General features: G+C 38.9%; 1 protein-coding gene across 1 annotated transcript; it reads left to right on the forward strand.

Annotated features, from left to right (window-relative positions):
• Window positions 1-1,597: 1,597 nt before the first annotated feature.
• Window positions 1,598-27,568, forward strand: LOC114360314 (irregular chiasm C-roughest protein teiresias). Its single transcript, XM_028315349.1, has 17 exons — window positions 1,598-1,634; window positions 2,440-2,564; window positions 3,105-3,245; window positions 3,819-3,917; window positions 5,850-6,050; window positions 9,353-9,457; window positions 9,910-10,081; window positions 12,961-13,071; window positions 13,351-13,452; window positions 14,538-14,699; window positions 15,384-15,525; window positions 23,125-23,285; window positions 23,894-24,004; window positions 24,326-24,415; window positions 24,704-24,814; window positions 25,380-25,576; window positions 26,097-27,568. Exons 1-17 carry the CDS (start codon window positions 1,598-1,600, stop codon window positions 26,277-26,279), a joined length of 2,250 nt encoding a protein of 749 aa, XP_028171150.1. The 3' UTR covers window positions 26,280-27,568.
• The last annotated feature ends 44,521 nt before the right edge of the window (window positions 27,569-72,089 follow it).

Here is a 72,089-nt window from a genome sequence, read left to right on the forward strand (position 1 = left end):
AAAGTTACTCTAGCGTTTTCCAGGATATAACGGGAACCGAGCCCAAATAATGGGAAATAGCTAACACAAAGAAGAAGAAGAGACTCTAGCATTTTCCAGATTTGCGTTTCACTATCACTACATACGTGTACCTGTATAAAACATAGTCGCTTTCCGCTTTCTGCCCCTAACCATGCTTAGATCTTTAGATCTACGCAACGGATTTTGATGCAGTTTTTTTTAATAAATAGAGTGATTTAAGAGGTAGGGTTATATAAAAACATGCAATATGCATATTATAGAAGAGAAAAACCGGGAAATTCCATTGCAACCGTACAAAGCCGGGGCTGATCTGAGAATCTGAGACAACCATCGTTTATTTGGATATTCAATGCGTTACAGAATCTAATCTAACAGTTTCACTTCAATAGAAATCTATCAGATTGTAAGCATAATGGATAAATTGTATGTTACGATTCAACAGTTGATTATCTCACTGGACAAGTAGATTTTATCTAACGGTATTTACAATTTTACGGTGACAAACTCTGCTAATTTATGGGCCGTTTCTAGTATGCAGTCAATAATAATATTTCAGCTATCTTGTTTATTATTTCACAAAGTCAATTATCAGAACTTGCTAAGTGAACCTCACTCGAAACATCTTACAAATTAAGACATTCAAGATGTTCTTTGATCTCCCCAATTTGGATTCCCATTTCCTAAATATTACGCATCAAAGTTGCCAGCAATGCACCCTTAGCTGTGCTCAAAGTGGGGTAATTTGATAAAAAGTTTCCAAAGAGCTCCTCTTGGATAATCTGTAGATGCTGTAGCACTTTAAACTTACGTCTGGTTTGCGGAGACATGGTTATTTTATTTCGCCGCGCTTTGAAATTGAATATTGAGATTAAGCAACACATACCGCTGCTGGAAGGGGATGTGTGACCACGCGTTCATAATTATCTTCTCTATAATTTAAAAATGACTCGCAAAATGTGTTGGTAAGCGCATAACTCAACAAAGCTTGGACCAATTTTACCAATTTTTTTTAATGTTCGTTGAAGTCCAAGGATGGTTTTTACGCCGAGAAAATTTCGAAAAATTTCCGGGAAAACTCCGGGCGAAACCGGCCGAAGCATGTAATATATGTACCATACTAGACTGCATCTTACTTAACACTAAGTACGATTGCGGTCAAATACCTGGCTTGTCCTGCATTAAAAAAAGTTTATAGATGCGGTAATGTATGACATGGCATGACTAGTTGAGAAATAAATTGACGGGCCCCACCGGCAGTTTACGGCATCGACAAGATATTAATCGCAAATTACAGGAACAATCTCCCAAACGACAGTAAATATTCCGGGAAAATGAAGCGAATTCATCGAGACTTCTGTACTCAATTAGCCTTTGATCTTTACTCGATGTTTATTAAGAAATAATCCGATAACTCCGCGATAACTCGCTTGTTTGACTTGAGTTTTAGGAGTCCATTTACTAACTCCATCGAGTTAGTGTCCCATTGAATAGGTACGGAGTTGTTTAAGTTATTTAAAACTGGGTCTAAAAGCAATTAACTTGGGGAGCTGAAAGAGTGAAATCCTGTTTTTGCGAGATGTTTTTGGATATGAAATATTTTTGGGACGAAAAAGGTTCAGCTATGTTAGATTAAAAATTAAAATAAAGCAGATTATACGAGAAAAAGCTCTATGTGTTTTGGGTCAGTGAAATAAGTGACGTGAATGTTATGTTAGTCTAAGGGCTAAGATTTAGATTTTACATTAGTAAATATTACAAAAAGTTAAACTGGAGTGGAGGCCAAGGTGGACGGATGACATCATAAAGGTAGCAGGAAGGCGCTGGACGCAGGCCGCTACCAACCGGGCAACATGAAAAGCATTGGGGGAGGCCTATGTTCTGCAGTGGACGTCCTGTGACTGAAATGATGATGATGAGACGGTTCTTGAAAATGAGTGTTTAAATTGATGACATTTTACGAGTAAACAGGTTTGTTACTCGTAACAACATCAGTGTCGGTGTCATATAAGTCACGGTGTCGTATTCACAAACATTACTATGAGGTCTCACAATGCGCGTGGACGCACAGGGTGACACACGTACCAATCACATAGCTCTATTTAATGCCGTGCGTCCGATTTGCTTCTTCACTTAAGCAAGCATCGTTTGTGAATCATCATCATCATTTCAGCCATAGACGTCCACTGCTGAACATAGGCCTCCCCCAATGACTTCCACATCGCACGGTTGGTAGCGGCCTGCATCCAGCGCCTTCCTGCTACCTTTATCAGATCGTCGTTCCACCTTATGGGTGGACGTCCAACACTTCGTTATCCGGTACGCGGTTTTGTTTGTGAATACGGGCGTCTTTCTCGCTAACTTTACATATACTACTGCTTATTTAAATGAAATTACAAAATTCCTCTCTCTTGTCTACAGGCTTCCCCCCCTCCCTCGGGTCGGAGTGGTCGAGTTCCGAGCGCGCGCCGGCGCCGGCGCCCGCGCCGCTCGCCGTCGACGCCGCCGAGCTGGTACGAGACGCACCCCTCTACCCCCCGCTACAGGTAAGTGAACTGTGGACATCCCGCCTACAAACGGATAGAAGGATGAAGAACATCCCTTTTTCCAAGGATGAACGGATAAGGGAATAGAGTAATGTAAAACCTGTAAACCTGTAAAACGAAAGAATAAAAGATAAAGGGATAAATAAAATGAATGGTCTAGCTAGAGGCTAGATCACCTGTCTTAGACCCAGAGGTCCCAAAATCAATTCTCAGTGGGGGCCAAACTCATTTTGTCTGGTAGTAGGGCTTGTTATTAGCCTCCTGGCCTGGATAACTACCACCATCTTACATAAGTCTTCTGTCATAACATTAATATTAACAGGTAAGATAGACAGTTCCTTCCATACCTAATTGCTGTCACGTAAAAGTGATAAAGCAATGACAGGGTGAATAAAAACATAGACGACAGAGCCTCATCCTTTAAATGCTTATTTTTACTGCATCAAAAGAAAATATTCTATTTATGATCGAACAAATAATTGAGAAAGTTGATGGAAATCTTTGAAATATCAATTACTATCATTGACTCTTTTCCAACAGAACACCCCAGAAGACCCTGACCCCAGCATATTGGATAGTGAACCTTCCTACAACGACTTAGAGACTAGTATCGAACAGAGCCGGCTGCTTGTCACGCCGGACCTGGTCAGCGCACACTCCGAGACTGAACATGGAACGAAGGTAAATCTTACAATTAAAAGATGGGAAATTTTATTTATATTCCAAAAATATAACTTAAAAGTGTGTAGTATTAATAATTCTATGCTTTTTTGCGGAAAGACTGCGTGTAGGTTTTTTTTTGCCACGCGGCCGTGACCCCGCGACCTTCGCGGCGCAAATCGCTTGAGGGGTTATTTAAAAATTGGTAAATACGAACAATAGAAAGAAAACAAATGATGAAGTATGTAGGTACGGGTATCTATGACATCGAAAAGAATTGAAGAAAAGTTTGCATGTTACTCGTAATTTGTTGATTAGCTGATCCACCCAACTAATCTGCTCATTTAATTTAACTAGCATCTCACAATAGGTGGAAGAAATAAGTAAACTGTAACAACGTTGTCAATGCTTGGCGAAAGTCCGTATCAATTTAACCAAACTTACCAAACTTTACTACCTACTGGTTGGGGTTCATAGGCGGCCAAGCTGTAGAGTAGTTGCAGTGGTTCCCACCAATAAGGCATAAGATAATTCCCGCATGCAATTTGAAGTTAGATCTAATTTATTTGAATTTAAAGTGTATTTTTTCTACAGGTACAAAGAGAAGAGGAGGTAGACCTGTCAGTGAGTAGCGCTGACGTCGAGGACAGAAGCAAGCGCAGCAGCGGCCACGACTGGGACAAGACTGCTAAGGTAAAACTAAAAAAAACTCATTAATTTCTGTAAGTAGGCTTTAAAAAAGCACTTTTACACGTCCCAGTATTAACCCTACCACTGCTTCAGGACAATAAATGGGCCAGTGCTGAGAAGAAGCAGCGCAAGAAAAGTTAAAGTAACTTGTATACTCATTTCTCATAACATCAGTAACATAGTCATTTCAACTTGTGTTGGACTTTAGTATAAACTAGCGGCCGCCCGCGACTTCGTATGCGTGGGGTTGAATTTTGCAAAATCTCGTATTAGTGAGCACCAACGTTCTAAAAAGAACCCCCATGCAAAATTTGAAACTCCTAGCACTTGTCGTTTCTGAGATTTCGTGATCAGTGAGTCAGTCAATCAGTGACCTGACCTTATGCTTTTATAGATATAGATAAATGAGGTAAAATACATTAGGCGACATTTTCTAGTAGATTGACCTACTGGCAAATGGAACTGGAAGAAAGACAAATTTTACCGGCATTTTTGTTCAAAAGACGATAATAAGATATAAAAAAGCGAAGTTAAGATCGGAGTCTAGTTTACTGGAGAATAAAAGTACTTAAATATGTCTTCAATGGAGAACAAGAGTGACAAAATACTAGTCGCGGTTGATATTACATGTTGGATTACTTCGACTAAGTCGCATTATGTGTTATACTTAGGGTGTAGCGAAATGAAGATGATAGACGAAGTACGATATATGTTGGGGTACAGAAACTTCATTAATCGTAGTGTCCAGGTTATCCTAGACCTAGATCTAAATGTCGAACTAACGATCGGGTAGAGACGGTGGTTAAATAGGGACCGGCTATTTGGTACTCATTAATAACTCGTTTTACATTATTAAGACATAATTATTCCGTCATAACAAAATTGCTTTTCGAAGGGCAATTATTATTTTCAAATTACCTTGTATTAATAGGTGTTCAAGTAATAATTCACCTCACTTATTTCCTTGATACAGGCATAATTGCGTCTTAACACATACACAAATCAATCAGCAATAACGCGTAATATTACAGCCGTTTGATTTATACGCTACGAAATTGCTAAACATTAATCATGTGATCGATGGCATCCGCGTGGCCTTCCTTTAGAAAAATTGGAGCTGACGGCACGGATAAAGTTTGCAAGTTTTTTCTGAAGATACATGAAAATATAAAAATTCATTTTGTTGTTAGTGGCGAAAAAGCGAACAGATTGAAAATACAATTTGGACAAGAGGTATCTTAGCAAATTCAGTAATTAAGCTAAAAATAGGCCAGAATTAGAAAGCTAAGGCTTCAAATGTACCGAAATGTTTTTTTACAAAAATAATGTACAAATTATTTTAGAGAAACTACATAAATGTAATATACATTTGCTTCCTTTATCTATGGAAAAAGCAACATGCGAGCAATACATATTATAGATTATATTTTCAACTGAAAAGGAGTAAGCAATGCATGCTTTCAACTTTCAGGAAGGTTTTCTTTCAATACAGGATACTCTATATAGCTTGCGTGTAGATTTTGAGATCAAAGAGTTGAGAATTTAAACAGATTAACTTTTTTCAATTACACTTTTCGGCGCTGCAATTCAATAAAAATACCTAGTGAAGATGACAAAACGCACACGCTATAAGTGTGTGATTTTCCCATCTGTAGAGACTTTAACTCTTGCAGTCTTCATCATAAATGTATTTGCGATTTGCAAGAACTTTCCGCAGAGTTACTACCGACAAGATTTTGAACCTTGAATCTTTGAATTTTTCATTATTAATACTGTTAAAAATTACTACTAAAATCGCTATCAGTTATATTATAGCTCCTTTCTCAACCAAGCAACCGGGGAACTTCATTCTATTTACAGTGGACCACTATTTACCGATCATCTTGTGAAATGAATTGATTTGTAGCATCTCCTGAATCAAAATTACATCAACAGGCGCCAGTAGACCGCCGCGTGAAGACGGGTGACACGATCCTGAACATCCGAGGAGCCGTGCGTGACGCCATCGGCGACGCAGGCGCAGCGCCTGGCCCTCGCGCTTCGTCCCGTCTTGATACTTTTGTGATCCGCCCTGCACACGCGCGCCGACCAAGGCCCATGCACGACCAGCCTGATTCCAACCCTACACCTGTGCAGGTAAGGTTTGAATTCCTCTGCCGGCCGCGCTAGGCCCTCACGCTTCTTCGCGCCTTGATACTTTCGTCATCCACCCTGTGTACCCGCGTAGACCAAGGCCCATGTACGACCAGCCTGATTCCAACCCTACGCCTGTGCAGGTAAGGTCTGGATTCCTCTGCCGGCCGCGCTAGGCCCTCACGCTTCTTCAAGCCTTGATACTTTCGTCATCTACCCTGTGTAAGCTCGTAGACCAAGGCCCATGCACGACCAGCCTGACTCCAACCCTACGCCGGTGCAGGTAAGGTTTGAATTCCTCTGACGGGCCGCGCCAGGCCCTCGCGCTTCTTCACGCCTAGATACTTTCGTCATCCGCCCTGCGCATGCCCGTAGACCAAGGTCCATGCACGACCAGCCTGATTCCAACTCTACACCGGTACAGGTAAGGTCTGAATTTGTCTGTCGTGCCGCACCCGACCCTGGCGTTTCTTCGCGGCTTGATACTTTCGTCATCCGCCCTGCACACGCTCGCAGACCAAGGCCTATTCACGACCAGCCTGATTCCAACCCTACGCCGGTGCAGGTAAGGTTTGAATTTCTCTGACGGGCCGCGTTAGGCCCTCGCGCTTCCTCGCGCCTTGATACTTTCGTCATCCACCCTGTGTACGCTCGTAGACCAAGGCCTATGCACGACCAGCCTGATTCCAACCCTACACCTGTGCAGGTAAGGTTTGAATTTCTCTGACGGGCCGCGCCAGGTCCTCACGCTTCTTCAAGCCTTGATACTTTCGTCATCTACCCTGTGTAAGCTCGTAGACCAAGGCCCATGCACGACCAGCCTGACTCCAACCCTACGCCGGTGCAGGTAAGGTTTCAATTCCTCTGCCGGCCGCGCTAGGCCCTCACGCTTCTTCAAGCCTTGATACCTTCGTCATCTACCCTGTGTAAGCTCGAAGACCAAGGTCCATGCACGACCAGCCTGATTCCAACTCTACACCGGTACAGGTAAGGTCTGAATTTGTCTGTCGTGCCGCACCCGACCCTGGCGCTTCTTCGCGGCTTGATACTTTCGTCATCCGCCCTGCGCACGCGCGCAGACCAAGGCCTATGCACGACCAACCCGAATCCAACCCTACGCATGTGCAGGTAAGGTTTGAATTCCTCTGGCATGTGGCCATCGGCGCATGTATACTACATAACTATATAGTTTCTCACAAGCGCCTAGAGATGTTCGTCAACCGCCCTGCGCGGTATAGATCGTGCATAGGCACGATCAGCCCGACTCTAAATGCACACATCATAATAATATGGATTCTCTACACTAGTGTCCCGCAAACTTTTTGTGTTCAAGGTACATCTAGGTAAACAAAAGTTTTTGGAGGTACACCTCACATGAAATATAAATTTTTAAGCAATTACCTTTATTAGTCTTACCATTACTTACTAAAAATAAGATTAAGAAAACTTATTTTTCCGAGGCACATCATCTAATGACTACGGTACACCCTTTGCGGAACACTAGATACGATGACGGGATCATTATTTTCAGAATTTTCTATCAAGTAAAAAATTAAGTGAAAATATATTTAGTAAAAAATATTCATTCTAACCAAGAGAACAAACAGTGTAGCAAAGATATTGAATAGATTTCATATTCTGCAAAAACTAGGTACTTTTTGTTAGAGTTCCAACATCTGCAGCCGTCTGCAAAAATCGAGTCTTCTGGCAACATTTCTGATATTAAAAACACTTCATCCTTTGAAACTCAAATTGCCTTGGACTTTCAGTGTTTTTATTCGCCTGTTTACTCCCACAGCTACGTGGAAACAGTCTTAACATTAATGCCAATTTTACATTTATTATTACTAGAATCACTGGAAAACTTCACTCAAAGACTTCTATCCTTGGAAATAGTTGCTTTATGCTTATAAAATGCACCATCTTACTTTGACAAACGTCAAAAATCTGTCAAACTCCATACAAAAAACACCGGTTATTGTTAAAGTTACTGTCAAAGTTAGGGGGTGCAACTAAGCCTTAATATTTAAATCATTAATATGAAGAGTGTATGTTCAATTTTACGGCTGGGTTGCTTTAACTCTAATAAACGTCAAAAATCTGTCAAACTCCATACAAAATACGCCGGTTAACGTTATAGTTACGGTCAAAGTTAGGTGGTGGAACTCAGCCTTTGAGTAGGTACTACATGTTTTTGTTAGGACTTAGGTATCCTCTTCAAGCCTAATCCTGAAATCCTAAGATTACCGATTCCACTTTCCCCGTCAATTGACCGTACGCTCCTAATTACGGGCAATGGGCCGTCGGTTCTGCCTTTGTTGTGTCCCTGCAGGGAATCGACTCTCGTTACTATAAGCGGCTTAAACGTCTCGGAATCCGTCCGCCGAGTTATGCCACAAACAATTCAGTCTCATTCCGAAACGTTTTTCCAATATTTTTTCTTTTTAGTTGCCTTTGAGTCTTATGGCTATGATGAATTTAAGCTGCTTACGGACTGTTCAATAGCGTATGTACCTAGTACATACTTATCGAGATATTTAAGTACAAAAACGTATTTTACAAAATAATACTACATTTGAAGATTTTGCAATGGCAATTCAAATAAATAAACGTGGAGAAATTTCGCTTCGTGGAAATCAAATAACGAAAATGAAATGTATTAACATTTTCCAGTAACAATTTGGCAAAATACAGATGAAAATCTTTTACTTATAAAATAAGTTTCTCATAATTGAATTAGGCGTGATATTTCTGATCTTATGTTTATTATTTTTCAAATTATGTAAGTGTACCTATACTTACCACCTTCCAGAATCAAAATGCTCAATTGTAGTCCTTTTTATATGGCAGTAAAAATTTTTAATAAAATACCGAAACACATAAAATTGGAAAATAAATTAAGACCGTTTAGTAATAAACTTCAAGATTATTTGATCTCAAACTGTGAGTAGAAGCAGTTGATGAATTTTTTAGTTATCGCGACAATAATAATCTTTGAGATAGATCTGGATGACGTCTGTAATTTACAAATCACATATACCTCTGGGAGGTAGCAATGTAACATTTTTTTTTAACATCTGTCTTTAATATTTGTACATTGTGAAGTGAATAAAATGAATATGAATATGAATACCTACATAATAGCCTAAGGCTGGGTTGCACCCTCGTATGTACTTTAACTATAGCAAACGTCAAACATTTGTTAAACTCTATACAAAAAACACCGACACGTAACAGTTACAGTTAAAATTAGGTGGTGCAAGTTAACCAAAGAATCTATTGTAATGTTGTTGAATTGTCAATAGGCACCAAGATACGACCGTGAACTACTGGTGGAGGCTCACTCGAAGGCGCGCATCGACTGCGACCTGGCCAACGTGACAAATCTGCGATGGTATAAAGATAACGAGGTAGGTCTCCATTTATTACATTATTAATTGAAAATCAGTCAAACTATCGAAAGGCTACTATGGCACAAACACCTGTGCTCACCTAAAAATTGGAAAGTTGATAATGATAACGAAAATTTCATGTCACAGCTTTATTTAAAGAGCACTTTATATTGGGCCTGAAAATCAAAGTTGCTTTGAAATAAATAAATCGTAACTTCGTAAGTCAATATAGAGTTCGGGAAAATACTGACATGTCGTCTACTGTAATTTCGTCTACTTTAATAACTTCGAATTACTATAATGCCTTGTGATTGCTACGCGTTTTAACAGCTCATGACGTCATTTGACTTGAAACTATACTCAATCACAGTCTTGTGCGGAGAAGAAGAAAAAACTCAATTTCCAATCAAATATCTGCTTCATCACAATCACATGACCAATAGTTGCTTTAAACTTAGTTTTTTTCTTAGCAAATGTCAGTGGCCCCCGCGGCGGGTGGCGGGGGCGAAGCTCTGTGGCAGGAGGGCGCCGCCCTGGTGGTAGGGCGGGCGACGAGGGCAGACGCGGGCGCGTGGCGCTGCGCCGGGGCAGACAAGGCGGGGAAAACTGTCTCGGGGAAGCCTATGCACCTGCTCATTTATGGTGAGTTGTAGCAAGTTCTCGAGTGGCCATCACGGGCCGGAAGCTGTTGTATGGGCACTTGGGAAGGCTCCCCACTAGGTGGACCGACGATCTGGTGAAGGTCGCGGGAAGTACCTAGATGCGGGCAGCGCAGGAACGTTCGTTATGGAAATGCTTAGGGAAGGCCTTTATCCAGCAGTGGATATCATCTGCTTATTTATGGTGAGTGTATGTAGCAAATTAATGTCAGTGGCTTCTGTTGAACTAGGGTGGGTTAGTACTGTGGCAGGAGGGCGCCGCCCTGGTGGTGGGGCGGGCGACACGCGCAGACGCGGGCGCGTGGCGCTGCGCCGGGGCAGACTATCGCTAGGAAGCCTATGCATCTGCTTATTTATGGTGAGTTTATGTAGCAAGTTCTACGAGCTATGTTGCCCCAACATAAATGAAATTGAGCGTTGGTTGGAACAAGATCTGCCAGGCGATGAAAACATACCAAACGACGAATGCAGCGATGTGGAGCCGGTCGGAAATTAATCAGGCGCTGGAGAAAGTAGCGTGTCTGATTCCGAATGTGAAGGCTCAACAGGAATGCAAGTAAACTCTCCATCACAATGTGATATTCCCTCAGTAAGTGACCAAGAGTTGTCATCTGAGGATGATGTACCGTTAGCGGAGATTCGATCGAGACCTAGGAAGAATTATTTTGGAAAAAATCGTTTTCGTTGGTCATCTGCCCCGGCGACTTTACGATCGCGGACTTTGCAGCATAATATAGTTGAGGAAAGAGAAGGTGTAAAACAAGAATACCGGAATGTGCTGAATGGTTCGTCTTCTCCCTTGGATATTTGGCAGAAATTTTTTACCGACGAAATGCTTCAAAAACTTGTATATCACACGAATGTGAAAATAAGAGAACTCAGACCAAACTACAAAAACGACAGTTGTGTTCAAGATTTAGATCTCATAGAAATAAAGGCATTTATAGGTTTTCTATTTTATACTGCAATTTTCAAGGAAAACCACGAAGATTATAATTCCTGGTATAGTACTGACGGTACTGGAAGAGAAATATATCGCTGTATCATGAGCAAAAACAGGTTTGAAGTACTGTTGAAAACTTTACGTTTTGACGATGCAGCAAAGCGTGAAGAACGTCGTGAAACTGACGCATCTGCACCTATTGCTGAGCTCTTTGAATCATTTATGAAACGCTGTCAGGCTATTTATGCAATAGGCAATTATGCTTGTATTGATGAGATGTTGGTACCATTTCGTGGAAGATGCAAATTCAAAATGTACATGCCAAAGAAACCAGCCAAATATGGCATAAAAATCCAATGCCTTACAGATGCAAGGACGGGGTACCTTCTCAATGCTTACATATATTTGGGCAAAGGTTCTGACGGACTAAATTTATCACCTGAATATCAGCGACTGAAGAAACCCACCCAAGCTGTAATGCGTCTTATTCCGTCAATCGAAAATTCTAAAAGAAATGTTACCACAGACAATTGGTATCGTTTCAGCCAAAAAACGATACCAATTGTCTGTGGTAACCACAGACAATTGGTATACTTCTATTGAACTACTGGAGGTTTTAAAGCAGAAACAGCTGACAGGTGTTGGAACTATGAGGAAAAATCAAAAAGAAATTCCCCCAGAATTCTTGCCATCTCGTCATCGTAAAGTTGATTCAGTGATTTTTGGCTTCACCAAACATTTTACGATGACATCATATGTGCCAAAACAAAATAAAGCCGTCATCACTGTTTCGAGCATGGTGCACCATTCTCCAGAAGTTGATGAAGCTACTAAGAAACCGGACATAATATTATTTTATAACCAAACCAAATTCGGAGTGGATTTACTAGACCAAAGGTGCGCAAATTACTCCACAGGTCGTCGCACTCGTAGGTGGCCATTGGCAATATTCTTCAGATTACTTGATATTTCTGCCTCAAATTGCTATGTAGTGAACCTGTCTGTGCAGCCACAAGGACAAACAATTGAAAGCAGGTTCAAGTTTATGAAGAAACTGGCTGAACAGCTAACGAAACCGCATATGGCACGTCGTGAAAGCAATGTGAAATTGCAACGTAGTATACGTATCAGTATACAACGCATCCTCCAGGTCAACGTGACCCCTCCAGCAGCTGTCCCATGCAGTAGCACTGGTGAAGAGCGATTGGCGGTTCGTAAAAACTGTTCCACTTGCAAATATACAAAAAAACGCAAAACACAATACATGTGTTTCGAATGCAAAGCGCCAATTTGCCTCGAATGCTCGAACAAGATGTGTCTGGATTGCCGTGAAAAACTCTAAGTTTAGAGCCTGCAATTTTGTTTAATCGATTATAATAATGAGAGTTATTTTTTTTATTAAAGTTCCTTGTTGATTGAATTATATAAAAAATATAAGAATAAGTTCCTATTACTTTAAATATTTTGTAGGATCTCATTTTCTATAAGTAATAGTAAGTAAGCCAAAAATAAGACATTAAGCTAATTATTAGGAGTTATTGTAAAAGCATTGTTGATTTTCGCATTCTTCTTTTTTTTAATAAAGAGTTTAATCATGTTTAAAACAGAATTTTAATTAAAATGTATACCCTCCCTTAACATTTATCGTAATCGTATTATTTTTTATTCTGGGGTCCCACAGACGTATGATAGGCGGTTGTGTGACAATAATATGTGGTAGGTGGTTAAGGGTTAAGCAAATCTTGCACTTTGATATAGACCAGACAACAGAAACTTTCTAAGAAATACAAACAGAAGGAATCCAGTTCTTGAACCTTTAGGTCAGGAAAAAAGTGTCCCCTCTTAATCAAAACTAGTGTAGATAGAGCCCTAATAATGAGATAACTGAATTTCGTTGAAAGATTTCGATTTTTGTACAGAACCAGTGCGGTCAGTGTATCTGGCGGTGGACGGCAGAAGACTGGACGCGGGCAACACCTGGGTGCCAGTCCGGGACAAAACAGTTTTAGAAGTCCGCTGTGTCGCTGAAGGTAAGTTATTAGAGTCTTAGATGAAGTAGATACTTAGTAAAATGTATTCAAAACTTTAGGTTAAGAGAATAGTGGCTAAAATACTAACTTTAAGCCTGAAATAGTTTTCAAAGCAAGAACCATTTTTGTGTAATTATGCCGACTCTACGAGTTAAATGGTGCGGCAACATCGCTACTGCAATGCCGTTCTAGCGTTAAAAAGTGTCAATTTTATTGTAAAAAGTCAAAGCATTAAAATCAGTAAATAAGTTATTAAAAAATAGGATTATTCTCTATTAGGTGGAGTGCCACCACCAGACCTCTCGTGGCGACTGCTAGCACAAGAACCATCGCTGGATCACAGACCGTATTTGAGGATACACCATACAAACTACTCGATAGGTAAGAATTTCTATTCCCAAATAGCATACAGGCCTACTTCGAAATGCAATATCATTACAGGTAAAGCCCAGGTAAATTTTCAGGGGAAAGTCCCGTCACATCGGCCAGTGGGCTATGTGGGACTTTCGCTGCCGAAACGGTGGGGCCTACCCACTAAAACCCGATGGTGTTTTTCGGATCCTAATTAAACGGAACCGTAGCTTAACAGCTCCTAACTTGGACATTGTGTAGCACGCGTTATCGACTCGTATCTCACTTTCTAACGAATCACTTTATTTTGTTAGAAGCTTGATGACTTCCATCATCACAAAAAACCCATAAAACTCATTTATTTATGCAATTAGGCTTTTGACAAGCACTTTTACACGTCCCAGTATTAACCCCACCACTCCTTCAAGACAATAATTAATAGGCCTATAGTATGGTCATTTTACGTAGATGAATCTTAATCACATTCTATAATTAGAATTTTTCAGGGCATTTGTATCGTTCCTTAATTTAAGCGCCTGTTATAACAACTTCGTACGCGTGGATCCCGTTATACCCCCTTTATCTATCTTACGCGGTTTAGATTTTTCATACAAAAGGATTTTCCCGCTAATTCCCGTTCCCGTGGGAATTTCGGGAATTCCTTTCTTAGTGCACCTCTACGGTACCTAAGCTACGTCCCTTCCAAATTTCAAGTGCCTACGTTTAGCCGTTTAGGCTGTGCGTTGATATGTCAGTCAGTCAGTCAGTTTCTCCTTTTATATAATATATATATAAAACTAGCGGTCGCCCGCGACTTCGTACGCGTGAATCCCGTTTTTCCCGCTAATTCCCGTTCCCGTGGGAATTTCGGGAATTCCTTTCTTAGTGCACCTCTACGGTACCTAAGCTACGTCCCTTCCAAATTTCAAGTGCCTACGTTTAGCCGTTTAGGCTGTGCGTTGATCTGTCAGTCAGTCAGTCAGTTTCTCCTTTTATATAATTAGATAAAAAAATACTAGCGGCCGCCTGCGACTTCGTACGCGTGGATCCCGTTGTATCCCCTTTAAATTTTTGATTTAGATTTGATTTGATTTTATTCCATCTCTCCCAACCAGAGGGCGTATCGTCCTCGCATGCAGTAGTGACGGCTGCGCGCGAGTTGCACAACGCGACGCTGCAGTGCGAGGCTCGCCAGCGCTCCCCGCGTCCCGCGCCCGCCCCCGCGCCATCCAACGTGTCTGACGCGCACACGGCCAAGCTGGAGATACACGTCACTTGTAAGTTTGTACTGCAGCTGTGTGTAGGTGATTAGTGTTATTTTTTGTTTTAGCCAAAATGATGTCCACTGCTGGATAAAGGAGGATCAAGGATTTCCTTAATGACCGGTTCACCAGATCATTGGCCCACCTAGTGAGGGGCCTGCTCACAATGACGTCTTCGTGTCCGCGGTCGCCACTCGAGAACTTTTCTGCCGCGGCCATCAGCTCTACGAGCTATGTGCCCTGCCCACTGCCACTTGAGTTTGGTCACTTTGGTTTCCTGCGGATCTTCTCATTTCTGATTCGATCACGCAGGGAAACTCTTCTTGGGTAACTTTAATCCTTCTTATAAGGAAACTGTAACTAGGAAAGACAGTGTTCGGTCGTGGTCCACCTGCTTGAGACAGAGACTTTTTTAAATTGTCATTTTGTGAATACTGCTAGTTTCAACACACCATTTTGAGTCCTTTGTCCTTTCCTGTTTCAATGCCAATGTTTATTGCGTCCCTGGTGACGCTCTTTTCAAAATGGTTCCTACAGAATACCAGCATCATGTTCTTTACGGAATATGATACAAGCTGAGTAGGAGCCATTTTGGTTCAAAATTGTGTAAAATTACTATGTTTGAATCAAATAAACAATTTTTCTTTCTTTCTTTCTATGTTTGACTCAAGCTATATCTTTTTCTCTTGTGTCACGTAGATCCGCCCTCGTTCGTGATATCCCGCTGGCCCGGGTTTGGCGTGTCGCTATCAGCGGGCGGCGCGGCGGCGCTGCGCTGTGACGTCGACGCCAACCCGCCCGCGCGTGCCTGGTGGCTGCGGGACGATGCAGATCCCACCAGGTAACAACTACAGCACATGTGTGTGGCGATATTAATACGTCACCTCATAAGTCATGTGGATCCTCCACGCTCGTGATAAATGCTGCGATGTGAACGCTAACCCGTCCTCACGCGCCTGTTGACTGCAAGACGATGCGGACCCCACCAGGTGATACCCAATTATAACCGTATAGTTATAGCACAAGTTTATAATGTAGGTATTTTGGTACAGGTGGTCAAAAAAGGAAACTGATTTTGACACTAAAGGTAAAATAAACTGAAAGTCACTTCGATAGAGCCCTCAGATCATAGAAAGAGAATAGATATGAAGTCGCGCGTAACTACAACGAGAACCAGTGTCCCCACATTTCCCCCACCACAGCTCCCACACACACATTCAACTGTGTAAAAACAAAGCGACTGAGAGTCTACGACAACATGTGCAACCGGCTTAAAAGTGCTGTGATTGGCCAGAAGGCATGCCTTATGGCCAATCAATNGAAAGAAGAAGAACCCTAAGTGTAGGTATGAAATGAAACGCCAGCAGAGGATGGAGGCCCCTGGAGAACAGGGGCCCCAAGCACGTGCTTGTAGTGCTTATACGTTAATCCGCCACTGAGTATAAATAACTTTACGATAAAGATCTATTGAAACATACCTACCCTAAATTATCCGAACAGATTTAGGTCTGTGAGATGTCAAAATATTGAAATTCGACCTTCTTCTATCGTGTAGATTGTAGAACAGGTCAGACCCCAGGTCAGACTCTGAATCGAAATTTAGAGTCTGACATGGCTCTATCGGACCGATGATGGCACAACGTGCTCTCAAGCATATTTAATTTATTTTTCGAACAAGCAGGTTAATTCAAAGGCGTATTCCCGCTCTCCCTCACCTTTTTCCCTTACTGGCAGACATCAGGTGGGGTACAAAAGGTGGTGGTCGGCGGAAACATACGGATTCAAACCTGCATTGTTTTTATCACACTGGTAACAAATACACAAAACTAGTGTGTTATTTCCATTTGGGAATCGAACCCAGAAACTCGGAATCGAAAGAGCCTTATGCCCGTTTTCACCATCAATCCCTAATTTTTAAGTGACCCCTATGGTAACACATAATAGGAACTTTGTTTTCATTTCACTTAAAAATTAGGGATTGATGGTGAAAACGGGAATTACTCTCTTTACACTGGACTCGAAAGGTTAATATTAGGTCATTCGTAGGTTCTAATGAAAATAAGGAAATAAATGTATACTTTAGCAGTTGAAGCTTTGGGTAGCTTATATTTATGTTCTAGATTGCCTAGCGTTAATAGCGTAGTTAACTAACTACACAAATTGAGGCACATTCACGTACCTACAATTACAGTCGACCGCACTCAGACTATCTTTGTTGCGAAATAGCTCCTATTCTAACCACGTAACAGGCTGCTTGATTTGCGGTCTTGTGTACATGGGCATAGGCACATGTTTCAGATGTGATAACAATAGAGTTGTGTATGTCAACGTGAAATTGTGAACTCCTTAAGTTGTTATAAACGCGTGAGATTGTAAACTAACAGTGGGTTAGGTTAATTTTGTAATCGTTAGATTGTTATTACCGTCAGGTATTAACAATTCTACGGTGACATCATCTTTCGATTTTACAATTTCATCATCATCATCATCATCATTTCAGCCATAGGACGTCCACTGCTGAACATAGGCCTCCCCTAATGCTTTCCACGTTGATCGATTGGTAGCGGCCTGCATCCAGCGCTTCCCTGCTACCTTTACGATGTCGTCGGTCCACCTTGTAGGTGGACGATTGGAGATTTTTACAATTTAAAGCCCCTCTATTCAATCTGTGGACAACGGGGCTGAATATATTTTTATCTAATGTGCTCTAATTCCATGTTTTATACTTATCTTAATTTATAAGTGTACCTAATTGTTTGTTGTTTCAAAAATAAACTAATGCCTCTTCAGTTCCTTATTTTATTAGACAAAATCCTTAAAAATCTGAAATTATCGGAACTAATAAGTAGGTCCTAGAAAATTAGGTATTCTATAGAAGTTACGAGAGTTGCTTAACTACCTAATAGAACGTGATGATGTGTACAACAAACTTCGTTAAACAAGTAATTAGGTTATGGAGAGTAACTTTTATTTGACACTTAAAAACATGTCACCATTGATCTACTAAACATAATATTACAGATGAAAACAAAAGCCTAGGAAAATTAATTAAAGCATTTTCTACAATGTCATAGATCGGCAACAGGAAAAAACATGTTTAAATATGCTTGTCAGTATTAGCTCTAGGCAAGCAAAAGTGCAAAGGATTTTTTTTCGGAATTAATTTTTGCTCTATGAGCGTTTCTTTGAAATCCACTCTAGAGATAATTAATATTTGTTTTTACCTACCCGAATGCGCCAGAAGGAGGGTTATGTTTTTCGAGTGTACGTATGTTTCTGATTCTAAAAAACTGATTACCATGGACAGGACACCATCTACATCTATCTATATAATATACATATAAAAGAAAGTCGTGTTAGTTACACCACTTATAACTCAAGAACGGCTGAACCGATTTAGCTGAAAATTGTCAGGGAGGTAGTTTAGAGCCAGAAGAAGGACATAGGATACTTTTTATCCCGTTCGAAATTAAAAAAAAAGTCTGCTTATTTATTGCCATTAAGGCGGAACAAAGGTCTACTAATAAAAATCAAAATTCAGCACGGAAAAGTCAACAAATTGCTTCTGAAAATTATTGAACGTTTAAATTGGCTTGGAAATCAGCTAGTCATCATAGGAAATCATTAGGGTCTTTGGGTACTTCTCATTTACACTCAAATTTGATGGTCACACAATAATAGTTCATAAACGGTATAAGTTAGAACAATAACTTTGAAATCAGATGATAAAATATCTATTTAGCTACATCTATATATATAAAAATGAAACCCGTTTCGCGTTGTCACGGCATCACGTGTGAACGGCTGAACCGATTTCGATAATTATTTTTTTAAATGTTTGTGGAAGTCCAAGGATGGTTCTTACGGAAAAAAATATTAAGAAAATCTCTACGCTAAGGCGGTACGAAGTTCGCCGGGTCAGCTAGTACAAAATAAATTTTATCGTAATAGAAGCAAAAATAATACGAAAANCACGCGTTCCTAAAATTATTTTGTTTGTGCGAAAATTAGTGAACAACAAAAAAGGGGTATTATAACATTTGTTAAGTAGACGGTTGCTTACACTCAACATTAAAAACTAAATTTTCGTTTTTGAAACTAACGGTTGATTCCGGGAGGTATATAAGTAAGGTATTTATTTGTATTTCAATAGTTCGTTTAACGTTGACAAATTGAAAGCCAACTCAATTATTAGGAATAATAAGAGAGGTTTTAGGAATTATTGGATAATAGTGTCAACCACTCAACTAAATACTACTTCCTTCTCGTGTATTTGTTTGCAAACTATTACTATAATAACGTACTAAATATAACTGTATAAGTATATGTGGATATCTGTTATTGTCTTTCTTCCATAGTATTAAGAGTAACATTTTTCTATCATAACGAAATAAACGCAACACATGACAAGACAACCCTGGCGCGACGGCCGAGCGTGCGAGCGAGAGAGGTATGCAAAGCGAGGTACATACATGAGTTTACCTTCTGTTATATTTTGTGACGGCACTATGTTACGACCGGCACATGCGGCCGTACTGTGTATTTTTGAAATTAAATACATTGCGCAGTAGATGAGCATGACATAAAGTGGTTGCTAACTAAATCGTCAATGTACAAGTGTGTTAGAATTTTTATCACCACTGATTTCGATATCGCAGTAACTGTTACGGCACTGAATTCGTTCGTAAAAATGTTTAGTTTTTTTTTATTTATAAGCAAAATACCAATGGATTTGCAATAGGTACTTACATGTAGTAAATGACTCCATTGTTCCTGTAGTTCTTCGTTTCACTTGTTTTATTGCACGTAACGACGCATTATCCAAAATATCGGAGAACATTTCCTTAGTACGACTGAATCGCGACTAGAGATTGCAAAATCCGGATTTTTCTTAAATCCGGATTTCAGGATTTGTGTTACGTACAAATCCGGATTATCCGGATTTTTCGAATATTGGGTAAATTTTTTAAACCATCAATTTAATTTAAATAAAACGTATTTTTTTTCAAAAAGATGTAAGTATTTGAAGAAAAGCGTTTTATTTTATTATCGCGCATGGAATTTATTCCTCTTTTTTTCGGTTTGCGCTACAAGCTTTCGAAATTATTTGAACCTTGCATAATTTTTTTGTTTTAGTACAACTGCATTTCAGAATAAAAACTTGCTTGTACCTATAAAATATATTTTTTATTCTTCTTCTTGTCGTGTCGAGTTGTCGACAACAAACCTACACAGAGTCAGCCCAAAACTCCGCCACAAGAGTGGCGTTGTCAGTAGCCTTCATTAAATCTTCCTGCTTGCAGTTGTTTGGGCACGCAGGGCACGACATCATGTGCTTCGTCGACTGGGGAACAAAACCACACTTGCACTCCAAGTTTGATCCATCCAAGAATCCCCACCTGACACCTGAACAGATTCTCCTTACTACGGCAGACCTGTCCGAAGTCTATAAAGATTTCCAGGTAGGCCAGGGGAGCTCATTTTTTTTATTATAATTTTATTTTACACTTTTAAGTTGTTTTTCAATCTCAGGGCCCTGGTCATTATTTAGGACCAAAGTGCTCGGGAAGACGAATCCAACGAACTCAAACTCTATAAGTTTCTGCCGTTTCGGTTAGGAGTTCCTAAGGCCACCTCCTGACTTCATCATCAGGACCCTGAACATCATCTAGCACTTAAGTGCTTGAAAAGACAAATCCAACAAACTCAAATTCGATGAGTTTCCACCGTTTCGTTTAGGAGTTCCTATGGCCACCTCCCGAATCCATCATCAGGACCCTGGGTATCATCTAGCACTAAAGTGCTCGAAAAGACAAATCCAACGAACCCAAATTCGATGCGATTCCGCCGTTTCGTTTAAGAGTTCCTATGGTCACCTCTTGTCTCCATCATCAACCCAGCTAAATGGTCGGCGGTATAGCCAACAACCTGTTAAGAACTCTTTTAAGGATTTCTCCACAATCACCCCCATTCTCATACAATGACATTTCGAGATGAATTAATGTAAGCAAATCGGATCCGCTGGGTGAACTTGATGGGCGAGGTTGAAGATCTCTACTTACACTTGCCTGCGGATGAATATGGAGAAAACAAAGCTTATGTCCAATGTCCATGTTGCGCCCTACCCAGTTTCGGTTGGGAGCTCAATTCTCGAGTTGTTGACAAGTATGTCTACCTCGGACAAACGATTCAGCTGGGTAGGTCCAATTTCGAGAAAGAGGTCAATCATCATATCCAACTCGGCTGGGTAGCGTTTGGGAAACGACGCAACATCTTTTCGTCCAAAATACCTCAGTGCCTGAAGACTAAGGTCTACAACCAATGTGTGTTACCAGTGATGACTTATGGTTCGGAAACGTGGCCTCTCACTATAGGCCTTATACAGAAGCTCAAATTGCACAGCGTGCTATGGAGAGGGCTATGCTCGGTGTTTCTTTACGAGATCGAATCAGAAATGAGGAGATCCGTAAACGAACTAAAGTCGCTGACATACTAGCCCGACGGATACAAGCTGAAGTGGCAATGGGCAGGGCACATAGTACGCAGAACTGACGGCCGATGGGGCAGCAAGGTTCTGTGTGGAGGCCGCGTATCGGAAAACGCAGCGTGGGACGTCCACCCACAAGGTGGACCGATAACATCATAAAGGTAGCAGGAAGGCGCTGGACGCAGGTCGCTACCAACCAGGCAACATGGAAAGCATTGGGGGGCCTATGTTCAGCATTGGACGTCCTATGGCTGAGATGATGATGACTTACACTTGCAAGGGATATTTGCCGATTTAGCTGCTCTTTAAAACTCAGCGATATGGTGTTTCAGAATCAGCGTCTCGTACAAAACTCACTGGCCGACTAGCGAATTCACTTACGCATGCGGCATGACGCGTCATTGTGCAGGCACAGTGCAGGTGTGAGTGTTGTGCGACGAAGTGCGGGTGCGTTCAATCAAAACTTCACTTGTTTTGCATCCATGTTGCATTAAATAGATATTTAGGTTTATGATTTTATGATAAAATTTTTGGGGTAAAAATATTCGAAAAAACCGGATTTCAAAGTCAAAATCCGGATTTTTTTATAGCCTCAAAATCCGGATTTTTCAGATATTTTCGAATTTCGAATAATCCGGATTGCAATCTCTAATCGCGACTAACCTAGCTACGCGGCCGATGTTCGTTTCTGGGCATATCGCGGAGACACGCGCCACGCCCCCGTTTCACATCTATTCCCTTCTATGATCTGAGATAGAGCCGTATAAAACAAAAAACTTGCTTTGAAACTCGGAACTAAACATCACATCCTCTAGTTATTTCATTCTGCTGTGAAGTTGCAAATATTCTAGTCAGATTTATGCTCAACTTGGCTTGGGAACTACCGAGCCCCAAATGTAGAGTTCAATAATGAGATGGAAGCTTACATCAAAAGCAAAGCAAGTTGAACTCAGCTAACCTCTCAACACTATCCACCATTATGGCATAACTTATAAAGAGCTTGTTCCCACGGAGCTTGTTTTTTGCAGGAACCCTTTTATAGTAGAATACTTTTTTTAGTTTTTGCAGCGTCCCGTAAAAAATCATTCCATCCTGTCACGACCACCTTTTTAGAAACCTCTTACATATTTTTTTGTACCATAGATTTACCTAAGATTAACCTATTAAGAAAAAATAAACCAGTGTCAATTGAGCTTTTGTTTGTTTCACTCACACATCCGAATTTCTAATTCGAATTTGTGTGACATAATGTGTGTTCACACGACAGTCCAGCTTTGCGGAATCTTGAATTACTGGATCCCGCAAAACTGAATTGGCGTGGAAACGAGCCATAACATCACCTCTTTTATTTTGTTTTGTATTTGTTTAAATAAATTGATTTTTTTATTGTAACTGCAGCGCCCTCTGTTGCGCGCCTTTTTGCCAGGAAGTGTCACGAATCGACACGAATTTTATCGATGAACCGTCACTGTCAAAAGGGCCCATAACTGGCGTAGAATAGTAACCCCCATGTTGGTACCCGCTGAAAACCAGCTTCGTGACTTGACGACTTGTGTCATGTCACGATTTTCGCTGAGCGGGCGCCTTTTCAGCATGGCTCAGTAATTTAACCTCTGTACCTGTATGCATATAAATGTTAATGCTGAATAAAGGTATTCTCGTTTTCAGCCAAATGACGTCCACTGCTGGACAAAGGCCTCCCCCAAGGTTTTCCACAATGAACGGTCCTGCGCTGCCCGCATCCAGGCTCTTCCCGCGACCTTCACCAGATCGTCGGTCCACCTAGTAGGAGGCCTGCCCACGCTACGTCTTCCAGCCCGTGGTCGCCATTCGAGAACTTTCCTGCCCCAACGGCCATCGTCTCTACGAGCTATGTGCCCCGCCCACTGCCACTTGATTTTAGCAATTCTGCGAGAAAGGTATTCTATTCTATCCTATTCTCTTTTTGCCCAGCTCCCCCCCACCAGTGGATGGTGGAGACGAGCCGTCAGCCCGCGGTTCCGCCACGCTCCGCTGGGGCGCGCTGCGGGCGTCGCACGCGGGCTGGTACCGCTGCCGAGCCACCTGGTTGGACGCCGAGTACTCGTCTATCGGGTACTACTTGAATGTTATTGGTGAGTAGTCTTAAGAACGTGTGGTATAAGTATTTACTTAGGCTGGGTTGCACCATCTTACTTTAACTTTGACAAACGTCAAAAATCTGTCAAACTCTATAGAAAAAACACCGGTTATCGTAAAAGTTACGGTCAAAGTTAGGTGGTGCAACTCAGCCTTAGAGTATCTACGTACAGTGGCAAAGATAGGTATATCTTGCCACTGTACGTAGCGTACGTGCTAGTACGTAGATACTGTCCGTTATAATCTTTTTTCCAAGGTTTTTATAGCATTGTTTGTCACTGGCTACTTTTCACTGGTGTGAAGTCGATCTTTAACGTCAAATTACTGCTGTGTTCTTCTAAACATTTTTTGCGAGTCCAATGATAGTTTAACTTTCCCTGGGGAAAACCTGGCCTTAACTGGTTAGGTTTTTATTGGTGGACAAGCTATAAATACTGGCTATACAGGAATTGCAGCGGTGGGAAGTGGAATAAGAGGCGAGAATAGTCACTTTTTTTAGTTTTTGCATGAAAGAGTGACAAACTTAATATTATGTCTTAGTATAAAAGCCTCATTTTGGTACCTACAATTCAATTAAAAACGAACGTGATGTCAATAAATACAGCTCCAGAAGACAATGCGGAGGCGGCGACAGAGCCGGACGAGGAGGAAGAGCCCGACCACCAGAAAGTGGAGGTGCCGGTGGGAGGGAACGTGCAGCTGCATTGCCCCAAAGGTAAGTGCGGAAGACTTATGGAAATGATAAAGAGGATTTTTTGATGATGAGTTTGATAGAGTTAAGTTTTTCTAAGATCACTAATAGATTCTATCAGCTGAAGAAGAAGAAGCCACTTCACATTTTGTAATCCTATAATTATCTGATCTAATAATAAGCGTCATCGTTTTGATCGGTCTTAAAAATATGTAGTTGATAATATTGTGCTATTGTTGGAACCAATTTATATTTCGCTCTAAATGCTACGAAGTAATGTCATAGTAAAATAATGAGTGTTAATGTACAGATTTTTAGGTATTAAAGTTGTCTCTTTTGCTGTAGGTAGCGTCGGTTGCTGGTGGCGGAGAGTAGTAGGTAATGCAAGCGAAGCCTGGGCCCCGGCGGGCTCGCACCACGCACATGGAGTTTTAGGTATAGTACAACACTATTTTTGTACTAAATCAATCTTCAATATTATTAACTTACTTAATTATGTAGACAGTTCTTATTTAACAAATTAATGTACTGGACTTAGCATTGACCCTTGGGGTACTCCAAAACCATTTTTTTTTACAGATTATTAGCATTATTGAGCTTTAAATTTTCTTAAATTTTAAATTTTATTTCAACTATGGAAGAATTACAGTATATGAATAAGATGACAGTACAAAACTACTTTGTCAAAAGCTTCATTGTGGTCATTCAGTACTGTTTGGACAGGTATTAAGGATGCCTTATATCAAGAGGGAGGGGAGTACCGCTGCATAGGAGCGCGTGCGCCGGACCTCAAGCGACTGAAGGAGTTGAAGAGAGTTACTTTGAAAGTTACTGGTGAGTTCTTTGCTTTTCTTCAACTCTAGCTTATAAAGTTTTTTGTTCAAATGTAAAATACTCGTAAACTATAAAAAAACTATATTATGAGAAATATTATCACATTGTATCTGATATTAGGGATGGACTTTGGCACAAGTCAAATATAAATAAGTGTTGGGCTCTACAAAAGGATAGGAAAATGCGCTAAGTGACAAATAGGACAATAAATAAACATTTATGACTATGACTAATAAAATCCGAAACGCACTCTTCTGTTGCAATTGATAAAGAAGCAATAATTCTATGTAGAATAATTATTTACAATCTTATACAGATATCCATCTTGTTCAGATTTTAAACTACATATTATATAGACCTGAGTCAGATTATTAAGGTTTTACTCGTATTGTGTACTATATTTCACGGTCGATTACTTACCTGTTAGTACTATTAGATGAGGTAGAAAATGGTTGAGCCTTATATGAGTACTTACCTGTAACAAGAGAAATAGTATGATATCAGTTACTATAAAAAGTACACAGACTGAATAGAATCCATCAAGGTAAGTTCCTCATTTGTTCAGGAAGCGCCACCGCCACCGCACTGAGTGCGGTCCCGGCCGCGGGCGGCTGGCGCCTCGAGTGTGGGGCATGCGGGCGAGGGGTCCGCGTGCTGTGGGTCCGAGTGGGGGCCACGCCGCGCGTCACCCGCGCCTCCCTTAGTCCGGACCTGGCGCAGCACTGCTGGCGCGCTATACTGCACGTGGCAGAGCCGGACGAGGTTAGTGATCTACTCAGTTTCTAGACTTTGTATTCATCTTGCTACCTGCCACCACTGCAACTCTTACCACAGTACATTTTATAGTATTTTATTCGTGTATAGCCAGATTAAGAACTGCTAGATCGATAATAAAACCCAACCCCCCTAATTACAAAAAAAAAAGTAAACCTGGGACGAATAAATTAAACCAGATTTCAACTAGAGTCAAAAGTTTTGAAATAAGGGGCATAAAGTTGTCCACAAAAAAATGAAGGAAAGAAGTAATGATAATAATTATTTCAGTACAGAAAGGACTAACCACCAATCATCACTGCTTAAATAAATATTTTTAAGCTGAGCTCTACATAGATCTTTAAGTTTGAGCTTTAACAGCTCGTCCCTTAATACTCATCTCTGTTATTCATGCTGGTATCTCGGAGTGAGACTAAATAACATCAATCAAAAATGGAAAAGGTGATAATTATGTTAGTTGCACTAATGTGTTAATTTCTTAGAAATAAACAAACAAATTGTGGACTAGGTCTGGTGCGTAGCCGCAACTACAGGGGCGGGTGCAGTGGCCGTGTTCCCTCGCAGGGCGCCCCTGGCCTCGATAGGGCCCTCCCCGGAGCCAGCCAGGAGGGCCCTGCACGCCGCAGCGACGGGCCTGTTCGTCAACTTGACATTGGTGCTGCAGATGGCGTTGGTTCTGATTTGTCGTTGAGAGAGATGGCGGCCGTTGGTGCAAGCGTTTGGGTTCAAGCAATAATACCGCAATAATGCAAGCAATTACTAAAGTTAACTGTCATTAAATGATGTGTACGATACGATTGAGTTATGTTTTCTATGTGTAAAAGTTAAGGTAAATAATTATTTTGTGGTAATGGTTATAGTAAACAAAAAAATTCAAACTTTACAATTAAGTTAGTTTATATTATTAAATGAGTTGTTAGGAAAAGCTTTGACGAATGCGATGAGAATATTTGGCACTTGCAATAATGGAAAGGTAAAAATACTATTTGCGACGAAATACACGAATTTTAATTCTCTAGTAGATAATATTATTGTATCTTTATCTTTAAATAAATAGAAATTCGTTTTCCATTTTCGATGACTTCAAAATTAAGTGAGAATTACGTTGAAAAGTTTGCTGTCTAAAGTCGCCTGAACTACGAGATCTAATTCTGGGCAAATTGGCAATTCGCGGAGTGTTCTAACTCGTTGTTTGAGATGAGTTTTAATTCTAAACTTTTGTAAAACTCAGTCGTGTCTTAAAATACTTCAACTCGAGTTAGGGGCTAAACGCTTGTACCAACAAGGCAGGGTGCAATCTCTTAACAGAGACAACCAGTGAGCTAATCATTCTTATAGGTTAGAGCTACTCACAAAATACGCTCTATTTTTTTCAATTGACAAACTGTGGTGCAACACTAATAAAGTTTTAAAACTTGCTACAGACAATTTGTTGCTTGATAACAATACTTTCTGTTGTGTAAAGTATACTAAAATTGAGCGTCTTTTGAACACCTACGTGTAAAACACGTGTTGTAAATATTTCACACATTCCCGAAGTGTCAAGATTCGCTATGTGTGCGTGAGTTACTTAAGTGTGAGTCATTGTGAGTTCACTGTGTGTCTCTGTTCTATTGTTTCCCTGTTAACGAGGTAATCCGTAGTTAGTTCATGTCAAAGTTTAATCTTTAGTTTTAGTTTCTGCAAATTCTTAAAGCTTAAATAAGACGAAGTTGGAACTGCTGACTTTAAACTGATAGTTTGTGGAAATTTTCGGTTAGCTAAACTTACTAGCTTCTTTTTCTGAGTGAATGACAGAAAAGATGGTACAGAATTTAGGAAAGTCAATTCGAAGTAGGTGTACGTTGTATGTTATAAATGAAGAAGAGATTACAACTATCTACGATTGCTACATGATGCTTAACAACGTTAATATGTCTTACTAGCTTTCCGCCCGCGGCTTCGCCCGCGTGGAATTTTGTCTGTCACAGAAAAACTTTATCGCGCGCGTCCCTGTTTCAAAAACCGGGATAAAAACTATCCTATGTTCTTTCCCGGGACTCAAACTATCTCTATGCCAAATTTCATCAAAATCGGTTGCGAGGTTTAAGCGGGAAAGCGTAACAGACAGACAGACAGACAGACAGACAGACAGACAGACAGACAGAGTTACTTTCGCATTTATAATATTAGTTGGGAAGTTGGGATAAGTCAGTTAAAATGAAAAGAGAAGTTAGTTTATTCATAGCATAATTTGCGCGTTTACCATCTGCAATTTAGACTCTGACATGAACTATCCACAGAAGATAGAGTCACAATATTTTGTATGAGTATCATGTACATAGAGGCGGTAGGACTAACGTTTCGGTTCGTCCTTGTATATTGTATTGCGATCCTTACAGCCCCCGTCCTTGCGCGGGTCGATCTAAACTAGGCTTTAGATGTCGGACCCTTAAGTGTTGGTTGACAATCGATTGTCACTTTGAAAGTTTGTTATTCTGCCTATGTGTCTCAAATTGTTCAGTGCTGTTTAAGCTTTTTATTGCATTAACAATTTTGGGATAAAAAGAACACAAAAATATTATGAATAGACATTTAATTGCAATAGGATTGGCATTTTTTTATTATCCACAACGAGGAAGCTCTTGGCCTGATGGTGATGATCAGGCCGAAGGTGGAAGCGAGCTTCACCCGGAATCCTCAAACACAGAGGAACTGGCTATCTTACCTCTAACTGCCGGAACACAATAATGCTGTTAACATTGTTGTTTTGGCGACAGACTTAGGTAAGACTGTTTTACCAGTAACGAGTCCATGTTTATACCATCATGTTATTCAAGTACACAATTTTATAAGAGCTATATATCCTTTACTATTGCCAATAGAATTGTAAAATATTCAACGAAAACTTTCGAATTTTGACAATCGATCGTCTGACAACACAGCAGCCTATCCTTACTCTAGTCTTGTAGATTGTACCATATTGATAATTTGTATTTCTAGTATACTAACCTATCTTTAATCTCTAGTAACGAACGGATCCGCTGCGGCACTGACTTATTTCATTTTATAATGTATACTAAAAAAACTTCATTGAGTGATTGTATGAGTAAGTAGAGATATCTCAAATATTTTGTACCAATTAACCAATCTAATTTTCTTGCCTTATAAATTCAACCCTTTTATTAAATTGTAACAAGCAACTAATATACGTCTTCGAAATTTGAGTATTCACAGAATAATAAGGTCCCTTCTATATCATTGTCAACGGGACCGTCTCAATGAGGGTCTAACGTTTACTAGCTGGCCTACCCATCTCAAATATTTTACTGGAAATCCCCCAGCCTTACGTTAGACGCATAATTTTCTCTTAGAAATATGTCTGGGCTAGGTCTTCGGATTATATTAGCGAGAGTCGGACCTCTATCGCAATTTATTCAAATGGAATTACGTTTATAAATGAACGCTAATTAATTATTTATGCGGCTTTATTCGGTTGTGCTAATGTTTATAAACTATATGGAAATTAATTTTCGTAGAAGTGCGAAGTATCTTTTGTTTGTTTTGCAACTATATATTCATAATTTAATTTTGGGATGATTAAGTTTAAGTAAAAACAACACTCCTATTAATCTGCGTAATATTTATGAGATCTGTTTTCACTCTAAGCCTGAGCGGCGGTAATTAATGTTTCACTAACATATACAATTACATTCTCGTATGTAACAGCGAGCAATTTATCTTCGAACACTGCGCCCCGTTCGTTCGAGCACGCAGTATGTTCTCACTAAATGACGTATAAAATCATAAAAAATGAGTTTGGACCGCAGTGGACACGTTCACGTACCCTTTGCTTTGTTTCCCTCCTCCTCTTTCATTGTTGACCTTATTTTAGAATATTCGAAAAAACAGGAAAATGTGCCAAATTGTTGATATTTTTAAAAAAGATTCTAATTATTCGTAAATTGATGAAATTAATATTTCGTTTGTAGTGTCTATTGGAATTAAAGATTTTGCGTATGTAATGTGAACACCAATTGAAATTAGTATTATTTAACGTAAATTGTGAATTCGTAACGACGATTCCAATGCTAGTTTTAAAGCAGTGTACTGAAGTGTTCAAGATTAAACTGTTGCGTTTCAATCTCGAATACTTGAGGTTAAGCTAGCATATATTTTATATAGATGTCAAATTCTTAATAAATAACGTATAATTAATACATTATGTATCATAGCTTAAACTAAATCATGTAAATTTCGATGTCAATTTTAGACGCCCGTTTAGATCGGGCGACGTTTTGTATGAAAAACATTTGCTACCACAATTTTTGCAACAATTTAGTAGTGTAAGTGTAAATTTTATCAAAATGTTCGATGTTGAAATGTTAATATCAGTGGTTAGTTTCTATTAGATTGTGTTTAACTGTTTTCTTTCTTCTTCGTCCTTTGTCTTGTAAAGCTATAATACTCTTCAGTGATGTGCGATTTGAAAAACGATTAAAGATATTTACAAAAATGTTTTAAACAATTCTAAATGTTCTTGTTCAATAGCATTGATATTTACATCGAATTTAGCATCGAAATATTAAAATTAACGCATTTTGTCAATAGAGAATCGTTGTCAATCAATCATCACCCTTCTGCATTTCGTAGTTTGTGTCGTACATTCATTTCTAGCAGAGTATTATGGATCGTTGTTGTTGTTAAGAATTGTGATACCACTGCGAGGGCGGGAGTGTCGCGGACAGAATTAATAAAGTTATCGTCGTTGAAGAGAATTTAAAACAGAAGTTAGTTTAGTTAGGTAGTAGTGAGATGTATTTTTGTATAACTGAATGTTACTGTCAATTGTGATGAGTTTGACAAAGATTATAACGTTGGTTTAGTTTATGTACCTGGAAATGTGGAAAAAGCAATGATCCGTCCATCACGGAATTCGTAGTTAGTTAAGGAGCTATGTAGTGCCCTCTTCTAGTCTCCACGCAGATCCACCCGACGGTTATCACCAAATCTCATTAGATAAATCAATCTCCTATTCTGTTTGTCATTTCCATTACTTTCTTCTCCTCTCTCTTTCTCTCGTATGCATTTCGGGATTCCCTTTTCCTCTCGCACTTGCTGCAGTAGATATGTATAGCTCCGCGACCCCCGCTCCTCATATAAATTTACTTCGATGATGTAATAGTATTATGTTGTATCGCTCAGTCAATATACGCCACTGAAATTACTTACAGAGTTTTTTCATCGTGTTATATGTTTTGATGAAATTTCCTATCTGCGAAAATGTTAGAGACGTTACCGAAACTGTTTACGGAAGGTTCTTATATTTGGCACATGAACGAGTATTTTGACTTTGCGATACGAAGGTTATTTCTCTGTATCAAAATGATTTGTAACTTTTTGTACTTAGCGTCCATTTCGATACATTCGAGTATCGCGTCTCGGTGCCAAATAATTTAATAGATCATAATAATATATATTTACATTTATTAATATACATTTTATTGTTTACTTTGATATTGAATGTACAGAATCCATATATTCATCGCCATGTGTTTATGGAAACTCGTATACCGGATAAATAAACGATATAAAAGTATATTATGTTCGTTTTCATTTCATTATTCTGCCTTGACTTTATGCTGTGAATTTCAATAAAATGAACTGGCTGGTGTTAGATGAAATTCGTTTTAGTTGTTAGGGATTTAGGGTAGATTTTCGGTCGTCGAGGGGAGTTTTAATAAAATTAATTTCACTAAGAGTGCGTAAGACTCAGCGATGCGTGGGATCGAGGCGAGCACTAGTGATGTGTTGAAATGGAATTGGTAAGTACTTTTGCAATCGAGATTGGTGAGTATTTATAAAAACAAAGCGAATTTTACCCAACGTGATTGATAGGGCAAGCTTTAGTAGACACATTGAGTTGGTAAATAAAGTATCTATTTAAGGCAAACAATAAGTAAAAAAAAAAATTCACTGTAGTATCTAAATAAACTATTGTTTACTATGCCCTTACTTAATTAAAATATTAGTATGTAGTAAAAGTGTGGTGAACTTTTATTAGAATTATTATAGTTTAAGAAGTCCCATGGAGCATCTAATAAAATTGAGAATAATAATACTTAACCGCGTAAAGATCAACGCTCTATTCAATGAAAGATCTGGCTTCACTACCTAATTCATTTATATTTTTTGAGTAGGTAAGAAGAATAAAATAACGAATAAAATACAATTGCAAAATACAAACCGTACCGTTACGGGAATTTAACAATGCTGTATCCTAGCACATCACTATAAACAGAATGAAGTTCTGTATAAATTTTAAGGAGAGTTGACTAACGCGACTATCTTCAGAAGTCTTTTGTCTTCTTCGCAATTTTTGAGATCTGTTCCGGCCCTCATTTGGGTCAGGGCCACATTTTGCGGAAATATGGCGGCTGCCTGAGACGGATATTGAATGGGCGACCCGTGAATGGATCACGCAATCGATCGGGTATTTAGCGTGTTTTGATGTGGGTTGCTCTTCATGACGCCGGCAGATGTTTTATTTGATGTTGATGGAATTGATTTTATTGGAGAGCAGTCAGACATTAATAGCAGTGATAACGCGAGAAAATCTAAAGTTAGGGAGTATGTTTCATTGCAGATAGCTGATGCCCTTATCAATTTTTGTTCAGCTGTTTTACATTAATCCATCCTTATAGACTCTCACGTTCATGTAGGTATATTATGAGAGAATAAAATTAAATGGTTAGTATCACTATAACTGAAATTACTATTAAGAATATCTAATGGATAAAAATAAAACTAAAGTACCTATCTGTAACTATTATGATTATTAAATTCTCAAAAATGTACCTTAGCGCCTCCTTCAAATTCAATTGAAATATAGTTAACATTTAAAAAAAAATGTTGTCTCTAACCTATAGAATCCAACCTAACCCTACACATAAAATAAAATCTTGTACTATTCATAACACAAATCGTGCTCATAAACGAATAAAACGGTCTTTTAAATACAAAAAGAAAATTGTTCACCTTGTCGAAAAATCGTAAACAACTTTATCCGAAATTACTTCAGTCACTTTTTTGGACCTAGTTCTAGTGAAAACCCTCTGGAATCCAATTTGTGCGGTCGTCAAGCGTGAAAACGTGTTATTATGCCTTTCATTTTTGCCTTCACGAAAACATCCTATACTTAAAAGGGCTTCCAACTTTCAATACGCGTTAACAGACCTATACTTATAAGGCTTAAAGAAAATTACTTTCTGAAGTTGGAACGGTATTTTTTGTTGCCTAACAATTTGTGATGTTTATTATTTATTTACCCTCATATTCATGGCTATGCGACTTTATTACTACATAGTCGTTGCCCAAATCAATATCTTGAAGTTGCTTGCTTCGAAGCTTTACTAGGTCATCTGTCCATCATGTAGACTTTATTATTGTTTTGACTTAAGCTTCTGTTTCAATCAAAATCAAAATAATCTAGTTTTTAATTGCTTGGACTGATTAAATTAGTACCTACTTGCAAATCGTCCATTTCCATAAAGTCTTTACAATTCTCATTATTTTTTTGCCCTACCAGCGCTTCGAGACCAACATTTGGCAAGTGCTAAGAAGCGTAGCAATAAACTTAATCACATATCCCGCTACTGTCTGCCAATTTTGTCTATTTCATTACACTGACAAGAATATTAGAGAGCATAATAAATCACTTAGTAATAAATTACCAACATGATGCAATAAACGCTTATAACTATGACTTATACTACCACTTTTTCATTTAAAAATTCCATTTTCAACCGACTTCAAAAAAGGAGGAGGTTCTCAATTCGACCCGTATGTTTTTTTTTTCTATGTTTGTTACGCAATAACTCCGCCAATTATGAACCGATTTGAACAAATCTTTTTTCAGCGTATAGGTAATACCTCAAGGGTGGTCCCATTTAAATTTAATAATAGAAAAAACAACCCCCAAGGGTGGAAAATTGGGGATGAACTTTTTTATACGCAATATCTCCGCCGATTATGAACCAATTTAAACGATTATTTTTTTGTTGAATAGGTATTATCAAAAGGGTGGTTTCATGCGAATTTGAAGAAAATATTTCACCCCCAAGGGTGGAAAATTGGGGATGAACTTTTTTATACGCAATATTTTTAATTTTTAGTTTTTTTTTGTGTTCACGCATTTGAAGTCGGTTTTATTTTTTTAAAAAGTTAACTATAATATACACAACATAAATTAAAAATAGTCAAACATCGTTTTACACTTTTCTATTCACTCAAATTAAGGACCGCTAAACTTTTGGATCCTAAAGCGCTTCCATCAAATAGCCAGTATCAAACAGCTCCAGCCAGACACTCCTTTGTTTCAGAACCCCAGCGGATTTACAGAATGTTAACAGCTTCAAGCCGTATCGTGCATTTCGCCGCGTATCAGAACAGAACATCTAGTTTTTTCCAGTCGCTTTATCATCGGTAATGTATTCATGAGCTGCAAGGGGCCAGTGCGGTAACTTGGATTGTCGATAAAAATCAAACTCAAACAAGCAGATATGTAATTGAAATCGATAGGAATGTGTGAGTTCTGACAGTTGTTCTGTTCAGTTTTGGAAAGAGTTTTTATGACATTGTATTGTTCAAAGTAAAATTAATTTTATCGCTGACCTAGATACTAATTCATAATTTTTACGTAACTTTATTTGAGAAGGCTAGGACTAGAATATTGAAAGTTATTTTAAATACAAAATTGTGGCAGTTATTTGAAATGGAATCACCTGCCTGGTATTGTACGTGGGNCGCAAGTCAATTCCATGTTTTTGTAGTCAAGATAATTTTCAATTCAATGTTAATAATACAAAACGTGCTCAAATGATAAAAAGTTTTGAATAAGGTTGTAGTCAAAATTGTCAAACTTTTCATTAAAAGTATCAGATGTCGTCTAACAACACGTTATGTTGTCGAGGCTCACAACTTAAATAGTGCCCTAGTAAGTTGATTGAAAAATATGCTAAGAATAGGGCCTGCAAATTTTTACGTTGCTCTTTTTTAGCCAGCATTCCTGCCCCGAAGAAGTTGTAGAGATCTAAGTTGCAAGAGCTGATTGTAATAAAGAAAAGATAAGATGGCGATAGGATCACAATCGATGGTCAAGTTATCGACAGGCCAGCAACACTAGCGCAGACCAAAGCTCTATCGCTTCGTTGATCTCAGCACGTTTCTACTAAAATACAAAACCGTATACCCCGTGGTTTGAGTTGAATTTATCTAAAAAAACTAATTAAAGCCCAGCGCGTTTTTGTTTCAAATTATAACATTATCTGTGGTAGACATCTGGCTGGATAAAAATTATAAAATAAATTAAATGACGCATAAAATTATAAATTTCAATCCTTAGATTAGAATACGCATTCAAAACTAATTACCTAAGAAATTCATAAAATAACAATAGTACCAGAGAACTTTTGACCTTAAGATTATTATAGTTATGAAGGACAATGCCCAGACTTGGATTAGGACAGAATAATTTGAGACAGAATTAAGATAATGTTAGTCCATCTTGTCAATTACACTCTGTATTAAATCAAATCTTGGACATAATTACTCGTATAATTCGCAAGGCCATCTCTTTTACCACTAAGTAGGCTATAGAATAAAGTATCTGTTGGTACTTTGAGTTCGTGTGACCACTTTTTGAGCATTTATTTTCATCATCATCATCATTTCAGCCATAGGACGTCCACTGCTGAACATAGGGCTCCCCCAATGCATTCCATGTTGATCGATTGGTAGCGGCCTGCGTCCAGCGCTTCCAGACGGATTAGCAAGCTGAAGTGGCAATGGGCAGGGCACATAGTACACAGAACTGACGGCCGATGGGACAGCAAGGTTCTGGAATGGAAGTCGCGTACCGGAAAACGCAGCGTGCGACGTCCACCCACAAGGTGGACCGACGACATCATAAAGTTAGCATTTATTTTATATCTATCGTGTTGTCACAAGTATTTTTTGACTAGTAAAACTTAGCTTTCATCCAGATGGGTTTTCTTATAAACAAATAGCACTCGGGAGACTCAAATATGAAACAAAACAAAAACAAGCACCAAGTTTTTCGGTAAAGGTCCACCCAAAAGTTTTTGGGAAAGGCTTAGTTCGAATCATATTTCGCATGATTCATACATAACATTATAAGTATAATGTTTGTATAATGATTAGCGATGGATAGCTTAGGTTCTGTTTTTGGGTTCTATTTGATTTTCAAGATCGGTAGAGCTGTGAATATACCTATAGAACTTATAACGAGTTTTTGAGACTGTTTTGATTTATTAATTATAGAATAGTAAGTCTGTTTTTAAAACCCTCTGGGCAAAACCCTCCACTTTAGTGGAGGAGGCTTATAGTCCAGCAATGGACTGAAAAGGGCTGTTGATGATGATGATGAAGTCTGTTTTTTATCTTTTATGTGCCACCTTGAAGTCTAAGGCTGAGTTGCACCAGCTTACTTTAACAGAACTATAACGATAACCGGTGTTTTTTGTATGAAGTTTGACAGATTTTTGACGTTTGTTAAAGTTAAAGTAAGATGGTGCAACTCAGCCTAAAACTTTAAAGTAGGTTAGATTTTAACGTAGTACTAAGTTATAATTCCAAAATAGAACCAGTCAAAAGTTTTCAAATCATAATTAGCTGATTATGCGAGGCTAACACAATCACATTTGGAAGTTAGACAAACGTCAGACTAGATCTAACTTGAACACTAACCTAATATTATTCCATTAATTCACAGGTTAAATTATAGAGTAATATCATTATATGAGAAACCTGTGATAGATAATACAAGAAGACATAGATAAAAACCTGACCCTTATCAATAAATATCTCGAGAAAAATTAGTAGGTCTTATCTTAGCAACAACAGTAAATAGTTTTGACTCAAACATTAAACAAATTGATTTCGCTTGGTACAGTTGCACACTTGCACATGCTTATTCGCATGCTTAAAATATGCGTAATCGATCAATTTGAAATGAGCATAAGTACTTATTGCAGCAATGTTTCGAAACACATGTATTGTGCACCTTAATGCTTATTTGCCTTTAGTGCGAATCAAGCCTGCGACCGAAGCGTTGCAATCCTTTAGCTACGGGACTATTCCCACCTCTCGTTCCCACCACTGCAACTCCTGTGTAGCCAGGATCTACAGCTTGACCGCCACAAAAACCCAACCAATGAAAGTCAAGTTTGTCCCGGGGGAAAGTAATTAAGGGGGCCTATCTTATCAATAATTAGCAACTACCTGCCAATAATATTTTTCACAAAATCGCTTATCTTATAGCTAACCACCGGGTCATGCCGTAACAATGTTCTGATTGTTCCCTCGTCTCTACATCAGATCGCATTCGTATCAAATCACTATGAATTACAAATTAACTCCAAATAATAATACCACCGGTTATTACTGTCCTTATTACCCCCATAACAGTTAACAGAGACAGGCACAACTTCTGCTCGGTGTCTAAAACTATGTAACTTTTCGATTCGATGTAAGGCTGATGTCACACTACACGGAGTTTTAAAATCTATGTAACTTCGAAACACTTTTAATTTAAAATGGGGAGTTGGAATTAAGTTCCAAGACGATAATGCGTATTACATGAGATAGGTGAAACGCAGTTCGTTAGTTCGTTTCAGCCAAATGACGTCCACTGCTGGACAAAGGCCTCCGCCAAGGTTTTCCACAATGAACGGTCCTGCGCTGCCCGCGTCCAGGCTCTTCCCGCGACCTTTACCAGATCGTCGGTCCACCTAGTAGGAGGCCTGCCCACGCTCCGTCTTTCAGCCTGTGGTCGCCACTCGAGAAACGAAGTTACATCAACTGAATACGGACCTATGATGTAGAGCATAGCTCAGTCCAGATAAATTGTAAAGTAGTAAAATAATATCTATCTATGTAACGAATTATTATAATGAAGAATGAACAGTAACAGATGGAGGCATAATCATCAACGGAGTGAAAAAAAGAAATACGAAAGTTTTAAAAATATACCTATCTGTTACTTCAATTATCTCTATCATCCTACTGAGGCTGGATTGCACCATCTTATTTTGACTTTAACAAACGTCAAAAATCTGTCAAAGTTTACCTATACAAAATACACCGGTTATCGTTATAGTCACGGTTAAAATTAGGTGGTGCAACTCAGCCTTAATATTATAAATGCGAAAGTTTGGATGTCTGGATGTTTGTTACTCTTTCACGTAAAAACTACTGAACGAATTTTGATGAAACTTTAGAGTATTATTGTTTATAACCCAGAATAATACATAGGCTATAATTTATGACTATATGTGACAAACTAAAGAAGAACGGTCATTTGTGACCCAGGCCCGACAGAAACGAGACATACCTCAGTTTTTTTGTCATGTCTTAATTAGTTAAATTATATATTTTTTATATTCGAAATCTATGTATAACACCAAAATATTACCCTTTGTTTTTGTTCAGGCGCTATACAAAAACTAATACAAAATGCCTATTTATCACCAAAATTGGTAAATGTATGTACCTAAATGTCTATTACAGCTGCTATGGAATGTATCTAGGTGACCTGGAGATACAGCCGGATTATACAGGGTGGAAACGAGAAGTTACAAAATCCAAAAATTCAATGTTACCAGCTTCCATAATCTGTAACCTATTATTGGTACCATTTGAAAGAGCTCGTGAAGCACTTTCAGAATCAGTAACTATTTTTTCGATATCTTGTAGGTATAATTTAGAAATAATCGAGTGAGAACACTTATCGTTCCATATGTATAACCACCCTGTATAATCCGGCTGTATCTTCAGGTCACCTAGATACATTCCATAGCAGCTGTAATAGACATTTAGGTACATACATTTACCAATTTTGGTGATAAATAGGCATTTTGTATTAGTTTTTGTATAGCGCCTGAACAAAAACAAAGGGTAATATTTTGGTGTCATACATAGATTTCGAATATAAAAAATATATAATTTAACTAATTAAGACATGACAAAAAAACTGAGATATGTCTCGTTTCTGTCGGGTCTGGGTTTTTTTTGTATGGGGCGTGACCGTTCTTCTTTCACGCGGGTGAAGCCGCGGGCAACGCTAGTCATCAATATTGAAGAACACTATAAGCGATAAGAGGGTCTGCAGTGTGGTCACGGCCTTAGAGGACGATTACGGGTAAAATTAGGACAGTTACACGCGGAGTTCGCAACTTTTAGTAAAATCTTCGTGTTTTAGTTCGTGCTCGTTGAATAGAGATGAAAATCTTTTAGAATAATAGAAACTGTGATATTCCAAGGTAAACGTTCTTTTAGTTTCTTTGATAAACTTGAAGAAACTATCCGGTACCTTTTATGTAACTCGCCTTTTTACAAGCTTTATATTAACTTCGCTTGTTATTCATGCTTATGATAACCGAAGTGTAGCGAAAATTTAAATTTGAGGACAATATCACTATGTTATAAGGAAAAATATATGAGAATTTCATTTCACAATAGTAGTTTCGTAATTAAGTCAGTGTTCCTGAATAAATTCATACAACTTCAAAACTTTGCATGATTTGAGTCATCTTTTGGGACAGTCATAATAGATAGTATCACCTTCGGAAGTGTCTTAATACCCTTATTTTTGACTAGCGGCCGCCCGCGACTTCGTGCGCGTGGATCCCGTTTTACCTCCTTAGGGGTGGAGTTTCGTAAAATCCTTTCTTAGCGAATGCCTACGTCATAACATACAAATACAAATAATTTATTGAATTTAAAACATACATTAACATTTACACTTGTATACCTTAAGGGCATTTCTACTGTACGGTGTATTTTTTCTCAATTCGGTGCTAAAATTTATATTTAGTTTTTTAAGTAGTTTCAATACAAAAAAATAAATGTTACTCCATTCTGAATGTAAAAATAGCATTGTCACTAAATATTGTGAAGTGGTTTATGTGAAATGTTAAGCATCGAATTGAGAGAGCACCGAATTGAGAAAATGAATCACGGAATTGAGAAATGAATCTCCAAATATAAAAATCGCTCCGCAAACTTAGAATTGATCACATTATGAAGAAATACCTAATGTATTTCAATAATAAATACTTAAAACGTTTTGATATCTGATTGCTGGTCTATTAGTTAGATGGTTCATTTTAGGTTTATGTGTCTGAAATACCAATGGAATAAAACAAAAATCCTAATCAATATGTTTAATTTTTTAATAAGGAACTACAATAAATTATTAATTTTTATACATTACTAGCTGACCCGGCGAACTTTGTTCCGCTTTAATGGCAATAAACAAGCAGACTTTTTTTTTAATTTCGAACGGGATAAAAAGTATTCTATGTCCTTCTCCTGGCTCTAAACTACCTCCCTGACAATTTTCAGCTAAATCGGTTCAGCCGTTCTTGAGTTATAAGTGGAGTAACTAACACGACTTTCTTTTATATATATANGCTTTATTAACTATCCCTTGTTTTGTGAATGTGGGTTTCATAATGGGGAAGTTATTATTTCAAAAGTTATGAAGCAAAAACGAGTAAATTCTGGAAACCGGACACTCCATTTTAGGCCAAATTTCGCCCGTTTTTGAACGTTCGGATTTTTTCAAGGCGAGATGTAAAACCTGGCGGTCTTCTAAATATGCTCGCCATCAAGTCAAGAGTCCTATAAATACGTGTGATTTTTTTCAAGTCCGTACTTCAACTTTAAAGGTACTTTTTTCGCCCCAGTAGGTCGATCGGTCGTCCCCGTAGAAATGCCCTTAACTAATACAGAAACAAAAAACAAACGGTGAACATTTTTGCTGACTACCGTCAACACCGACAATATCACTCGTACGTCCATTCAACGGAGCAGCGGTCGGGCGTCATAGAAAAACGAGCGTTAATAGTAGTGCTGAACGGGTCATAATGGCATGTGTCGGTGCCGACGGCCAGCATTGACCACTAAAACTAGGGACTTTTTTTTTTAGGTGACATTAAGTGGTACACAATGTACTAGTACCTAAACTAGGCCGAGCCTGTATTAAAGGTACCAACATCTACCTGCATGCCAAATTTCAGCCCGATCCGGGCTTTGGTTTGGGCTGTGCGTTGATAGATCACTATGTCAGTCAGTCAGTCACCTTTGAGTTATTTAAATTTAGATAAATTAAAATAAATAATATAAAAATAAAATAAGTCTGGAACGTACAGTGTTCCTAAGTCCAAAGCGGGATATGTAAATGCGTGTTGAGACAAATAGAGCGATTTGTGGCCGTCCCTCTCGCTCCGTCGTGCAGCAGCAGTTTGCTGATTCCAGATGTAAGAGACAAAGAAGGAGGAAATCTGTTTGGAATTCTTAACTTGCTAGCTTTTAAGATGTTGATTGCAATAATACCGCTGCAAAGGGAGAATTCTGTTTTAGTTTTTTTGTCTTAGTATCTTGATTAAACTTGATTATATTTTTATAAGAATAAAAGCCTCGATAACATAATGTACAAACGTGTTAAACAAAATGCAACTAAAAAGAAGCATTTTTCCCTCATTGAATTAATTGCGTAGTGCAGTGAGCAGACCCCCCACTAGGTGGATCGACGATCTGGTGAAGGTCGCGGGCATCGCAAAACTGTCGTCTTTGTCCAGCAGTGGACGTCATTTGGCTGAAACGAACGAAACAAGGACAACGTACAACGCCTTCTGGCGAGATAGTACTAAATAACAACGACTGGTTAAATTTGAGCCCAATGACAGACTATCTATTTATTAAGTACAGATCATTAATATAAACTGTACTCGTAAACGTTATTTCAAAATATTATTTTAAGTTTCATTTGTATCCAGAAAATTCAAAATATCACAACGAGGTCAAAATGTACGAGATTTTAAGCCTAAAATCCTAAGCCCAATCATCTTTCTAATCATAATCATCTCCAAAAACGTTCTAAACCCTCGTGCACACTGGCTCTATGCCAGCGAGGCCGCCACTAAACTTGCGCTTATGACCGCGGACTTATCTTTCGCGACCAACAATGGTGGACGCACGCGGTTTTTAGTTCTGTAACTAGCTCACAAACTATAAACAAAGCTGGCCTTAGTTTTGCAATGGGAAATTTAGTTTTAGCTGAAATTACGAATTTTCAGATGCACTTAAGTAGGTACATGTTTTTGTCACAGTAAAGGCTAAGAACTCACGGCGTGACTTTCACCCGCGCCCGCGGCGGTTGTGGAATTGCGGTTTTATTTCAAAATTAACGGGAGTGGTTATTTGCGCGGTTATTGTAAAAGCGTGCTAAGTCGCTGGTACAAAATGGTTTTCGCGCGGGTGAAAACCTCCGAGCGGGACCCGTTTACAACCGCACCCGCTGCGGGCGAAAACCGCGTCGTGAGTTGTGCATTAGTGTTTACATAAGTATCTGCATTATACAGAAATGCGGGTGCGGGTGAAAATCGCGCCATGAGTTCTTAGCCTAACACTAAACAGTAAATTCTTACTAACATTAGTGAGAGTCTTGATTTTTCACAAGCTCAGGAAAGTACGCATACATTAGGGATGAGTTGCACCATTATACTTTGACTTTAACAAACGTCAAAAATCTTAGGCTGGATAGTGGACTAGACTTTTTGTATGGAGTTTGACAAATTTTTGACTTTGTTAAAGTTAAAGTAAGATGGTGCAACTTAGCCTAAATGTCATTAACATACTTCTGCTTCAGAAAAATTCTGGCACAAAAACTTTACCAATTCAAAATCTGAAATTATTGTTTACCAAGTTTAAATATAATCGACCTAGTTTAAGACGCTTCATCCCACACTGTTGTTAGCAAAAGTTGATAGGACTGAAAAACCAGGCAGCATTGTTGACAATGTGTTGAGAAAAGGCCTACGTAGACAACACAAATGCACCGAAAGTGCGAACCTCTCACTAGAAGACCCTCAAAAGTGAAACAAAACAAAAGAAAACAATAAAACCATCCATCATCGCCCTCAGCCGGATCATTTATCTCCGGGTTCACCGGCCGGGGTTACCTTAATCCCGGTCTACACCTAACGGCGCCCTAAGCCGTGTTTAGACGTTCTACCGCGACGGGATTTAACAGTTCACGCTCGCAATAATTATGCCGTTTGCACCTTTTCATATGTTATTGTTGTGCCATTATACGCTTTTGTTCTTAACATAATTACCGTCAGAATATGTATCAAAACAGTCAAAGGGTGAAGAAATACCAGCCAGACCAGGAAGTTTGAGTGCACTTATGTTGAGACTAGCTTTTGCCCGCAGCGTCACCCGCGGAAAATGGAACGGGAAGCTCAGTTTGTCACAAAAATTACTCCACTCGTTGCAAAGGTCAAATAACTCAATATCATTAAAAAATATGTGTGTTGGACAGTTCTGTAAAGTTTTATCAAAATTCGTTTAGTAGTATTACGTCTAAGGGTAAATATCCATTTATCTATCCTCATAAATTAGGATAGGATACTCGATTACCCACATTTTCCATGAACAATGACATGTCACGCATCAGGTCAACAGCTAGAAATGAGAAGAAGCGAAACTTCATAACAGAATAAACAACTAGGCCACCAGTTGCCTCGCCGACGGGGAACGGCTTCCGACGTGTTCGACCTAGCTTAATGCTATGACGTCATGTCAAACGAGTTGCAAAGACGTGGTCTATTTAATTTCATGTGCTATCATAGCGTGAATAGATTAGATATGACTTCACTACACGTATTTAAAACGATCTACTCGTAGCGATTGTAAGACAAGTCCTTATTGCCATTTTAGTAGGTAAACGTATTTAGGTAAATTCTCTACCATAATATAAATAGTACTGTTCAGTTACATTTGGACATCCTTTCTCTATCTCTAGTTGTTATTGATTACTAGTTCATGACATGCGATTTCAAATCTCGTTAGTCTCTGCATCATGATGGACCGACGACCTCATAAAGGTAGCGGGAAGGCGCTGGATGCAGGCCGCCACCAACCGGCCATTGTAGAAATCATTGGGGGAGGCCTACCTATGTTCAGCAGTGGACGTCCTGTGGCTGAAATGATGATGATGATGATGCATAAATCGCATAGAAATACTTATACGACTAACGCCCGTATTCACAAACATTACTATGAGGTCTCACAGTGCGCGTGGACGCACAGGGTGACACAGAACCAATCACAGAGCTCTATTAAACGCTGTGAATACGGGCGTCAGAATTCAAATGATTCAAAAATGCGTAATTATGCTACAAACAGTAAAATATGTGGGAGAACATCTGCTGGAAAAGCAAATGCGGACAATTAATAAAATGTTCTAGACTCCTAAATCTCTTGAAAAAGAAACATAAATATGCCCGCAGCGCCGTTTAATCTACTCCGAACTTTCATCAGCAGAAGTGCTAAATTTTCAATTAAATTTGAGCGAAGCCGTGAAGTTTTTCGAGATATCATCTGTCGGATGATTTATACTTCTGTGCGTAAACTTTGAGATGTCCCGCGTTTTTTAGGGCCAAAGACAGATGGCACGTCAAGTTTAGCACTGTGGCATCTATGTTGTTGTAATAGTGGCGATTTTGCAACAACAATGTATTGTCTGATGTGCTGTTGTCTTTACAGTCGCCAACATATCAGAATGTAAATATTCTTTACAAAATAACCCGTATTACAGCAACATAAGATTCTATGGTGTATAGTTTGATGCGGTCGTTTGTACATGCAGGTTTTTGAGAACAGATGGTGGATCGTTTGACCTTCATCTAACGTAATGGCTCAGCTATTTCATGATACTTGTAGTTTAGTTCATATATCAATTTACAATATTTTAACTTAAAAAGACTGATACAATCAATTTATGAACTCTGTTTGGAACATACAATGATGATGATAAATACATAAATGTCCTACACCTACACTGAACCGTCCCATTCGTGACATTGACAGGGTCAGGCGCCACCTTCAATCCCGGATCGCTGGTTCCGATTTTTGGCACGTTAGACAACCATAATAAGACATTACCGGAGGGCGCTAATATTGCTAATATCAATACTGGGTTTAGTTTTTGATTTTTGTCGCTTAACGTTTCAGAAACGTGGTACTATAATTTTTAGATGACAATGGGGCACTTTTTACAATGGACAAAAGAGGTCACAAATTGACAGATTGTTATCGGGTTCTTAGGCCACAAGAATAGTGACCAATCCAATAAAAAACACCTGAAGGAATTTGGACAGATAATAGTCAAGACAAAATCGTCAAAAAAATTTTCTCTTCGCAAAATCGAATCAGATTAAAAATGGTCCACTTTTAGCCTCCAAAAGCCTAAATAACGTACATACCCTTATCGTCACACATGCCTTTGATGGTGACGTCGAATTACACCCGCAGTCTCTACTCGAGTGCAGGGATAATTCGATTAGGTCCCGTCCCGTCCCGTCCCGATTGAAGCGGGATCAATGGCGATGCAATTAGTGGGACACGGAATTATACTGGCTTAGATAAGCTACTTTGACCTTCAAATTATTGTAAGCAAAATATATTTAGATTAAACTATGTCTCTCTATTGTCAGTCGTTCGATGTAGTGGTTTGAAACGGACTACTATGCTGTGAAGTCCCGGATTCGATTCCTGGCCGGGCAGAAATTGAAATGATGAATTTTAATTTCTGTGACGGGTCTGGGTGTTACTATGTATAACATGTATGTATTTAGTTAGTTAGGTACTTATTTTGGGTTAGATGGCGCTGTGTGAAATTGTCCAAAGCTATGTAAGATCAATTTTTAAGGCACACCAACAGCGTTTTCTCCTATTCTGCCGCACAATTTATAAACGCAGTAAGTACCACTTACTGCATTTATGATTGTTTTGAATATTCTGAATCCTGACATCGCGATCTATAAGAATCAAAGACCCGTTTTTTTCTATCTATCTTAGAACGGAAGATACGTATTATCATAAACGCAGTAAAGAGCAGATTGTAGGTTTCTTCACATACTATGTTAGCAGTAAGAGCACATAATAACTTAATATTACGTGAATACTCGCGCTTACTTAATTTGCTACACAGTAATAGTGCAGTATGTGCCAATTACATCATTCTTATTATGTTTCTACAATTGTTAAGTTCACCTTGCACATAGTATATGTGCAGTAATTCCACTTAAACACACACTGATATTATGTTTCCATAGNCCCAAAATAAAATTTCAACTTTGATCGCGTTTTTCTCGAAACTGTTCACGTGTTACTTACTGCGTTTATAAATTGTGCGGCAGTATTATTGTGCCCACGGAGACATCCCGATTTTTGCAGTAACTGTTTTTGCATGATCTAGTTTAGCAGTCTTACGCGTTTTAGTATTAATTTTCACACAAACATCTTGTTTGCAGACGTGAGGTGGAATTGTGTAAAGCAACCGTTTTCATTTGACAGTTCATAACGTAGGTACGATTATTCTGTCAAACGCTTTGTATAACTGACTATATTTATTTATTTTATTTATTTATTAACACTAACAAGACATACACCATTTTAGTCAATATTATACATGCGTATAATTATATTATATCGTACAATTCCACCTCTGAAAAAAACCGATACGTTTTACATAATGTAAATAGCTCTTATAAGCGCCCTGGAAAGGGCCAAGTACTGGTTAAATGCTATGATTTTGACTTTTTCTTACTGCAACAGCATAATTAGTATACCTACTCGTTATTCACTTAGTTACTTATTATTGTTCATGGTCAGTATTTTATACAAACCACTTAAGTATAAGGATACACTAGAGTTAAAAAGTATTCGTACCTAACCCTATCCATAGATCTACCTCGATGGTTCCGTTGTTTTTTATTACAGGCCGTGTAATGGATGCTCGGCCCGAGTGACGGGATAGAGCAGTGTAGTTTGTAGTTACGTTACGTACTGCCATGTGTGAGGTTTTGTGCCAAATATGCAAAGTAAAGGACGAAGCACACTTATCAACCCGGAAACGGATCGTAAGCGTATCAACTCGAGGCGGTCAGTATTGTTCATATTATGAAACTCCGTACTGCAACGCACACTAAAGGTCGTCGCACACTTATCAACCCGGAAACGGATCGTAAGCGTATCAACTTGAGGCGGTCAGTTTCTTCATGAAATTCCGTGCTGAAATGCACACTAAAGGTCGTCGCACACTTACTTATCAACCCGGTAACGGATCGTAACCGTATCAACTCGAGGCGGTCAGTATTCTTCATATGAAACTCCTTGCTAAGTAGGAATGACAAACCTGAAGGACTTTTTTACTGAACTAAAAAATAAATATATTTTTTTATCATTATTATCACCTACTCAACAGAAAGTTTTCTTCTCTAATTCACGGGTAGTACTTCGACATAAATATTCGTATAAATGTTTTAACACCTCCAATTATTACGTATCATTAAGTTAATCCATACAATTCCATACACGTTACTCATATCAATTATCTCAATCAATCGAGGCTCAATCAGCTTCAAGGCTATTAGATAAACTATTCACACGTAAATGGATATTAATAGTGCGTGCTATACTATGCTAAGTACCTACCAAGTAATTATTAAAAATGTAGGTACATACTAGGTACTAGGTCGAGAAGGATCATTTAATCCTTCTCGACCCTATACTTATATTATAAAGAGGTAAAGTTTGTGTGTTTGTATATTTGTTAAATTGTAAGGGGTAATCTCGGGATCTACTGAACCGATTTTAAAAATTCTTTCACCAATAGAAAGCCACATTACCTATTGCTGAATGTTTCACATTATTGTTATAAAACCGAAAAATTCGATGCGGACGAAGCCGCAGGCGGAAAGCTAGTAATAAATAAAACGTTATCTTTACATTCTTTTTGTCCAGCAGTGGACATCGAATAAACGTTATTCGATGTCCACTGCTGGACAAAGGCTTACCCCAAGGATTTCCATAACGATTGGTCCTGCGCTGCCCACATCCAGGACCTTTATCAGATCGTCGGTCCACCTAGTGGGGGGTCTGCCCACTCTACATAATTTATTAAAAGAAAGTTAAATGAAAGTTTGAGAAGATACTTATAGATGGATGAATAGATGGATCGATGGATGGATTTTATTTATTTATTTTGTTGGGCTATCAACATGAGATGTATCTCATGTTGATAGTACAGTATTATACACGGCCGTTTGGTGTAGTGGTTCAGAACGGACTACTATGCCGAGAGGTCCCGGGTTCGATTCCCGGCCGGGCAGAAATTGAAATGATGAATTTTAATTTCTGTGACGGGTCTGGGTGTTACTATGTATAATATGTATGTATTTAAAAAAAAGTATATAAGTAGTATATCCGTTAAGCTAGCACCCATAACACAAGCATATTAATTGCTTACTTTGGGGCTAGATGGCGCTGTGTGAGATTGTCCAAAGATATTTATTTATATTTATACACAATTAAAAAAAAAATAAAAATTTTGATGAAACGTTTTAATATTAATTTTTATACATCAGATTATATCATATCAAAGTCATGGGAATAAGCCACTCTACTATAAATTCAGTTACCTAGTTATGTTGTAAAAAAGGTAGGTTTTAAAGTTTCCCCCAACCTCAAAGACGCATAAATTCAAATTACTTTTCTTTCCCATTGATTTGTAACCCCATATCTCTGTCGCCAAGTATAAGGTACGGGCTCATAAATTCGGCGATCGGGCAATATCCTCCGGCGGTCGTGTCCGTCACTATATCTGTTATACGAAGGACGTGTCACTCGATACCTGGCCGCGGATTTACTAATGCTAGAATGAACTTCCCTCCAGTTTGCCGCTGCCCCAACTTCAAACTCCTCCTATGTTCTTCTGATTAATTTCGTTGCGGGTCCAATGATAGTTTAACTTTCCCCCGGGACAAATTTGACCTTTATTGGTTGGGTTTTTTATTGGGGGTCAAGGAGTTGCAGCGGTGGGAACGAGAAGTGGGAATAGTCTCATCAAATGATAGTGCATGGAAACCTACCAGATCTAAGAAGAAGATAGAGACTTGGGGCCACAGCTCTTCGAGTTAAATATTGTGGTCTCTTATCTTATTGTAAGAGCTGCTATTTTGCAACAAAAATGCAGCTTAAAATAATCCGTTTAGGGTATTTTAATAAGAAATATAACTTGAAGAGGTCGATTGCCTCTTTAAAATCTAAATTATACCTACTTATTTGTTATTGTCAACTTTTTTTTCTGAGCCGCCTTCATATCTTATTATTACTTTTTCCCTATCATTGCTTTGAGACAAACATTTGGCAAGTGCTGAGAAAAAGCGCCACAACAACCACAACAAACTTTATGGAATAAGTATAGCTCGCACTTAGTAAGCCATGAGCATACTATCAAAACAAAAAAATCCTACCTCTCCTCAGAGCCACGGTCAGAGCGTAGTTCGCAGTTACGCGACTTTAGAGGGTCCAATCCGTATTTTTCCGGGCGCCAACCCTCTCAAGGGTGCGGCATAATTTCTGATCCGACCCGGGCGTAATCTAGCAATCTGCCATCTTAACAATGACTTCATTAAGATTGTATCTCGGCCTGTAAATAAAAGTAGCACAATGGTCGTTGAGGGAGCCTACAGATTGGGAGCGTAATCTGGCTGTGATTGTGGTTTCTCGGTTTGGTATTTTTTGTGGAGCACTACAATAGGGTCTAAGGGCCACGTCGTTTTCATTAGACTAAACTGTCTCAGATACGCTGATGACAAAATTGTCACGTATTTTGTTAAAGGACGAGTAGACTTGGGGACTGACGAAAGGAATATTATACAAAATAATTTGATCGGTGGTTTGACGGAGTTGAGATACTATGCCAGACATACCGACGCGAGTTCGATTCTTTCTAGATACGAACATTTTGTGCATGAAAATAATGTATTGACTATTATTACGAGTACTGACCGACCGAATATTCGTTTTCGGCCGAAAATGAGACTAAAGCCGAAGCTTGGTTTTCGTTTTCGGCTGAAAATCTATTTTCAATGTTGTAAGTATGTTAGGCACAGATTTTCATTTTGATTAGTAAAACATCATGTAACATAACTTGGCCTCTGAACTGGACTTTGTTTTATTTAAAAAGAGGTCTTGGTTAACTGGCCACATGCCTGGAAAACGATTTTCACACATTTTAAGCACATCTACTGGGTATTTTATAATGACTTCGATCCAGAATCACAGAGTGTAGCATGCCAAATCCCATTACCAGTCGTGAGCACAAACAAGCAACTCAAACCGAGAAGCGATTACGCCGGGTACACCCGCAGGCGAGAGTCGCGCGGCTCGAGCGAGACACTGTGTCGCTTCTGTTTGAGTACATATAGGGTTGCCAGGTGTCCGGCTTTAGCCGTTCATGTTTGGCTTTTTACGGACTTGTCCGGCCAAATACTCTTCTTGTCCGGCCTGTCTGGCTTTTGTTAGGCTTTTCACGCGACAGTCGAAAGTCGCCACAGAATAATATCGAGCGCGCAAGCTATAGATTCGAAAATGATCATGAGCGTGTGTTTTGGACCTGGCAACCCTAAGTAGGTACAGATTTTGAATGGAGCGTTCTGCGTGAATTACTTTTGTGATTGGGTAGTCTTAATATACCCATTGGGTCCGAGCTGGGTCTAATACAAGCCAATTGACAACGTAGGCTTTAATACATGAGCTTTCGTATCAGCATTTCTAAGAATCCTTACTTTATAAACGCGAAAGTTTGTATTTATGGATGTTTGTCACACTCCTATTTTGTGGTTACACTTTCTCACAAAAACTACTGAACGGATTTTGCTTAAACTACAATAATTATTATGCCGCGGGCAAAAGGCAGTTTGTAAGTTTGTCTGTAGGAAATAGTCTCTGGAACTATTCTTTCACCTCTAGAAAAGTTATTTATTCCTGAGTTACTTAATTTAACCTATATTTTATTATTTTTCTGTGACACGGCTTTAACTGATCCTATTAATATTATAAATGCAAGTTTGGATGTCTGTATGTCTGGATGTTTGTTACTCTTTCACGCAAAATCTACTGATCGGATTTTGATGAAACTTTGCAGTTTTATTGTTTATAACCCAGAATTGGCTATAATTTATGACGATCTGTGACAAACGAAATTTCACGCGGGTGAAGCCGCGGGCAAAAGCTAGTATTAAATATTTATGGCCATAGAAACAAAACTATTTGTACCGATCTCTCCAAAGTAATACGAGTATTATCAAACCAATCAGGTTAATTATTTCCGTAACGATCAAATCTGAGGTATCTTCGAAGCGCATAACTGAAACCTGAAACTTTGTCAAAGTGATTTCTTCGCTACTATGTATGCTCCAGCGGGGAACCAAACTTGAGACCGCAAGTTTGCAGCGACTACTTTGTATCGAAGATGAGCTAATTGACCTACTTATATCTACGTTTACATTTCAAAGTTTCTATAAGTTTTGAGAAACTGAAAGATTTGAGACATATCTTATAATATCATCACATTTCTGATTGATGTCTAACACGATTTGACACAAGATTTTTTTCTGAACCGGACCAGACACAATCAATAATTGGCATGGGTAACATAGAAGTAATGTGTTTGGAATAAGTGAATAATGTTTATTGTATTATGTAGTGCGACAAGGTTATTTGCAATGAATGACAGTAATATTGATGTCTGGAAATATTTATTTACAGTTATTTACAATTAATTTACAGTGAACTAAAAAATGACAAAGCCCGACGGATTAGCAAGCTGTAGTGGCAATGGGCAGGGCACATAGTACGCAGAACTGACGGCCGATGGGGCAGCAAGGTTCTGGAATGGAGGCCGCGTACCGGAAAACGCAGCGTGGGACGTCCACCTACAAGGTGGACTGACGACATCATAAAGGTAGCAGGAAAGCGCTGGACGCATTCCGCTACCAAATTTACATGGGTAACATGGAAAGCATTGGGGGAGGCCTATGTTCAACAGTGGACGTCCTATGGCTGAGATGATGATGATGATGATGATGAACTAAAAAATTAAAAACTATGTGATATTTACAGAAAATAAAAGTAAAATAAAATAAAAAATACACTTATGATATCCTAAGTATTGATGTTATTTTTGGAATTAATGAAAATTGCTCAACCGACTAGAGAAAGGCTCTTAAACAAGAACGACATAAATAAGTTCCCATCCCATTGCCATTATGGGGATATCAAAAGTATGCCAACTGTCTGGTGGCGTCAAAATTATCAATTGACAAAATAAATCTTCTTATAAACATTTATGTTCAATGTAGGCACGAAAGTGAAACAAAACAGCTAAAACGACTGTTTTCAAAAGGCACAAAACTAAAAACTAAACCTGTCAGCGAACCCAAGTTGGATGCGACTCAGCACTGCATCTTGTCGCGACGTTGGTTATAGACCCAGACGCGTGAGTTTTGTTTGTAGGTACTCGGTGTAGTACAAGTGATACAAGTGAAGCGGCCTACCTCGTAAATACGATTAAGAGAGTATTATTACAAGTAATAAAAAATAGTCTATGAATAAATAATTATATAAAAAGACAAAAATTAAAACAATAAAATAAAAGAAAAAAGTGTGATAAAAGGGCGCCCGCTCAGTTTTAATCGGGACACCTGGTTAGGATGTCCCGACACTGATTTTCAGCGGGAAACCCGTTCTATATAGCACATCTGTTCTAGTAGATAGGGCCATCGAGGCTGATGTTCTAACTAAGCTAAGAAAAGAAAACTATACGACTCAGCGCTGCATCTTGTCGGGAGGTTGGTTATGGTCCTGCTACAGATCCAGATGCGTGAGTTTGTTTGTACTCGGTGTAGTACAAGTGATACATGTGAAGCGGAGAAAAGGTGATACCAGGCTTTATCAATATTTACAAGGCCTACGTTGTTGATAGAGTATAAGGGGGCGCTCGTACGAGTGACTTTTGTCACCGTGACTGTTTCGCCACTCATACCAAGTCCATGGTGATGTATGTAGGTACGCGTACGTAACGACATGACAGTGACAGAAACTTTGTGCCACCTCTATGGGAGTGAGGCAATAATCACGGCAACAAAAGTCACCCGTGCGCGTGCTCACTTAGGCTGAGTTGCACCACCTAACTTTAACGATAACTGGTACTTTTTGTATGTGTAAAATTAGGTTGGGTTGTACAATCTTACTTTAACTTTGACAAACGTCAGAAATCTGTCAAACTCCATACAAAAAGCACCGGTTATCGTTATAGTTACGGTCAAAGTTAGGTGGTGCAACTCAGCCTTAGAGTAGAGTCTACCTATAAATGAATGAAATGAAATTACTGACAACTATTGCAGGTAGACTCTGCCTATTTCCAGCGTGAGCCTGCGTGAAGTTAAGTAAAGTTAATGTAAAAGAACATCATCATCATTTCAGCCACAGGACGTCCACTGTTGAACATAGGCCTCCCCCAATGACTTCCACATCGCACGGTTGGTAGCGGCCTGTATCCAGCGCCTTCCTGCTTACCATTTTCATAAAAGAACATACACATGCATTGCATTCCATTGTTGACACTTCCTAAGTTTTTAAAACCTATGTCAAAATAGAATTTATTTAGGTCACAAACTTCACAAGCACTAAAACTTAGAGTACGTGCCCCTCGCGTGTAGGCAACAAATAAATCGAATACATTGTACATACAACGTCAGCTAGCTACCGTATAGTTGTTACTCGTAGGTTATTTCAAACGCTATTTTCATATGGGGTTCAAGTTAGAAGAATTCTAGGAAAAGTAGTTTGCCAGGTCCCGAGAAGATTGCTCTGTTTTTGATAAATAACGCTTTTTTATCTTTGCCCATGTTTTTCCGTATCTTAGTATTAAAATGTACCTGGGTAGGTATTAAAAGTAGACGTTGGTACTATCGGCAATAAATCAGTAGCTGATGATCAATCAACTGTGAGCACATTATTAGGTACTTTATCCAAAAACGCAAAAAGTGCCGAAGACAAAAAAAAGTAGGTGATGATGAAAATCTTAAGAAAATCGATGGAAATACAGTTTCTGTGTTCCACTACTTCTTAGTACCACTTCTTACTAATGACAATGACGGGACAAACTTGACCTTCATTAGTTGTTGTTGGGTTTTTATGGCGGTCAAGCTGTAGTAGATCCTGGCTACACAGGAGTTGCAGCGGTGGGAACGAGAGCTGGGAACAGTCCCGTTCTTAGTAATGAATCGACTTCAAATCTAGTTACAGTACTTACATCATACTATAGATGCAATATTGTTGCAATAGAACATCTATTTCCTGCAACTATATCCCTACGAGTACATAAGTCGCTTTGTTGAACTTGATGTGCAGTTGAAACATTGTGTCTTAATTATTATCTCATAGAAGCTTTTTATTAGTCAGTAATCCATTTCCGTTATCCTATGAAACTGATAAGAAAACTAAATTGATCTTCTGCATCACGAATAAATTTCCCCAAGAGCATTTTTACTTCGGATAAAAATCTTTGTGAGTCTTTCGCTTGGCTCGCGGCCAACGTCACGTAGTTTTCCGAATAAATCACGGAAACATAGTGCTATCAAAAAAATAGTAATTAGTGCGACTTGCAGTTACGAAACGGGTCTGAGTTCGATTCTCAGAACAGTTAATTAAACGCAACACTGTAAGTATACGCATATCATAAATGTAGCAGGAAGGCGCTGGACGCAGGCCGCTACCAACCGGGCAACATGGAAAGCATTGGGGGAGGCCTATGTTCAGCAGTGGACGTCCTATGGCTGAGATGATGATGATGATGATGGTGATGATGATGATGAACACTATACGCAAATCTGTGACGGGTCATAGTAATTTAAACTCATCATCATATTTCAGCTACAGGACGTCCACTGCTGAACATAGGCCTCCCCCAATGATTTTCTACATCGTCCGGTTGCTAGTGGCCTGCATCCAGCGCCTTCCTGCTACCATTATGGGTTATATTTTCAGCAAGGTTCTGAGTGGAGGCCCCGTACCGGAAAATGTGGCGTGAGACGTCCCACATGGTGAACCGACGACCTCATAAAGTAATTTAAATTATTTTATGAAATCTTTTTGTTGAATTATTCTACTGATTTTGCTATCATGTTATCAGAAAGTATCATTGCGTGTGATTTTGTCACTAAATACAATTAATTCTCACACAATTTAGTACTTTTTGATCGAAATGTAGTACCTACTTTCCTCTCAAAAGTGAACTCTTTTAACGAAAAGTAATAAGTTTAACTAAATAGGACACACGGACAGTCGGTCGTAAAAACTCGCTCTCGTTTACGAGCGTGATATGAAGCGGAGCTCGTAACGTTAACGTAGCGGAATCGTAACGTTGACGGTCATAGGTGAGAATATAGCGAAGTGTATGAGACACTATTATGTAATATATTCTATGAGAGAGGTAGCTATATTCTGAGGTACCTATTTGCTATCTTTATAACTCCAAGTCGCACTATTAATTAAAGAAAAATTGGACTGACTGGCCAAATCCAGATTTCAGGAACTTAAGTTTTGAATCCCACCACCGAGGCGCGCCACTGGACTAAGTATTGTGCTGAATCCATTCGTAACATAAGAATATTTTACTAACTAAACTGAATAATAATAAATAATAATAAATTGTTTATTTCTCACCACATACAATACATATAGGTAAAACAATAAGAATATTATTAACAAAAAACTGTCTGTATTTACTTAAGATTTTGTATTTACTCATGGACGTTAACTGTACCTTCTTCTTAATAGTCCACGAGTTGAATAAAACGCACCAGGTTCATTTAATTTCCTTAGTTGGCTCATAATTTAGATGAGATTATGAAGAACTTTCTTTTAATGAGCTATTTAATTTTAGTACAGACATTTTTTCTTGTTACGGTCCCCGTTCATATAAAAATGCAACTTTGATGAAGTTGTAGTACTACTAAAACGGGCTAATTCGCAACAGTCAAAAGTTTGAATACCTAAAGTACCTACCAATGAGTTGTTTTGAGTTAGATTTTTTATTAAATATTCTTCAATCGTCAAAATAATAATGTAATTAATTAATTGAGATTTCCAACTTGAGCGTACTTATTTTATATTTAAAGATGAATTAAATTTGAACAGTTCAAACTTGATTAGGAGATGAGCACTCTCAAGCCAAAAATCTCAATTCGGGCCATACTTAGTCACTACTTAAACAGAACTAAGTAAAGTACCTACTTAGTAAATTATTAAGTGCTAATGTAAGATTTTGAATAAAAACTGCATAATTATTTTTAGAGACGTTTCGCAATGATATCTAGAGGGGGGAAACGATAAGTAATTATTTCTAAACTATACAAGATATCAATAGACTGGTTTGTATATCATGAAAGTGCTTCACGAGCTATTTCAAACGGTACCAAAATTGGATTACAGAATGAACTGGATCTATCCGAAAATTCAATGTTTTTTGCTTCCATGCGAAAGGTCGCTGACTGACTCATCATCATCATCATCATTTCAGCCACAGGACGTCCACTGCTGAACATAGGCCTCCCCCAATGACTTCCACATCGCACGGTTGGTAGCGGCCTGCATCCAGCGCCTTCCCGCTACCTTTATCAGGTCGTCGGTCCACCTTGTGGGTGGACGTCCCACGCTGCGTTTTCCGGTACGTGGCCTCCATTCCAGAACCTTGCTGCCCCATCGGCCGTCAGTTCTGCGTACTATGTGCCCTGCCCACTGCCACTTCAGCTTGCTGACTGACTCACTTATCACGAAATCTCAGAAACTGTTACACCTACAAACTTGAAATTTGGCAGGGAGGTTACTTATATGGTGTAAACATCCACTAAGAACGGATTTTACGGAACTCTACCTTAAGGGGGTAAAACAAGATCCACGCGTACGAAGTCGCTGGCGGCCGCTAGTCAATGATAAATAATATTAACATCTCATATTATCGCCATAATAATTGATGAATTTAAACACCAAGATTCACATTTTCTTTTAAAATCTTGTCTGCTTGAAAGTTAGGTAGAAGAATGCAAACCTAATCATTGTTTACGCGTTCTTCTCCGTGCATCGCTAACTCGTTGTGCCGCATCCGGACATAGCTCTGCTATACCAAAGAAACCGGCTACTTCGTTAGCCCGGACGCGTATTTACTATCCATAGCAGAACTAAAAATTTTGACATCTTTTTTTTAGAAAATATGTTTTTAAAAATTCAATAAGTCTCTATAATTGTATAATGTTTGAGTGGTTAACCATTTTCTGAATCACCAACTAACTAGAATAATATGTAGTAAGAGTGTTACGTATACCTACTTACCTTAAAATATTAATCACCTTAAAATTCACACAAAATAAAAACCACTGTTTTATGTGTAGCAGGTCATGTTTTATGTGTATGAGGATTAAAACATGTAGTTTAAAATTAATAAAGATAAAAGATTTGATTGTTTATTTGTGTAACGTGAATAATGCTCCGAAACCGATTTGAAAAATGCTTTCACCATTAGAATCCAGATATTTTTCTGCTGAACATCTTAATCTTACTAATACATAATTATTATAAATGCGACAGTTTGTATGGATGTCTGGATGTTAACATGTTTGTTACTCTTTCACGCAAACACTACTGTATGAATTTTGATGAAACTTTACAGTATTATTGTTTATAACCCAGAATAACATATAGGCTATAATTTATGATAATTTGCGACAAACTAAATTTCAAGCGGGTGAAGCCGCGGGCCCTCAAGTATGACGGAATCGAACAGCCTCTGAAGAGCCTTTAGTACCGGCGTTCCTCCTGCTTTCAGAAGCTCAGCCGTGATTCCATCATCACCCGGTGCCTTGTTGTTTTTCAGCTGTTTGAGAGCCATTCTAATCTCGTACAGGCTGACGTCCGGGATATCTTCGGTGTAGTGTCGGGTCAGTCTAGCTCTTGGGTCTTCGGCTAGATTTGTGACAGGTGTACGTACACTCGTGTATAATTGTCCGTAGAACTTCTCAACCTCTTCCAATAACTCAGGCCCCGACGAGATGTCTCTGCCATCCTCGGTCTTCAGCTTGGTCAGTTGACTTTGGCCAACAGACAGATCCCTAGCGAACACTTTAGAGCCTTTGTTACGCTCAATCGCCTCTTTAATACGATCTGTATTAAATTGGCGTAGATCGCGAGTCAAAGACTTGGAGATCTGTCTGTTAAGATGCCGATACTGAGCAGCATCTTCAGAGGACTGCAGAACCAAGTTTCGTCTCTCTTCCATAAGTTTATTGGTGAGGTCAGAGATCTTTTTGGTTCCTTTTGGACGACGGGTTTTAAAGAACTTAGACCCAGTCGTTTGGACAATTTCCACGAACCTGTCATTGTATTCGTCCACATTTTCGCAGTCTCCTAGGCATTCGAAACGATTTTGCAACTCGAGCTGAAAGCTTTCGGGGTTTTGGAGTTGGATGGGCGCTGGGCGGAGCGTAGACTTCATCAGTCGACGCCTCTCGAGCTTGGGTCTGATATTCAATGTGCCTCTTACCATTCGGTGATCGCTTCCTGTTTTGACCGAGTTGATCACAGAGACATCATTGAATATATGCTTCTTCGTCGACAAGATGAAGTCGATCTCATTTTTTATAGCGCCATTGGGATGCAGCCATGTCCACTTTCGCTGTTTTGGCTTCCCAAGGTCACCCAAAGAGCGATGGAGCGTGCTATGCTCGGAGTTTCCCTGCGTGATCGAATCAGAAATGAGGAGATCCGTAGGAGAACCAGAGTGACTGACATAGCCCGCAGAATCGCTAAAATCAAGTGGCAGTGGGCGGGGCACATAGCTCGAAGAGATGATGGCCGCTGGGGTAGAAAAGTTCTTGAGTGGCGACCACGAGCTGGAAGACGTAGCGTGGGCAGGCCTCCCACTAGGTGGACCGACGATCTGGTGAAGGTCGCGGGAAGTACCTGGATGCAAGCGGCGCAGGACCGGTCTTTGTGGAAATCCTTGGGGGAGGCCTTTGTCCAGCAGTGGACGTCTTTCGGCTGAAACGAACGAACGAACGAATGAACGAAGCCGCGGGCGGAAAGCTAGTAGACTATAAAGTAATTTCAACGGGTTAATGAAGTATTTACTAAATACGCGGCCCAGCATCGAACCCGGCCCGATTCGGTCCAGACAGCGTAACGCGTTTATCTCCAGTTAGCGCTAGTTTATTTAGCAACGGAACAAAGCAGACTTCCCGAAAGAAACAGTGACTCAGCGCTTTGGTTATTATTTATCTTGTTATTTAAGAGGTATCTTATCTGCTGAGAAGGCGAGTTCTATGTTTGGAACTCATAAAGTTGTATCAAGTAAGATTAGGAAGAAAAATAAACGCTTACATAGGTATTATGTGCCTACTTTTAGTTCCAAAATATACTGATATTATTAACCAGCAGGTGATAAGCTTTTATCGTCCAATTTTATCGATTTTACGCGATAAGCCCAAACGTATGTCATCTAAATTCATCGATAAGATTTTATCACGGCGCACATCCTAGCCCGGCTGGTGGTTCGCGTAACTAACTACGAGTACAAAGCCATAGTGGGTTTAAATTCTGCAGAGGGCAAGACTAAGTATCAAAATACCGGCAACGGCGGCGTAGGACTTCCACCCACAAGATGGACCGCCGACCTCATAAAAGTAGCAAGAAGATTCTGTACGGCTAGCACGAAAAACTTCCGAGTTCGAATCGTTTGCGTATTCGAATCGCCATGAAAAGACGAAAACAACAACTGCGCCCTTTGAACGTGTCGTAAAGTGAACTTAGTATGAAAAATGGTAGCACGAAACTTAATTTGAGAATCAATGACTTTCATGTTAGTTTGGTCTATTCAATTCATTAGATTTAAATTAGAACTAGAATTCGCACCCCAGTAAGCTTTTGTCGCGCCGTTTTATCGATTTTACGAGACAAAAACTTTACATTTGTCGTATAAAATCATCAATAAGATTATAACCCGGCGCGCATCCTAGTCTGGACGTGCGATTAAATAAAATACAAGTCATCAACGTCATCATCAGGTCATTTAGTCTCCACTGCAGCAACACAAGCAGTTTTAATTTGGAAAAAATTAACACTGATTCTATTTGATACGTTAAAAAATGAAATTTTAAATATTTTGAGTCAAAATCAAATACCAAAATGGTAGGAAAAAGTAAAAAACAATCCAATAGTTCAATTCAAACGTGTCATGCAAACAGTCGAACGTGCAACTAAAAAAACTTTTTTTATCGCCACCGAAATAATATTAGAACCGTCACTAGGTACTTAAAGTGACGTAAGTACGATTTTCGATTTTGAATTTCATTTAAACAAACAATGTTGTAAAATGCATCATTTTCCGTTGAAATCTATAAATACCTGGCTTGTTATGCATAAAAAATCATGTTTACATAAAAATTAAGTCATTAGGTAAATATTACATTTTAAATACCAGCTTAGACTGTATTAGTTATTAAATTCCTTTTTGTTTGCGATCATTTTGACAAGACTTATACCGACCACTAGACTTTTGTAGCAATTCAATATATTGTCCCGAAGCAGTGGTATGGTTAATACTGGGACGTGTTAAAGTGCTTTTTAAAAGCCTATTTGCAAAAATAAATGAGTTTTATGAGTTTTTTTGTTAGTTTTTTATCAACAACATTCCCCAAAAATTCAAATATTGCACTTACACCCCTCTACGCAGCGGCCGCCAGGACGTTAGCCAGCCGGTTTGATTGCACAAAGCCGTGTTGTTCCGGACTTTTTCGCGGTTATATTCGCATTTGATGGCTAGATTCCTGTCTGTATGGAACGGTTACTACCTTTGGCTGAAAATCGAAATAAAAAAACAAACAGGGCAAGCTAAAAAAACCGTTTAAAAAACATAACCCTCCTTCTGGCGCAGTTGGGTAAAAAGGATTCGATTAGCTTTTAATATTGATTCTGTAATTCATTTCTTTCTATCGATGCTAAAATAACTAATAAGCTGTTTAAATTGATGGTAATTTCTGTGAAAACTATAGTCTAAATCTTGCGTGAGGATGAAAAAAATTCATTTGAAACAGCTTACTCAAAACATCACAATCTCAAGGACTCAAAAACCCAGACTCAAAATGAGCTAGGTTCTATTCTATTGTACCAACATCGTACTTCGTACATCATCTGACATAGCCCGACGGATTAGCAAGCTGAAGTAGTAGGCAGGGCACATAGTACGCAGAACTGACGGCCGATGGGGCAGCAAGGTTCTGGAGTGGAGGCCGCGTACCGGAAAACGCAGCGTGAGACGTCCACCCACAAGGTGGACCGACGACATCGTAAAGGTAGCAGGGAAGCTCTGGACGCTGGCCGCTACCAATCGATCAACATGGAAAGCATTGGGGGAGGCCTATGTTCAGCAGTGGACGTCCTATGGCTGAAATGATGATGATGAACATCGTACTTAACATTTTCGAACAAATCATATTTACTATTGCGCTGTAAATAAAATATAATAGATTGCCTAATTAAAAAAAAACCTTTAAAATGTAGGCTGTTGAGAAGTCATCAAACTGGCACTGGAATAACACAGTCTTGTGTCTACTGTCTATTTCTCTAAAAGCAACCCATTCAAAACCTCTCCCCAAGGAAACTAAGCCAAAATGACACAGAGAAATGACTGGAACCCAATACAGAATTAGTATGCGGAGAATGGGGTCAGACAAAAACATTTCAAATAAGACAGATGGCAGCACCGCGCGTGAATAATGGACCGCCGGTCTATCTAGAATTTCAAACGTCTAGATTTTAAATCGTACATATAAAATTATGCGGGACTTTGAGAGAGACAAATGTAAAGATTTTGAGTGGATGCACTTTTGGAATTGAGTGTTTGTTTCGTTTATAGACGAGAATTGTAAACTCTATTAAGTTAAAGATACTCGTGTTAAGTTAAAAATACTTTGGGAGTAAGTTATTTAACGTCTCTATTTTTCTACCAGCGCTACAAAACAAAACTATACTATATAATATTATTAATACTGTCTGTCTTGTTTTCACGCCTAAACCACTGAACCGATTTTAATGAAATTTGGCATAGATATAGTTTGAGTCCCGGGAAAGGACAAAGGATAGTTTTTATCCCGGTTTTCGAAAAAGGAACGCGCGCGATAAAGTTTTCAACAGACAAAATTCCACGCGGGTGAAGCCGCGGGCGGAAAGCTAGTTACTAATAAATAGTGATTAGAAAAAAGCACTACCTATGCAGTATGCACTACTATTTATGTATAAGCCCTGGATTCATATGTGGTTTTAAAAGTTGAAATAATGGAGTTACTACGAGCACACAGGTGCTAAGTAAAATAACTAATTCAAAAGGTACACTTCATTTTAATGGGGACTGCTTAGATACCAATAATAGTTGATAAATAATATTACAGATTAGACATCGGTCAAAGTTTAATTTTCTCAATCTACTAAACACAGTCCGTCCCCTTGTCTACAAAACCCACAAATTCATCAAAAGTCCTTCCATCTTCACCCATCTGCAATACTCAGTGGAATTGAATAATCGACGAAACTGCCCGTCAGCGAATCTGGTGGAAGGGGTTCGTCAATAAATCCACATTGGCATCCTAATACCAATTTATCTAAACCCTTTTGTAGACAAAAAATATTCCTAGATAGAGTCCTGAATATTTTGGTCAGGAGTCCCAAAAGGTCCATTGTAATTTGACCTGCACGATTAAAGGTGAAGTATCCAGAGGAAGGTCAAGTTATAGTGGTTAGTCTTTGTTTGGAACCAGTAAGAGTAGAGCTCTATGGGTGATGACAAATGGACGAAAAGTGCGAAGTTGACAGGTCGCGATATATTGGCTGCGGACGGTGCAATATTTTAGATGAATTCCTAAGTCATGTCAAGGCCGTAAGTAAAGTTATGATCGGACAGTAGTAATTTTCTATAAATGCTTGTAAAATCGTGTGCATCGCGCTCAGTGTCCTAAGATGTTTTACAAACTAATATACATTCTGGCTGTGGTATTATGGTAAGTTTTTTTGTATGAGAAACGAAACAGCGCCCGCCGCTACGTAAGGAATACGATTACCCTACTATAATTTCATGACGAGTCATTCGTGCTCAGGGCTCAGATCAAATCATACTCAAAATAGGCCAAAGACTTAAAACCAAACGATGTCAACTACATATTAATTATTATTAGTTACCTGCTTATGTTAATTAATCATAATAATTCAGTGCAACTCAGATTAGTCTAGATTTTGTTTAAATGTCAGTGAATCAGAATCAAAGTAGGTTAGGTTTTGTATTTTTGTTAAGACTATTTTAATTTTTAAATTGAAAAGGGAAATAATGACTACCCACCAATTTAAAACAAACAAGTCTTTATAGCTCATTAGACATATCATGCCAGTCTGGATTCTGGAAGCCTGGTAAACAAGCTTTTGTTTGCTTCGATTTGTTTTGTTTTTGTATTTGCTTTTGTTTTGTTGGCTTGGCTTCGAGACAAACATTTGGCAAGTGCTGGTTTGAAACCTTGAAGCGACACAAACAGGTCTTACTCCTGGAACGGCAGCCGCTTACAGCCTAAACCGATGCCGATGATCTTCGAACCTGACCTGATAACTAATGTCACAAATTGCTTAGGTATTACTGTATCCTGCGCGCAACCTAGAGGCAGACAGAAGGCTCGATTAGACAGTGAAAGCTAGTGTTTTCGAAATAGGATCACATACATTCATGTAAAATGGATCCCACCAAAAACATTCTGTAAAAAACTAGCCAAGTCTCGATGGAGCTGCTTGTTTATCTCTAAAAAGTAATGAAATCTAGACAAAGTCGCGCCAAGTCTATGGTTCCTTACTGCGATTTCTTTATTATTATAGTTAATGTTGTGTGACGTGGCCGTTGAAGGGTACAAAACCAGGTGCTCCAATGGTGTCAACCATTGCACCAATCTGTCGCCAGAACCGCTACCCATTGACGATGGAAAATAAATTGCCACTTGGAAAACGTTGAGCGTATTTCAATAATACTTAACCTATGATTATCTTAATAAAGATTGTTCAACGGCCAAGTCACACAAAATTAACTATAATAATAAAGAAATCGCAGTAAGGAACCATAGACTTGGCACGACTTTGTCTAGATTTCATTACTTTTTAGAGATAAACAAGCAGCTCCATCGAGACTTGGCTAGTTTTTTACAGAATGTTTTTGGTGGGATTTCACTTCTTTTTGTAGAAAGTGGCATAATTATTTAACGTCGTCGTCCTTTAATAAGTATTATCGACATTTTTTTACGAATAGGGGCCTGAAAATGCGGCGAAATGGTTCCAGTAAAGGATGGTAAGGCAGTGTTTGCTTCGCGCTCGACTTGGCGGGGGCACTGCCGTGCCCCCAGATATTCATCAAAATACCGTGCGTAAGGTAAGTAAGAGGTACGAATTAAGTTTCAATTTCTAGCCTATTTTTATTAATTTAATATACATATTTTTTAAATTATTAGTAATTTCTTATTACACCACAAATTACTAATATTCCCGTTAGCCCCTCGTACTAAGCTAAATATGCTTGTGTCAAACTAGTGCGATCACCACAATAGTCGAGCGGCGGCGGGGACCGAACCCGCGTTCCCCGGATCACGAGTTGGCCAGTCCGACCCCTTAACCGTTCGGCTATCGTGATTTTGAATAGGCTCCAGAACTACTGGACCGCTTTGAAAAATTATTTCGCCACTAGAATCCTACATTATTTCTAATGAACATGGGCGGTACGAAGTTCGCCGGGGCAGCTATTGAAGAGTAAATTTAATTGGAATGCTATACTTTTGTATGGTGCACGCCTATTTCTATAGGTACTATCTGATTAATCTTTGTCAAGAGCTTACAAAATAATACACACGGACCTCCTGTAGTTTACTACAGTGGGAACCAGGATCCCCCGGGCCGTGCTATTACCGGGACTTAGTTACGTCACGGGAGATTTGCCAAATCCGGCGGTTGTATGTCTGCATACATTACTACGCGGCTTTGCGTAGGCAGTTTGCGGACTAACTATGATAACTTGCTTTCTTTTATGTTACTAAAAATATCAAAATATCGCGCCTATTCTACTTTAAGCTTTTATTTAAAGCTCATTAAAGCTGCAGTTTAGTTTAGTAGCGTGGGCCTCTCACTAGGTGGACCGACGATCTGGTGAAGGTCGTGGGAAGAACCTGGATGCGGGCAGCGCAAGACCGGTCATGATGGAAAGCCTTGGGGGAGGACTTCGTCCAGCAGTGGACGTCATTTGGCTGAAACGAACGAAAACTGCAGTTTACAGTGATTTGTTATTGGCTGAATTTCTTTGCATATACTCGTATTTAGGTTTACATAGAGTTAAAGGGATACAATATATTTTATGTCTAAATGTATTTTATAATAATATCAAAGGTGACTGACTGACTGACTGACATAGTAATATCGGGCTGAAATTTGACATGCAGGTAGACGTTATGACGTAGGCATCCGCTAAGAAAGGATTTTGCAAAACTGCCACCTCAAAGGGGTAAAACGGGATCCACGCGTACGAAGTCGCGGGCGGCCGCTAGTTCATTGATAAAGACAAGTGTAAGACAAGTAAAAAACGATAAAAACATTTGATAAAAGTATGTACAGACGAAAGCACATCAAATTAAACAGTTTGATATCATAAGTAGTTGCAATAAGCGCAATTTTACAACTAAAATATACAGACCGATGGACCGTTGATTTTACCAATGGCGCCATTAAGTCTGGGCCCTACACTATAGAAGCGTGCGGTGCCGTTCTTCTTTGATGTTGACGCTCAGATTAAAGATCTAATTCAAAAGTAAACATAGACCAAACCAAAGACCTAAAATGTATGACAAAGCTGACTGAGTTTCTTCCGCCACTTCTTCTCAGTAGGGTAAGTGCGTTAGTTTTCGTCCAATTATCGGAGTTGCCAACTTTGTGATGCGAAATAAATATTTTAAAATACCCTTACTCATATGTATCATATGTCGTTTTAGTCCTTACATAGTCTACTTTACGTTAATATTATATGACAATAAGTAAATACCACGGGTTTTTTTATAAAAAATATTTTATGCAAAAGAGGCGATTTCACTAGTTTTCGTCCAAAAAAATCAGTTTTCGTCCTAGTGTACGCTAGTTTTCGACCACTGTGTAGAAAAAAGGGTGCAGTTGAATTATTAACTTAAAACCAACTCTACAATACAGTAACTATGGATTATGGTATATCATTTGAAAGGTAATTTTGTTAGCTTTCAAATGATATCAAAAAGATTTAAATAAGTTTCTTACCTAAATTCAGGAAAATATTTCAATAGGTCGAAGGACAAATGGACGAAAACTAATCTACAGGAATAGCTAATTTTGGTTTTCGTCCACCCCAGTGCTTGCTCATGACGTCATGGACGAAAACACAACAACGTTTAAAGCTGTTTTTTGTTTTCGTCCACATATTTTTAACGGTTTTTATGGGTTTATAACTGTTAAAAAGTGGACGTAAACTAAAATGTTTGTTGTAATAGCAATAAAGATCATATTGGAAGAAAAAACATTGTATTTTGTAGGTCCATTGAAGTAAAATGATTATTAAAAATATTAACTAGGTGTCAGGGTTTCCGTCCACGTGGACGAAAACCAAAATCTTGCAAAATTGTTATGCTAGTATTAGTCCACTTAATTATCTAAGATTTCTATACAAAAACTTTAATAAACCCTTAAAATAGTGTTTATTATGCTAATAATTAGACATACGTGCCAAAAACATTTACATAAAGTAGCTAAAACAGTAATTAAACATACTATGAAAGTTCCCTACCAGCACGTTTTTTGTCTAACTTGACGACGTTTTCCATTCACCTGTGTGCAGCAGCAAGTTCCGTAGATTTTTTTGGAGTTTTCACTTATCAAATTACATTTTCATGCAGGCAGAACTGTTACTTAGATATTATAGATTGTAACAAGTCCAAACTTGCACGGAAATTTAGGTTTGTATTCTAATTTTCCGTATTTGTTTGTGGAAAGTCGGTCAAATGGACGAAAACAGGAGCTGGACGGAAAACCGGCGCAATTACCCTACCTACCATACCTACCAGCCCAAATGGTGTCCCGAAGTGGTGGTAGGGCAAGCTATATTTGGGACGTGTACCTATAAGTGCCCTGGAAAGGGCCTATGTACTGAATACAATATTTGTATTTGAATATATTAAGCTAGATTCTTTCTAGAGTAACGTCAAATCACATCATCAAAATGTGCACTTAAAATCATTGTGAACTAGTTCGTTGACCTTTAGCGGGCGCCGCGACCACCCGCGACTGACTGGCGCCTGTCGCTTGGTGCACAATAAAAGTGGTAGTGAAAACAATCAAAAAATTAAATTTAGACCTAACTTAGGTAGTAGGTATGTCTAGTGGTAAAAAAGGGCTTTGTCAAAGAGTCAATAGTATAAAATCACTTACCGAAACACAGCTTTACGTATTCAGATAGTTTCACAGCTCCGCTTCGAAAATCTGTAACAATATATTCAATTATCATTAAAATGCAGTTAAGGAAGCTCTTTTATCAAAGAAACTAGTAAAAGTAGTAGGTAGATGTTTAAAAGTAGATATACTCACAATTCGCCTGCATGAAAATATTTGATACAATTTGATTTCTGTTGTAGGTATTTAGATTTCCACCAATAATTAAGAAAGTTTTATTTTTCACAACACTGAACACACCTAATACCACTTTAAAAAAACAAATTACAAACACACAGTACTCTTGCACTTTCCACCATTTTGTATTTTTTTTTAAATGTGAGACCAAAATAATAGGCAAAGACATCAAAGTCCCATAGAGCCTTGGTCAACTTAATTAGGTCGTTTTGCATGTCATCTTTTCTGTTTCGGAAAAATCGCTATAAGCAGTATGCTATGGAATGCCTTTTACTTTTTTTATGAAGGCTTTGGGGGGGGGGGGGAGTTGGGAACGCATTAAGCCAGTGTTAAATAAATTATTATTTGTATAGTTAACATTAGAGATGAAACGGATAGTTGTTTGGACGGATACCGGATACCGGATATCCGGCCAGCTGCTAGGCCGGATAGCCGGATAGTTGGCCCATTGTCTCGTTGCATGTCGTGACGAGTATAGCGCCGCACAGGTGCTTTGAACGCGATCAGTGGGTCTATTAGTACACTAGACTAGTCACACTTTTCGAAAATCGAATCCGTCCGAATATCAGATTTTGCCACTTGTCTAGGGGGCAGATCAATTCAATTTCGGTTGCAATCGTGGGTGTGTGATTGAATAGCGAAAATTTAATTAGTTGCATCATGTCATCAGATCATCAGTGAAAAAAAAATCGCCTATTTTATTTGGCAATATTTCGACATTCGTTCGTTCGTTCGTTTCAGCCAAATGACGTCCACTGCTGGACATTAACAGATATTTACTATTTATGTATTCGTCATTAGAGTGAATAGCCTAGAAAAAGAAATTAGGTTTGAAAGGCCTTAATATGGCTTTTTTGTAACTTTTTGGACTTTAAATAAAAGCCGTCATTATTGTAAGCCATTTTATTGATATTTACCTCAAAGATTAATGTATTTCATTTTATTAATAGGAAATTGTCGTAGTTCTTTAATATCCGGTATCCGGCCGGATAGTGAGTTACTATCCGGTATCCGGCCGGATAGTAAATTTAGGCCGGATATCCGGCCTACCGGATAGTTACCGGATATCCGTTTCATCTCTAGTTAACATCATTACTTTAAATTATGTAATTCAAAATAGCCATTTTATTGTTATTCCGTTTTTCCTTCATTTTCAACAATGAAGCAAAAACATTTTTCTACTTCAATTAGGCAGGTACACTTAATGGTAAATATTCGATCAAATTTAATGCATTAATGTAAAATACCTTTTAGCAAAACAAAAATTTTAGAAAGTATACACAATTATCACAGACTATTTTCCTCTTTGAGATCTCTTAAAGAGATTTTTAGTTGGACAAATTATCGTACTACACTTACTAGTAAAAATAGTACAACACGTAAAATATTATCACACGAAAACCTTACCAATAATATTTTTTTCAAATTAACTTCCTAGCAAAACTAATAAATCTTCTTAACTTTTATTTATTTCTATTTCCAAAATTAAAAAATAAGTGCATCAGAGATAATTTTAAATAGGTACATTACCTATTACATTAACAACTGAAAGTTAAAAATCGAATTAATAATTCCAAACTAATAATTGAAATTATTTTGTACATGTAAACAACCTAATGAAGGCGGTATAAATACTTTGATGTCTTGACGTTCCAATTTTAAAATTTTGAATTTTTCAATTTTCCATTCCAACCAAACGCAAGGCCAAGGCTACGCCAAGGCTGTATAGTGTTTTATATCTTTGCCTTCGCAAAATAAGGTTATGAAAAACAAACTAATAGTAAAGTATTTTTTTTTTTGCTTGGGAGCCATGTTTGATTTTACAACGGGGTAGTTTTCGGTGCACGCGCCGCGTCGCGAGCATTTTGTTAATTTCTAGAACATTTTCGCGAACTTTTACTAGCATTTGAACAATGTGTGTTTAGTTAGTGAAATAATTTGGCCATGTCTTTTACGTACGAACTTTTTGTAACTGGAAAACGTGCGAGCAAATTGTATTCTACAATGTGTTGAAGGAAAAATCAATGCCGTGGAGTAAAATTTGGTATGTACTGATAATTTCTAGGTAACTTATAGTTTCATATTTTTGTGACTATTCCTTGCGATTCGAGAAGCAATATTTTTGAATTTTGTAAAATAGGTAGGAATCGTGTAGGCTGTTTCTCTTTGAACTTGTAATTACTTGTACAAGGTAGACCTACTCGTAAATTATTATTAGTAGACATGCTTAAACTCGATCAGTGTTTTATTAAATATTAATGACTAGCTTTTGCCCGCGGTTTCACCCGCGTGAAATTTAGTATGTCACAGATCGTCATAAATTATAGCCTATATGTTAATCTGGTCTTAGAAATAACACCCGCTACGTCAGCGTGACGTCATATCGTTCGATCCTGTTGTCTCTGTCTTAGAGAGGGAAGGCACGAGAAACCGGCCGCCCCGCGCGCCGCCACACTTTGCTCGAGTGCTTGGCTGTGACGGACGTTCTCTCGGTTCAGGGACTGTGATATTTGTGACCTAGATCATTATTTCTGCCATAGGCATATTTCTTTATTGCGTTAAATTGATTTGTGGAATTATTGGTTTCGGTTATGTAATAAATCGATATCTGCTGGTGCCGTACATTACTTTTAAAAAGCACTCTCACCTCTGATCCTTAAGATCCTAATAATGCAGAAATAATGATCTAGGTCACAAATATCACAGTCCCTGAACCGAGAGAACGTCCGTCACAGCCAAGCACTCGAGCAAAGTGTGGCGGCGCGCGGGGCGGCCGGTTTCTCGTGCCTTCCCTCTCTAAGACAGAGACAACAGGATCGAACGATATGACGTCACGCTGACGTAGCGGGTGTTATTTCTAAGACATTTTTTTTAATCAGATCGAACGAAAAACGTCTTTATTACTATCACCTTTAAGTGCAATGTCGCAAAATACTCGCAACACACTCACAGAGCCGAATCCATCTCGCACGCGCGCGCTTGTCACCAATTTAACCTCTCGTTCACACCTATTTATTCGTGATCGGCTGTACTAAAGTTAACTAAAGGAATTGCTTCCTATTAGTTCATAGTACATGTACTACACAAGCCTATTTATTATCCTCCCATCATCCGGTGTCGACGGTGACGGTTTTGCAGTCGCGTCGCGCTGTAGGACCGCACTCTCCGTATTTAGTTTCCTTTGGGCAGCGCCACCCTTTTTATGGCCCATCCTGCCGCAAATGAGACACGTAACAATTCCATCACAAACAAGCTCCAGAAAAATATTGGACGGTGTCACTTACAGTTGCAATCCACCCTCAAACGAGTCAATTCGCGACGAAATTTTCCCAAACACATCGTCGCGCGAGCTATGGCGGCGGCCGTACGAACTGTCACAGCACCTACAAAAATCACTATGAGGGCTATGTGAATATTCACGATTCCCAATAGGACTACGACGCGGAGTGCGTACACATCGCCTAGGTAACCTACCTCGATACTCAATACTCAATCGATGCACACGTTCATTTAACGGCGGCATTCTATATTCGAACAAACCCGACGTTTAACTAACTTTTATCACGACACTGTCTACGAGAATAATCACGTTCTTTTTTTTAATCTAGACGAACGCCTGGTCATCTTAACTTTTAACACTGCACTGATAATCACAAACTAAGGCAAAAATAGATGGCAAAAACGGTTAGAACGCGTGGTCAATCCCACTTCTGATCTTAAGGATCAGAGGTGAGAGTGCTTTTTAAAAGTAATGTACGGCACCAGCAGATATCGATTTATTACATAACCGAAACCAATAATTCCACAAATCAAAATTCGCGACAAAAATTTCCCAAACACATCGTCGCGCGAGCTATGGCGGCGGCCGTACGACCTGTCACAGCGCCTACAAAAATCACTATGAGGGCTACGTGAATATTCACGATTCCCAATAGGACTACGACGCGGAGTGCGTACACATCGCCTAGGTGACCTACCTCGATACTCAATACTCAATCGATGCACACGTTCATTTAACGGCGGCATTCGATATTCTAACAAACCCGACGTTTAACTAACTTTTATCACGACACTGTTTACGAGAATAATCACGTTCTTTTTTTAATCTAGACGAACGCCTGGTCATCTTAACTTTTAACACTGCACTGATAATCACAAACTAAGGCAAAAATAGATGGCAAAAACGGTTAGAACGCGTGGTCAATCCCACTTCTGATCTTAAGGATCAGAGGTGAGAGTGCTTTTTAAAAGTAATGTACGGCACCAGCAGATATCGATTTATTACATAACCGAAACCAATAATTCCACAAATCAATTTAACGCAATAAAGAAATATGCCTATGGCAGAAATAATGATCTAGGTCACAAATATCACAGTCCCTGAACCGAGAGAACGTCCGTCACAGCCAAGCACTCGAGCAAAGTGTGGCGGCGCGCGGGGCGGCCGGTTTCTCGTGCCTTCCCTCTCTAAGACAGAGACAACAGGATCGAACGATATGACGTCACGCTGACGTAGCGGGTGTTATTTCTAAGACTGGGTTATAAACAGTAATACTGTAAAGTTTCAACAAAATCCGTTCAGTAGCTTTTGCGTGAAAGAGTAACAAACATCCAGACATCCAGACATCCAAACATCCAGACATCATGAAATCCAAACTTTCGCATTTATAATATTAGTAGGAAGTAGGATTTATCTACCTACCAACAAAATATAGTTTGGAATACTTTTCACTTTAGTAGGTAGGTAGTTCAAAGATGGAATACCTACCTTAATTACCCAGAAAGACTTTTGGTGAAAAGATTTTTGGTGTAAATCAGT

This window comes from Ostrinia furnacalis, unplaced genomic scaffold (genome assembly GCF_004193835.3).
Source record: "Ostrinia furnacalis isolate ACB-3 unplaced genomic scaffold, ASM419383v2 OfSCF0015, whole genome shotgun sequence".
In the NCBI taxonomy this organism is placed as follows: domain Eukaryota; kingdom Metazoa; phylum Arthropoda; class Insecta; order Lepidoptera; family Crambidae; genus Ostrinia; species Ostrinia furnacalis.

Excerpts from the sequence above, each read along its gene's own strand:
- LOC114360314 (XM_028315349.1), top strand. The coding sequence starts at position 1,598 with ATGTTTTTGGATATGAAATATTTTTGGGACGAAAAAG. Across the intron at positions 3,246-3,818 it reads AGACTGAACATGGAACGAAG|GTACAAAGAGAAGAGGAGGT; the intron begins GTAAATCTTACA and ends TTTTTTCTACAG. Across the intron at positions 9,458-9,909 it reads GATGGTATAAAGATAACGAG|CAAATGTCAGTGGCCCCCGC; the intron begins GTAGGTCTCCAT and ends TTTTTTTCTTAG.